At 40.7% G+C, this 72089-nt stretch overlaps 1 long non-coding RNA gene across 1 annotated transcript; it reads left to right on the top strand.

The window, feature by feature from the left end:
• The first annotated feature begins 26879 nt into the window (after positions 1-26879).
• Positions 26880-35993, top strand: LOC120883160. The gene is made up of 3 exons (XR_005725701.1): positions 26880-26898; positions 32678-32681; positions 35898-35993. It is a non-coding gene; the product is annotated as an uncharacterized LOC120883160 (long non-coding RNA).
• Positions 35994-72089: the final 36096 nt, after the last annotated feature.

The following is a 72089-nucleotide window of genomic DNA, read 5'->3' as shown; positions in this document are numbered from 1 at the left end:
CTCTGCTTTAGGGCTTCTGAAGAGTAATAAATTGTCACCTCTCCTACAGTCTGCCCAAGTCTCAAGTCACATGTGAAATGAGTTTAATATTTAGAGCCCCTTTCAAAAGTACTGTTGCTTGGAGACACTCTGTCGTAAACTTTCCAACAACAGACAACACCATGGTAGAGGCAAGATTTCACAAAGGCAAAGTCAGGTTGTAATTTTTAATTTTTCTTGACGTTTGAGGACAAGGAAGATGCTTGCATCAAACAAAAGCAAAATTCAAATAAAAGAGCATGAGAGGTGAGTGGGCTGTGTGTGTACAGTGTGTGTGTTTGTGTGTGTGTGTGTGTGTGTGTGTGTGTGTGCAGTGGCTGGCAGGGGTGGGGAGGGCAGCTAATTGTTAGTCCACTATTGCTCCCACTCGATGAACCATTCTTCCTAGGCTCTGGCATTCTGTTTATTAGATGAACACTGACAACAGGCAAACCATTCAACATCACAGTAATCCAAGTCTATGCCCCAACCACTAATGCTGAAGAAGCTGAAGTTGAATGGTTCTATCAAGACCTTCTAGAGCTAACACCCAAAAAAGATGTCCTTTTCATCATAAGGGACTAGAAGGCAAAAGCAGGAAGTCAAGAGATAGTTGGAGTAACAGGCAGGTTTGGCCCTGGAGTACACAATGAAGCAGGGCAAAAGCTAATAGGGTTTTATCAAGAGAACACATTGGTCATAACAAACACCCTCTTCCAACAACACAAGAGAAGACTCTGTACATGGACATCACCAGATGGTCAATATCAGATTCAGATTGATCATATTCTTTGCAGCCAAAGAAGGAGAAGTTCTATACAGTCAGCAAAAACAAGACTGGACTCTGACTGTGGCTCAGATCATGAATTCCTTACTGCCAAACTCAGACTTAAATTGAAGAAAGTAGGGAAAACCACAAGAGCATTTAGGTCTGACCTAAATCAAATCCTTTACAATTATACAGTGGAAGTGACAAACAGATTCACGGGATTAGATCTGATAGGCAGAGTGCCTGAAGAACTTTGGACAGAGGTTCATTACATTGTACAGGAGGCAATGATCAAGACCATGCCAAAGAAAAAGAAGGGCAAAATGGTTGTATGAGGAGGGCTTAAAAATGACTGAGAAAAGAAGAGAAATGAAAGGCAAATAAGCAAAGGTAAGATATACCCATTGGAATGCAGAGTTCCAAAGAATAGCAAGGAGAGATAAGAAAGGTTTCCAACATGAACAATGCAAAGAAATAGAGGAAAACAGTAGAAAGGCAAAGACTAGAAATCTCTTTAGGAAACGTAGAGATACAAAGGGAATATTTCATGCAAAGATGGGCTCAATAAAGGACAGAAATGGTATGGACCTGACAAAAGCAGAAGATAATAAGAAGCAGTGGCAAGAATACACAGAAGAACTATGCTAAAAAGATCTTAATGACCCAGATAACCATGATGATGTGATCACTCACCGAAGCCAGACATCCTAGAGTATGAAGTCAAGTGGGGCTTACAAAGTATGACTATGAACAAAGCTAGTGGAGGTGATGGAAGTCTAGCTGAGCTATTTTAAATCCTAAAAGATGATGCTGTTAAAATGTTGCACTCAACATGCCAGGAAATTTGGAAAATTCAGCAGCAGCCACAGGACTGGAAAATCTCGGTTTTTATTCTAGTCTCAAAGAAAGGCAATGCCAAAGAATGTTCAAGCTACATGCTAGCAAAGTAATGTTCAAAATTCTCCAAGCTAAGCTTCAACAATATGTGAACCTAGAACTTCCAGATGTTCAAGGTGGATTTAGAAAAGGCAGAGGAACCAGAGATAAAATTGCCAATTTCCACTGGATCATATAAAAAGCAAGAGAGTCCCAGAAAAATATCTGCTTCATTGACTTCGCTGAAGCCTTTGATCGTGTGGGTCACAACAAACTGTGGAAAATTCTTCTAGAGATGGGAATTCCAGACCATATTACCTGCCTTCTATGCAGATCAAGGAGCAACAGTTAAAACCAGACATGAAACAACAGACTGGTTCAAAATTGGGAAAAGAGTTCACTAAAGCTGTATATCGGCACCCTGCTTATTTCACTTATATGGAGAGGGGTACATCCTGTGAAATTCAGGGCTGGATGAATCACAAGCTGGAATCAAGATTGCTGGGAGAAATACCAATAACGTCAGATAAGCAGATGACACCACCCTAAGGCAGAAAGAGAAGAGGAACTAAAGAGCCACTTGAAAGTGAAATAGGAGAGTAAAAGCTGGCTTAAATCTCAACATTCAAAAAACTATAATCATGGCATCTGGCCCCATCACATCATCATATATAATTGGGAAAAAAATGGAAAGAGTGACAGACTTTCTTTTCTTGTGCTCCAAAATCACTGGAGATGGTGACTGCAGCCATGAAATTAAAAGACACTTGTTCCTTGGAAGAAAAGCTATGACCAAACTAGACAGCATATTAAAAAGCAATGATATTACTTTGCCAACAATTGTCTGTGTAGTCAAAGCTATGGTTTTTCCAGTAGTCATGTATGGATGTGAGAGTTGAACTATAAAGAAAGCTGAGCACCAAAGAACTGATGCTTTGAACTGTGGTGTTGGAGACGACTCTTGAGAGTCCCTTGGACTGCAAGGAGATTCAACTAGTCTATCCTAAAGGAAATCACCCTAAATATTCATTGGAAGGACTGATGCTGAGACTCCTATATTTTGACAAGGAACCCTGGCATCTTGCAGTCCACAGAGTTGCAAAGAACTGGACTTGACTGAGTGAACTGAACTGAAGTGACTACAGCCTCCCATGTTCCAAGACAGTCTGTGGGTATTGATTAGAAAAGCCTGCACATCGCTATTTCCTTATGATCTTCAGGAACTGTTGTTCTTTGTCCTTCATGGGACAGAGACTGATAAAAACTTCAAGGCTCTGAAGTTTAAATACATATTCATGCATTCTAAAAGCATCAAGGTGGCACTTCTTGCCAAGAGAGCTAGACAGCTAATTTGACACATCAAATGAGCCTTTTGAACTGCAGAGGGTTAACCCAGCCTGCTAGCCAAGCTGGGGGAGAGGAGCTCACTCCCAGATGCCAGTGCTAGCAAAATTAATCCTGGAGCTTAGCATCTGGATGCTTCACCTGCCAGGCAGGCCCCAGTAGGTCTTTTTTGTCACTGGACTAGATTAAAAGAGAATGATGAGCAGAAGAGGTTCTGCACCACCAGGGACAAAAAGGAAAATGGAAAAAAGCCATCCTCTGCCAACAGCAATGCTCCCCACCGCCTCCAGGTACTAATGTCCAGGAAACACTAGACAGGAGCGTGTGTTACCTTGTCCAGACACCACCTGAGCTGTCTGGCTGCTGGAGGAAGTCTCGGGAACATCAGAAACCACAGGGTAGGGCAGGCTGAACAAGTCCCAGGACCTTCAGGGTGCCACCTGTCAAGTTTTCACCTGAGCAGACGGGATTTTTAAGTATCGTTTTTGGTTTCAGGCTCCTGGCAACATTTGGTAGAACACCCAGCCCCCATCTCCACCTGGCATTTTTTTCCTGCTTTTTTTGTTTTGCACTCAACGGAAAATTAAACTTTCTCAAACTTGTATGCCTTCTTGATCTTCTCAAGAAATTTTTTTTTAACTCCAAACTTCTCTTGTCTTCATAGGTATTTGTTTTTTACATTTTCAAAGTCTAGCATTTTTAGTATGTTGTTTTAAACATTAGAAACACAATTACATGTTGGGGAAATGGTCAGTGCCGGAAAAACACTCCTTTCCACGTATCTAGATGAATCTGATGGGAGAGCAAAGGGCTCAGAAAAAACAGGAGGGAGGGCCAGGAGGACAGAGCTGATTTGCAGGGCAAGAACCTCAAAGAAATAATGAGGCCCCAGGAGAGGGCAGCTCTGATGTAGGGGATTGAATCCTTCTCCAAAACTTTTCATAAGATGTATTTTTCTTTCCGCTGCCAGATAAAGGTCTGTGTGGGGTAGAGGGAAAGAAAGAAGGGAGGCAAAGCATTTGATGAAAAATAGACAGGATGGTTCAGTGCTTGGCTTACGGGTCAGGTAAAATCTCCTTCAAAGGTATCATGAGCAACTTAAATAGGAGAAGTGTCTGGGAATTAAAGAATAAAGCAGAATGGAGATGTGCATTCCCAAAGATCATTATGGGGGACGATATTGTTTCTGTTGAGCAGACGCAGCTCAAAGTAGATGGAAAGACATTGCTTAATATCAGTACACTAGATCTCTGAACATGAAGACATAGTTCTAAGTTTTTGAGCTACTACTTTTACAAACAATGTCATCTCCCAAGTAAATAGCTTGAATTAGTGTGTGTCCTCTGAAAAAGAATAGTCGGTAAGCCAAATCTGAAATTTTCAATTTGTTCTCATAGCAAGATAAAGTAACTATTTCCAAATGTGAACATCAAAATGCTAATGGTTAATTGAATCAAATGGTAAGTTGACTCTTCTATAGAGGTGATTTTAAAAAAAATCAATCTGTTTTATAAGGAAATAACACCCTCTGCAACTTCTTCACTCAGCTTCATGAATGTATATGATTCTCTTACTGTTTTCAAAACTATATCTCCCAGTTTGCCCAGTACAGTCCTGGCTTTTTCTTGTTATCTAGGTGAAATCTTTAACAGCACCCCTTTTATTCTGTTTCGGTTTGGATGATAAATTATATTGTCTCCTCAGGACGACAATGTTCTCAGGTAACAGGTTGAGGCCGTTGGGTGTGGAGTCTGAAGAGTGGCCCGCACAGTGACCCGAGGGTGGGCCGTGGACCTCAGCCCGCGGGGGAGAGCTGACCCTGAGCTCAGCTGCAGCTGGATACCAGTGCCCGCTAGGAATGGTGCAGCCCTTCACATGACGTCAGATCTGGTCAAATGCTCAGAGAACTCTCAGCTGAATTAGGCAGCATTAAACAAATGATCAGTGTCCATTTTGGGGCCTGACTGTAAAGAGATGCCAACACCCCACATCCAGAACTGTGACAACAGAGATCTGTGAGAAGTTGCCCATGAGGAAAGGATCCATCCATAAGGGTCGGTAGCTCTTCAGCCGGGAGCACGATTCCTGAGATGCTGGCCTTAGAACACTTGGCATTTGTTTCATTAAAGCAATCAGTAAATTTTGTCTTTTGATGTGTTCAGTCACTCAGCATGGTCCAATTCTTTGAGAACCTATGGACTGTAGCCTCCAGGCTCCTCTGTCCATGAGATTTCCCAGGAAAGAATATAGGAGTGGGTAACCAATTCCTTCTCCAGGGGATCTTCCAGACCCAGGGATCTAAACTGTGTCTCCTGCATTGCAGGTGGATTATTTACCACTGAGCCACTCTGGAAGCTCCCTCATTATATTGAAGAATGCCTAGATGTTTAAAAGTGCAGTAAAGGAAGGAAAAACAAAACATTCACAATAAATGCCATTTACACTAGTGAGATGAGCAATGTGTAATAAGTCTAAAATAATGCAATAAGTATACACTAATTTAAATAATGCAGATTAGAGAAAATGCTAAATAATCAAGAGCAATTTCAATAACATTACTCTATTGACAGTTGTAAAAGCCTCAATTTATTTATTTCTAGATTCTAAAGAACTTATCTGAAAATCAAGAAGAAAAAAATGTGATTACAGTTGTATGAAAGTAGATATTCACTCAATGTACAAATATGTATTAACATAATACCATGCACAATTCTTTAAGCAGGGCCCAAACAAATAACATCAGGGATATTTAAGCCTTGCAGAGAATATAAAACATACACGCATTTGTAAGCAACTAACATTTCAAGGTTGTATAAGGCTTTTCCACACCCTTTATTTCATTTGATCTTCTGGACAGTATATTTTACAGGTAAACTAAACCAAATTCATAGATATTAAGTAAGTGATTCAAGTAAGCAAGTAAGAAAGTAAAATACAAAAACAACAAAAACATAGTTCCTAGCTAAATTTTCTTTGACAATAGTTCTATTTCTTACAGGATCAGCTGCACTCAAGAAAGAATATGACACACAATTTCAGTACAGCAGGAGGTAGACAAATAAATGAATAAGGATTCTAGTCACATACCATGATAATTCAGAAAAAGTTCTTGACTTTCTATTTCTTCCTTTGTGAAATAGATTATTGTTGCTTTTTAGTCACTAAGTCATGTTCTGTTTTTTTGCAACTCCATGGAATACAGCCCACCAGACTCCTCTGTCCATGGGATTACCCATGCAAGAATCGTGGAGTGCGTTGCCATTTCCTTCTCCAGGGGATCTTCCCAAGAGATCAAGCCATGTCTCCTGCATTTCACGCAGATTATTTACCACTGAGCCACCTGGGAAGTCCATGAAATAGATCAAATAGTTAAAATGCTCCATGATTTACACCCTTCATAGTATCCCATAATGAAATACTCTTGAAAGCTCCATAAGAGATGCAAAATTTTATTCCCATTAGAAACTAGAAATAATTAATGACTCCATCAGTTATTTTAACTAAACAAGGCATTTTTTTCCAAGGAAGAATTTTAGATTGGGGGCAGGAGTATGTAGGAGATGCCTGTGCTGGTATGGTCACATGAGTTGGTAAAATTTTGAAATACTTCTCAACTGACTGATTAATTGCCATTTGCTCTAGTCCCTTGAATGCCTTGCCCCTCCCCTGGCAACCTCAAGATCTCCTCATGAATCAGAAAGTAAAGGATTAAGAGCAGGAGATTCATATTTCAGTACTAAGGCCAGTACCAGCCTTACTGATCCTTGACCTCTGTCCTAACCTCATTGGAGACACTCCTGACGAGTAAAGGTAAAACTCCAGCTATGTGTTTGCAGTTTGCTTTCTCATGTGACCAGAGTCATGTTACCAACCTGTGTTCCTGTGATTAATGCTCATGTGAAAATAATATCACTCTTTCTACTCACTACAAGATAATAATAATTCCCAGAAATATATTTTTAAAAAATGTGGTTGGGATGAAAGTGAAGGCACTCAGTCGTGTCTGACTCTTTGCGACCCCATGGACTGTAGCCTACCAGGCTTCTCAGTCCATGGGATTTTCCAGGCAATAGTAATGGAGTGGGTTGCCATTTCCTTCTCCAGGGGATCTTCCCAACCCAGGGATCGAACCCGGGTCTCCCACATTGTAGACAGACACAACCGTCTGAGCCACCAGTGATGCTTGACCTCAAGGGTCATTAGTGCAACTATACAGAAGGTCTAAGCTTGAGAGACCTGGGAGCAGTGTGGGAAGGTTCTTGATTATTTATTCAGTGTCTTGGGCAAAGGAATAACTAAAGAGTGCTTCAATTATCCAAGAATTTATTCCACAACACACAGCAATATAATGTGGTTGGACCAGGAAATGATCTCTCCCAAGCCAGCTGATCCATATTACATAAAGACCATCTAAACACCAGGAATTTCAGAGACTCTTAACATCAAAAATCCTCCCCTCCAGTTTAAAGCCTGAGACAGCTCCAACAGCTGTCAACTGGCTAGTGAGGTTAGCCCAGAGAAACCATCAAAACTGTTTGCTGGCAAATATAGTAGGGCATACTTTGCTCATTTGGGGGAAAAACAAACAAACAAACAATAAAACCAAAGAAAAAATAGGCATAATTCTTACGAAAATAGTCTACACTTTAAAAATTAAAACATAAATATTAAAAATGCAAAAGAAAAACATAACTTTTGAGAAAAACCTATTATAGGAAATGGTCAAAGAAAAATGGTTGAATTTTTTGCAGAAATCTTATTTTCATTCCAAATGATATTGAAGAAAACATGAACTATGAAATAATATAAAGTTAAAATTTAGATAGAAAGGGAACTGACTATATCAAGGAGTTAGATTTTTTAAAAAGAAGGACACACTGCAATGACAAAAAAATGCAATAAAATTAAATCATCCATTTAAAATGTCTTTATGAAGAGCAAGACAATCTCAGGAAAAAAGATGAGCAAGATATTAGAATCAATGTTATTGAAAATTAAAGCCATTGAACAAGCGACAAACTTAAGAAGCACTTCAAAAATGCAGAAGGTGTTGGTTCGTATTCTGGCTCCTATACAGGAAAGGCAAGTACAGACCAAAGTAAGATGCAGCCACTGTAGATTGGTAGGTGGAAGGTTTAATGAGCAAAGGCACTCACATATGAGGTTCAGACAGCCACGGGGCAAGCAGACCTCCACGCCCCCCACCAAATCTTACTAGTTTACATAAAAGCTTTAACTGGGTTCAGTGAGGCACACTGTTCAGATGATCTCAGCACCACACTGCTCTCTCAAGGCTGGGTCCTTGAAACAGCTCCCAGTGTGGATATGGGCGGTAGAATGTGCATGCCAAGGACCAGGAAGCAGGGAGGAATCTCTGATTGGCCAGGGCCAGCTCAAGGGTCAAAAGGCAAGTCATGTGCTTGTCTCAGAAGGACAAGAAAAGAAAAACCATATGATTAAAGGTGATTAAGGCAGAAGACAGAAAGTAAAGATATAAGAAATGAATAATGGATTTCCTGAAAAGAAACCAACAAATATGACATAATAAATAATAAATGATACAAAACAATAGGGTTCCCTAATAAAGTAAAACATTCTTCTTCCCAATAGATTCAAGTGTTCCTATTGTTTCCCTAATTTATATGGTGTGTGTGAGTTGCTCGGTCAGGTCTGACTCTTTGCGACCCCAGGGACTGTAGCCCACCAGGCTCCTCTGTCCGTGGGATTTTCCCAGGCAAGAACACTGGAATAGGTAGCCACTTCCTTCTCCAGGGGATCTTCCTGACCCAGGGATGAATGTTAATCTTTCACATTGCAGGCGGATTCTTTACCATTTTAGCCACCAGGGAAGCCCCGAGGGCTTGGATTAAAAGTTCTTACCTTTTTCTCACCATACTCTGGTGAAGCTGTGAATTTCAAGGGAAAATAAGAGCAAATCATGCAATCTGAAGCTGGGGGCAGGACACACAGGGGAAAACTCACTCAGAAGAAAACCTCTCTTGGAAGGAAATATCTGAAGCTGTCCCTAGGCTTCTCTATAGCATCAAAAGCCAATTTTAAAAAGGCACAAAACAACTTAAGATGTTTTGAGAAAGAAAAGATTTGCCACCAAACCTGTACTCAACCAAGTTATCATTCCAATATGACAGGAGAAAAATGTTCTTAGTAACACACAGGCTCACAAAAGCTGTCTGCCAAAGTGCTCCCACAAAATGTTAATAGTTCAAAAGATCAATCAAAAAGAATGCTGAGCATCTGTTGATGGGCACTTAGATTGCTTCTATATCTTGGCAATTGTAAATAATGCTGCTATGAACATTGTGATTCATATGTCTTTTTGAATTAATGCTTTCATTTTCTTTGAATATATGCCCAGGAGTGAAATTGCTGTATCGTCTGGTAGTTCTATGTTTAATTTTTCAGGAAACTCCATATTATTGGCTATACCAATTTACATTCCCACCAAACAGCATATTAGGGTTCTTTTTCTCTACGTTGTTATCAACATTTATTATTTGTTGCCTTTTTGATGATAGCCAGTTTGACAGATATGAGGAGATACTTCATTGTATACAGTAGAATATTAGCCATAAAAAAGAATGATATTTTGCCATTTACAACAACATGAATGGAATCAAAGGGTGTTATGCTTTAGTTAGATAAGTCAAACAGAGAAAGACAAATGCTATATGTTTTCACTTCTGTGTGGAATATAAAAAATAACACAAAATAGAAACAGACTCATAGACACAGAGAACTAACTAATGGGAGAGGAGTGAGCGTATGGGGCAAGATAAAAGTACGGTATTAAGAGGTACAAACTGCTATATAGGATACAATGTACAGCGTAGAAAATATAGGTGTATATATATACTACAATAACTTTAAATAGAATATAATCTATAAAAATATCTAATCACTGTCCTACAAACCTGAAACTAATTTAACATTCTAAAGCAATTATGTACTGTGCTTAGTTTCTCAGTCGTGTCTGACGCTTTGTGACCCTATGGACTGATAGCCCACCAGGCTCCTCTGTCCATGGGGATTCTCCAGGCAAGAATACTGGAGTGAGTTGCCATGCCCTCCTCCAGGGGATCTAGCAACCCAATGATCAAACTCAGATCTCCTGCATTGCAGGTGAATTCTTTACTGTGTGAGCCACCAGGGAGCCCAAAATCAATTATATTTCAATTTAAAAATAGAAAAAAAGAATGCTAAGAATTCAGCCTGTGGCATAGGAAGGCACTAAACTCACTTAAATGCATTAACAATTGTGAAACAAACAAGAAAGAAAATTATTTAGAAAGAATAACTATGTAATGTCAATATAGAGTAAATTAATAATTTATTATAAATGATATTACTATCACAGTCATGGTGGAGAGGTCTGACAAAATATGGTCTGCTGGAGAAGGGAATGGTAAACCACTTCAGTATTCTTGCCTTGAGAACCCCAAAAGCAGTATGAAAAGGCAAACAGATATGACACTGAAAGATGAAATCCCAGGTCAGTAGGTAACCAATATGCTACTGGAAAGAGTGGAGGAATATTCCAGAAAGAATGAAGAGATGGAACCAAAGCAAAAACAATGCACAGTTGCGGATGTGACTGGTGATAGAAGTAAAGTCTGATGCTATAAGAACAATACTGGACAGGAACCTGGAATGTTAGGTCCATGAAACAAGGCAAATTGGAACTGGTCAAACAGGAGATGGCAAGAGTGAACATCAACATTTTAGGAATCAGTGAACTGAAATGGACTGGAATGGGTGAATTTAGTTCAGATGACCATTATATCTACTACTGTAGGCAAGAATCCCTTAGAAGAAATAGAGGAGCCCTCATAGTCAACAAAAGTCCAAAATGCAGTACTTGGGTGCAATTTCAAAAATGACAGAACAATCTCTGTTCATTTCCAAGTCAAACCACACAATATCACAGTAATCCAAGTCTATGCCCCGACCAGTAATGCTAAAGAAGCTGAAGCTGAACGGTTCTATGAAGAGCTACAAGACCTTCTAGAACTAACAAGCAAAAAAGATGTCCATTTCATTATAAGGGACTGGAATGCGAAAGAACTCAAGAGATACCTGGAGTAACAGGCAAATTTTGCCTTGGAGTACAAAATGAAGCAGGGCAAAGGCTAGCAGAATTTTGCCAAGAGAATGCACTGGCAAACATCTTCTTGCAGCAACACAAGAGATGACTCTACACACAGACATCACCTGATGGTCAATACCAAGCTCAGATTGATTATATTCTTTGCAGCCAAAGATGGAGAAGCTCTATACAGTCAGCAAAAACAAGACACAGAGCTGACTGTGGCTCAGATCATGAACTCCTTATTGCCAAATTCAGGCTTAAATTGAAGAAAGTAGGGAAAACCACTAGACAATTCAGGTCTGACCTAAATCAAATCCCTTATGATTATACAATGGAAGTGACAAATAAATTCAAGGGATTAGGTCTGATAGAGTGCTTGAAGAACTATGGATGGAGGCTCGTAACATTGTATAGGAGGCAATGATCAAGACCATCCCCCCGCCCCCCCAAAAAAATGCAAAAAGATTGTCTGAGAAGGTCTTACAAATAGCTGAGCTGAGGAAAGAAGTGAAAGGCAAAGGAGAAAAGGAAAGATATACCCATTAGAATGCAGAGTTCCAAAGAACAGCATAAAGAGATAAGAAAACCTTCCTTAGTGAACACTGCAAAGAAATAAAGGAAAACAATAGAATGGGAAAACTTTTCAAGAAAATTAGAGATACCTAGGGAATATTTCATGCAAAAATGGGCTCAATAAAAGACAGAGATGGTAGGGGCCTAACAAAAGCAGAAGATATTAAGAAGAGGTCCCAAGAATACATGGAAGAACTATACAAAAAAAAATCTTCATGACTCAGATAACCACAGTGGTGTGATCACTCACCTAGAGCCAGACATCCTGGGGTCCAAAGTCAAGTGGGCCTTAGGAAGCATCACTACAAACAAAGCTAGTGGAAGTGATGAAATTCTAGCTGAGATATTTCAAATCCTAAAAGATGATGCTGTTAAAGTGCTGCACTCAGTGTACTAGCAAATTGGGAAACTCAGCAGTGGCCCTAGGACTGGATAGGTCAGTTTTTATTCCAATCCCAAAGAAAGGCAATGCCAAAGAATGTTCCAACTGCCACACAATTGAACTCATCTCACATGCTAGCAAAGTAATGCTCAAAATTCTTCAAGTGATGCTCCAACAGTGCATGAACCTAGAACTTCCAGATGTTCAAACTGGATTTAGAAAAGGCAGAGAAACCAGCGATCTAATTGCCAGCATTCATCAGATCATAGAAAAAGCAAGAGAATTCCAAAAAAAATTTACTTCTGCCATATTGACTACACCAAAACCTTTGACTGTGTGGATCACAACAAACTGGAAAATTCTTCAAGAGATGGAAATAGCTGACCACATTACCTGCCTCCTGAGAAGTCTGTATGCACGTCAAGAAACAACAGTTATAATCAGACATGGAACAACAGACTGGTTCCAAATTGAAAAGGAGTACATCAAGGCTGTATATTGTCACCCTGCTAATTCAAATTATATGCAGAGTACATCATGTGAAATGCTGGGCTGGGGAAATCACAAGCTGGAATCAAGATTGCTGGGAGAAATATCAATAACCTCAGACACGTAGAAGAAATGACACTTATGGCAGAAAGTGAAAAGGAACTAAAGAGCCTCTTGATGAAACTGAAAGAGAAGAGCAAAAATGCTGGCTCAAAGCTCAACACTCAAAAAACTAAGATCATGGCATCTGATCCCATCCCTTTATGGCATATAGATGGGGAAAAAATGGAAACAGTGACAGATTTTACTTTTGGGTGCTCCAAAATCACTGCAGATGGTGACTGTAGCCTCAAAATTAAAATACCTTTGCTCCTTGGGAGAAATGCTATGACAAACCTAGACAGCATATTAAAAAGCAGAGACATTACTTTGCCAAAAAAGGTCCATCTAGTCAAAGCTATGGTTTTTCCAGCAATCATGTATGGACGTGAGAGTTGGACCATAAAGCTGAGCACTGAAAAATTGATGCTTTTGAACTGTAGTGTTGGAAAGGACTCTTGAGAATCCCTTGGACTGCAAGGAGATCAAACCAGTCAATCCTAAAGGAAATCAGTCTTGAGTATTCTTTGGAAGGACTGATGTTGAAACTGAAGCTCCAATACTTTGGCCACCTGATGCAAAGAACTGACTCATTCGAGAAGACCCTGATGCTGGGAAAGATTGAAGGCAGGAGAAGGGGACGACAGAGGATGAGATGGTTGGACGGCACCACCAATTCCATGGCCATGAGTTTGAGCAAGCTCTGGGAGTGGATGATGGACAGGGAAGCCTGGCATGCTGCAGTCCATGGGGTCGCAAGGAGACATACACAACTGATTGGCTGAACTGACTGACTGAATAATACCATTTAGAAATTCCATATCATATGAAAAAACATGAAATGGAATGAATAAAAGGGGGCACTTGGTGGAACAGGTGGGTGGTACAGTTTCTGATACATTCATGACATTGATAATCAGCCATTTTAAAATTTTACAGCTACACTCTAAAATGTTGTTTTCAAAGATATTTTTCTTCCCAATTGTCAAGCAACAAAATTTAAAATGAACACATTTCACAAGACAAAAAGAGCAAACAGAAAAATTCTGAGAGGCAAAATATACAAAACAATATAATACAAAATACAGAAATCTCCAAACAAAATGACAAAATAAAATCAAACAATATTTATAGTAACAAACACTTCTGCTAAAAGATAACTGCTAGATTTATCTTTAAAACCAAAGCTAGAAATAATAGTCCTCTCTAAAGCCAAATAACAATTTAGTAATTATGTGGCAAAATGCAGCAGTTAAATCCAAGGAAATAGAAATAACTGAAATGTATTAATAACAGAAAAAGAGCCTTCAACAAAAATTGAAATATGTATAATCTTATTTTTTATAAAGATACAGTTTATAAGTATTTATAATTATGATACTGAAGTCATGGAAAAATTATGCTTTATAGTATTAAGATCAGCCACTGACTCATGTCTGACACTTTGCGACTCTATGGACTATAATCCTCCAGGCTCCTCTGTCCCTGGGATTCTCCAGCCAAGAATAGTGGAGTGGGCAACTATTCCCTTCTCCAGGGGCTCTTTCTGATCTAGGAATTGAAACCGGGTCTCCCAATTGCAGGTGAATTTTTTACCATTTGATAATTTAATTTAAAATACATGAAAAAAACTGTTGAAAATACAAGAAATAAAAAGCAACAATATGAAGTAGAGATTTGAGTGCAATATTCATGGTCTTTGGTAAAAAATAAGATGAAAAATCATATGAAAAATCTAAATACTTTTATTTATATTGAACTCCATTTGAAAAATATAAATACCTAAACTTTTTTCTCAAGTCTAAATAGAACTTTTGCAAAAATTGTTCTCCTATAAGGCCATTTCAAAAAATCTAAATAAATTTAAAACCCCAGAAATTCCATGATACAGTCTTTGATACAAAATTAAAAAACCTATAAAGTAATATCAAAATATTAAATGAAAAATTCAAATATTTGAAAAAATTATTAACTTCATAGATTACTGGTATTAAAAATAAAAATAACAAAATTTTAAAGTAACATGATAAAACTGCATACAAATATCTGGGAAGTAGCCAAAGTTATGCAAAAGGCTATTCTTCTCATTCTTAAATACTTTTATTATTTAAAAAAAGAAGAAGAAGAAAGGAGAAAAATGCTAACTAAATTTTTAAGTCTCTAAGTCGGAAAGAAAGCACAACAAAACAACTTTAGGAAAAGCAGAAGAAACAAATTATAAGTGCAGAGAAATTAACATTTTAATGTGAAAGTTAAAAATTAGGATTATTCTAAGTCTCTCTTTGAAAATAAAAGGATGAAGTCAAAGTAACTATTCTCCAAAAAATAATGATTCTCAAAAAATAAATCCTAATACACAGGTACAGTATAGAGGTGGTTAAAACTAATGCTGTGTATTTTATGATGTTAAATATAATATCAATAATCTATAATTTTATATAACATATTATATAATAATGTTACGTGTTAGCTTATGCTAAAATTTGATAACATCAATAAAATATACTTTTTTTCCCTAAGAAATTTAATTAGCAAAATTGACCCAGAAGAGGTAGTAATCCTGGAAGGAATTTAAAAGTTACTGAATCACTCAACAAAAATGTGTCAAATTAAAACACGGTATCATTCCATATAAATCCCTCTGGAAAGCAAAAGCAATTAGGTTTCTTTTATAATTTTTTGCATAACCTTAACACCTAAGTATGAAAATAGGCAAAGTAAGAATTTAGGCCCACTTCACATATACATGCACATTTTAAAATTTTAGATAAATCTTGGTGTTACATGTTCCATTTATAAAATTATTCTCCACAAGTGCGTACAAGTCATGCATGCAAGATGTGATCGGCACAGAGAACACAGAACAGCTAGTTCTGCGGGAATGGGGTCCCAGGAGGGTTTACACAGGAGGGACCATTGAGAGAGGTTTACAAACGAGCTGATTTTACCAAGATGAGATGACGCAGCTCATCCAGGGTAGGAAAAGCCCTGGATAGAGGCAGCGAGGCTTACAGGCAGGTCAGAGAGGGCTCAGTTTGGAGAGGGGGCCAGGGACAGAGAGCAAGGCTGGAAAAGCAAAGGCTCGAGCGCTCTTCCTGGTCAGGGACGGCAGGCCGTGTTGCAGGCAGTGTTGCCTTGGCTGAGGGAAGCCGGGCCTGAGGAGGTCCCACACGAGGCTGCTGCTCACTCGCTCTGCGCAGACACAGCCTCCCCGACCCTGCTCGGAGCTTTCTTTTCTTGCGGGGAGGGGCAGAGAGGGGGTCAACAATATCTGCTCCTACAGGTGTGTGTGTGCTCAGTCATTCCCATAGGAAAAGTGAGTAAAAGACACCCTATCTGTGTGAGCCACTGATATCATCTTCAGACAGAAATGACTAAACATTTTGTTACTGTCTTTACTTTGCACACTTGAAACCCGAAAGGTCGGACGTTAACTTGGATCATTATCCTGCTTGACCAGAAGATATTTGTGCCATCTGGGAATGCCTTTTAATACCTCCTCAAGGTTTGGATTCTTCTCTTCCTCCTCTTCAAAATCTCCCACATATTTTTTAAGACAAGACCTGGCCCCTAGAGACTCCCTTCCAGCCACTGTTTGGAGTTAAAATAATTGCAATAAATGATATCTCTCTTTTCTGGTAAACGTTCAAAAACAAAAAAATTGCTCACCTTGATAGCAAGATTGATTGATTAGCCAAATAGACTTCTTGCAAGAATGCAACAAAAGTATACTTCATGTTAAGAAATCTCTTAAATATCAAATAATTGCAAAGAAGGAAAATAGTTATCAAGAAACTATCTTAATATATACTAAAAGAAATTTACTAAGATTTTTGCATGTATACCAATGTACTAACAAAAATTCTCCCCTCCTGCCCAAAAAAGTCCCCAGATCCAGGAAATCTTCAAAAGGCCACAGCAAGAAGTTCAGAAGTCTTGAGCATAAATTTGCTATACTATATCACTATATATATGGCTGCATTTTGAACTCAGACCCAGTCGGCAACTACAGAACCACTCTATGGTGTCTGTGAGGTGAAGCTGCTGTTCACTGTTGCAGTCGCTAAGTCGTGTCTGATTCTTTGTGAGCCCGTGGACTCCAGCACGCCTGTCATTGTCTCCCTGAGCTTGCTCAAACTCATGTCCATTGAGTCGGTGATGTCATCCAATCATCTCATCCTCTGTTGCCCTCTTCTCCCCCTGCCCTCAATCTTTCCCAGCATCAGTGTCTTCCAATAAGTCAGCTCTTCGCATTAGGCGGACAAATTATTGGAGCTTCAACATCAGTCCTTCCAATGAAATTCAGGGTTGATTTCTTTTAGGATTGAGGTTTCTTGACATACCTCAGTCCTCATCCATGTCCACAGAGAAACCTATTCTTATGAAAATTTATTGTGATAGTACTATGGTTTGCTACCTAGACAGATGCGAGGAGTGCTAGCAGCAGACAGTCTTCAGCTCTCAGCCTCCTCAGAATTAACTCAGACTCAGAGAACTGCCTAACCCCAGGTCACACCTTCTCTAGGTTGGCCCATATTCACTGCAGGAGTATAAAATGGTGGCCATCTTGACCCAACTCAGGACAACTCTGAAAGGTCACTCTTGCTCTGGAGCTCCTTGGAAGTGTGTTGCAGCTCAACCTGGTCCTCTGCCCAACACTGCTTTCCTCCCTTCCATTTCACAGGTGTTCATCCCAAAGGCACTCCTTCATAAACATCCTGCAAGCTAAACTCTATTTCTGAGCCTACTTCCTGGGAAATGCAACCTGTGACTTTATGACTTATAATCACGTCATTTTATTTAGTGCCTGGCCCTAGTACTGCATTTCAGACTCTTTTGTTCATTATGAGGGCTACTCCATTTCCTCTAAGGGATTCCTGCCCACAGTAGTAGATATAATGGTCATTTGAATTAAATTCACCCACTTTCATCCATTTTAGTTGAGTTCAGTTCAGTCGCTCAGTCATGTCCGACTCTTTGTAACCCCATGGACTGCATTGCTCCAGGCTTCTCTGTCCATCACGAACTCCCAGAGCCTACTCAAACTCAAGTCCATTGAGTTGGTGATGCCATCCAACTATCTCATCTTCTGCTGACCCCTTCTCCTCCTGCCTTCAATCTTTCCCAGCATTAGGGTCTTTTCCAATGAGTCAGTTCTTCATATCATTTTAATTCACTGATTCCTAAAATGTCAATGTTCACTCTTTCCTAACACCTGGGCCAGACATTAAATCTTGATCCAGGGACTTAGAAATGTGTCCAGAACATCACCCTGGGTTGCTATCTCAGGTTCTATTTCTGAGGCTGTGAGCCTCAGTTTTATCATCTGTAAAATATAGAAATCTAAGAGATTTCTAGGCTCTTTTTCAATTCAAATGCCATAAGATGGGATTTTCAAATATGATTTAGGGCTTTCAAATATATGTACCATTATGTCATTCAAATAATTTTCTAAACAACATAATACTATAATCACTTGGTAAAAATAAATTGTCAGACAGTTTGAGGTTGAACCTAGAATAGCTATTTGGAGGCCAAATGAATTGGGAGAGATGATAATAAACATCATCTTCATTCACTCATTTGCCAACTTATTTCTTCATCAGCCACCTACTATGCTCTAGGCATTGTTCTATTTTGCTGTTCTTGAGAGCTCACAATTTAATGAAGAAAAGGGTTACTTAAATAATAAAACAATAATATATGATATTCAGTAATAAAATGCAATGAGTTCTGTAGGACCATAGAGGAACACACTCAACTGAATCTGAAGGGCATAGGAATGGCTCGCCAGAGGGGTTGACAGTCCCTGGAGTAAGCATTAAAAGTCATCCAGAAAAAGGAAGCAGTATCCATAAAGATGTATTCTCAACAATCAGCATGGTGTTTGGAGCATGCTATCAGTAACTAAGTGTCTCAAGGAATGATCAGGGCAAAGTGAAAAAGATTTAGTGAGTCAGTTTAAGGATCCTATAGAATAGGGACAGCTGTGCTTCCTAGCATTACCCTCCCCGCCCCCACGTGCTCAAGATTCATCTTCTCTAGGTGACCTGAACCAACAAGCCAAGTTGATTGCGTTGATTTGCAGATGAAACCTACAAATTACAAGACAAACAGGGGGTGCCAACATATAGTGGTATCCCTGGGACAGCCTCCCTTTCACCTGTTATCTCATCATAGTTCAGTGATAATTCCACCACTACTCTCAGAAGTGTGCCTGTCTGGGGGATAAATTATTACAGTCACTTTCGTTCCACATGGGTATGCTGCAGGTACCCCAGGGACCTCAGAGGACTGTAAGGAGTAAGGGGTGGCCTAAAGGCTAAGGCTCTGGCCCTCCCCCTGACTCAGTTGAATCAGAGTCACACATTGGACCTCTGCTGGAGATTTCTTCTACAGAAAAGTTCAGATGCTTGAAAATGAAAAAGGAAAATAATTGAATGGTTTTCAATATACTTTTGTTTTTATTTTTATTTTTTCTGTTTGGTCAGATGGATACATGACCTTGAGAGGTCATTTGGTAGCTGTGTAAGCCATGAAGAAATGAACAATCCAAATAGGAATCTGTTCAGCTGCCCAGCAGAGGAGTAGTGAAGGCCCTAAATGAGATAAGGAAACAATGGGAAATAGTCAAGAAATCTTAACTGGTGGCAAGTAACTTTACAAGAATGGAGTGAAAGATGAGAGTAAGTTATGAAGGATTCCCATGTGTACACAAACCACTAAAGAAGAAACCCTGTGAATGTTCCATTATTTAACCTCTTAGGAAAATCTGCAAAGGGCAAGAAGATCATTCAATGAAAAAGAACAAATCTTTTGCCAACATACACAATAATAACAGCACTTTATTTCACTTATAAAAAAGTTATATTTCATTAAACTTTGCCAAGCATTTTTAGATTGTCAAACTAAACTCCCCCAAATAAAATTATAACACTGAGATAGAGAATCATAAGTGGCACAGTAGTAAAGAATTCACCTGCCAATGCAGCAGACACAAGAGATGTGGGTTTGATCCCTTGATCAGGAAGATCCCCTGGAGTAGGAAATGGCAACCCATTGCAGTATTCTTGCATGGAGAATTCCATGGACAAGAGGAGCCTGGTGGGCTACAGTTCAGGGTCTCAAAGAGTCAGACACAACTAAGCACTCACATACAGTGATGTCAAATTTTACTGGTATTAGGAGTGTTTAATCATAATTCTAAACCAGGATTAACTCAGGATTGGGGGAAGTAAAAATAAAATTTTGAGGGGTACCTTAAAAAAAAGAACAGAAAATTGGGTATAAATTTACATTTTGATTAGGAAAAATACAAATTATGTTTTAAAAATATGAAAACATCACAAAGCCCCCCAAATATAAAGTATTTGTTAATTACTTGTTCAACATCTTTCTCTATACTTTTCCCATATAGTTGGCTATATCCTCTTTGATCGTCTCTTACTCAGATAAGCTTTTATATCCTTTTCTATAGCAGGGTTTCTCAGACTCGACCATCTTGTCGCTGTTGACATCCTGAGCTGGGTAATTCTTCGTTGCGAGCAAGTGGAGGCAAGAGGGGAGACGATATCCTATGCCCTGTTGGAATTTTTGCAGCATCTCTGGCCTCTACCCACTAGATGCCAGTAGTATCCCCCAGCTGTGACCATCAAAAATGTTTTCCAGACATTGTCACACATTCCCTGGGGAGAACAATCACACCCAGATAAGAATCACGGTTTTGCAGAAAGAAGAGAATGAGAGTGTCATAGTCGACTCAGGCTGCCATAACAAAATATTATAGACTGAGTGGCTTAAACAACAAAAATTTATTTTCTCCCAATCCTGGAGGTTAGAAAGCCCAAGATCAAGGTTCTGGCAGGTTCAGTGTCTGGTGAGGGCTCTCTACAGTTAACCATGTTCTCACTGAGTCATCACATGGCAGAGGGCGAGAGAGAGAGGGCAGGAGAAAGAGAGTGATCTCTTCTCATGATGTCACTAACCCATCAACTCATTGTTTTTGCCTTGAAAGTGGAAGTGAAGTCGCTCACTCATGCCCAACTCTTTGCGACCCCATGGACTGTAGCCTGCGAGGCTCTTCTGTCCATGGGGTTCTGCAGGCAAGAACCCTGGAGTGGGCTGCCATTTGCTTCTCCTCTTCCCAACCCAGGGATCAAAGCCGGGTCTCCTGCATTGCAGACAGATGCTTTACCATCTGAGCCACCTTACTTTATCTTAATTATTTTCTTGTAGACCCCTTCTGCAAATACAGTTACATTGAAGGTTGGGGCATTAACACATGGAATTGGGGGAAAACACAATTCAATCCATAGCACATAAATAATTAAGTCTTCAGTATAGTTAGTCAAAACTGTTTTAGTATTTTGGATAAGTTTCTGTAAGTTTTATAACTTTATTGGTAATATGTACATTTTTATAATTGCTGTTAAATTTGAGAACATACCAAGTTTCTTTCATAAATGGCCTATGAGATTCTGGACATTTCAAGTTTTCTGACACTCGCTTGCCAGTTTTTCACAGATGTCCTCATGGTAGTGGTAGTGGTATATTATGGATTTTATGATAATGTTGTCAGTGTTAGAATTTGTCACATTAGCAGGAAATTAATAAGAAATATGCATAGGTGTAGTTGGGCAAAGGTATTTCAGAGAAAGGAAGGAGCATAAACAAAAGTCTCTCCCAGCAATGACAGAGTCTGCATAGCAGAAAGGCAGCAGCCTAGGATGAGAACATTAGACAAAATACTCCAGAGACAGGAGGAGAGGCGGAAATATTGTCAGACACTGGCCAGATGAGAACAGATGACCACGGCTTGAAGTTTGGGTTAATGAATCAAACATTGGTTGATGTACCACTAAGGACATAAAAACAGTATCATGTGAAAATCATTACATCAGAGTCTGCCAAACCTCTATTTAAGCAAAGATCTGACCCAAGCTAGCCTGGGAAATCTTTCATTGCATCAGTTCATGTCTTCTGATGAGATGGAATTAGGTGTGCGAGAGACTGAGGGGAATGTCCTCAGAAGATAAAGAAGAGTGTGACCGCACCAAGGCCGTGCTGTAGAGCACAAGGAGCTCTGCTCAGTGTTATGTGGCAGTCCGGATGGGAGGGGAGTTTGGGGCAGAATGGATACATGTATATGTAGGGCTAAGTCCCTTTGCTGTTCATCAGAAACTATCACAACATTGTGAATTGGTTATACTCCAATATAAAATTAAAAGTTTTTTAAAAAGAGAGAGAGTGACCGCAAGATAAAAAGAAACTTGCAAACATGATGAAGATTTGACACCTGTGAAAGGAAAGAGAGAAGGAAGGAGAACTGGGTGGGAGAACCCTAAGACTGCTGTGCTGTCTTAAGAAAATCCAGATTCCAGGGCAAACATCGCCCATTATGTGCCAGGCAGGAATGGTCTGGCTCTGGAACTCTGGCCACGCTCAGTCACTGGCTGCATTGACTGAGAGCAGCCTAGGGTGAGTACGGCCTCGGTGTGAGGTCATGATGGATCTGAGGGTGTGGCGGATGCAGGAAACATGCTGAGATACTCTCTTGCTATGGAGATCTGAGCTGCACACCTTCAACCCTGCCCCACTGGCCATGGCTTACTTCTAGAAGTAATTCCTAAACACATAAGCCCATTCCAATAAACTCAGACTAAATATATCTTGCATTCTACTTGGCTAAATACAAAAAAAACTGTCCAGGCCCACCTCAGTACCACCAGTGATGAGCAGAATTAGAACACAGTAAAAATCAGAGTGAAAAGACACAGTGGTCTTCACTGGTTGAAGTCAAACTAAATACTCTTGCAAATCATTTGTCTAGGCAAACTCATTGCAGGAGCCCCGACCTGGGCATCAGAAGGAGCCCATGCAAATGAAGACCCAAGAGTTTCGGATTCTTTAGCCTCACATAAATTCACTCTGCTGCTAGAGGTGGTGATGATTTTTTGTACTGGACTCACACAAGCATCAAGGCCCAGTCCCACTCCTAATTCCCCAAAGCTCTCAACTAAGCTAAACTAGCATGGAGTGAGTATGTCTGGACAAGCAGAAGAGCTGCTTCCTCCTGGAATACAAACTCACCAAGTCCAGTGGGATCAGGCAGCTCTCATTTTTCAACTCAGGCCAGAGTCAATATTTACTGGAGTCAATATTCAAGGGAGAAGGGGAGGTACACTTGGGGTGAGGACGTTCAAGGTGGGGGCATTGCAACGTACAGCAAAGGTTCGAGTAAGAGAAGACATATAGGACAATGTAAAACAAAAACAGGCCAAAAGTGGGATCCAAGCCAGGTCAAGGAGCTGGCAGCATCTAAAGAGGGACCCAGAGCCCTCATCAGCAGTCAGGGCTGGCCCCTTGAGTTAGGGGACCAGGTAGATGGTTGAGCGAAACACCAGTACCAGACCTCTTGGTCGGTGGACAGACTAACGAGGTGTGCAGTGAGGGTGGGTGGCTAGACCACTAGCCCCACAAATCACTGATGAGGAGGCAGCTGCTGGAACCTTGCCACAGCTTCCCTGTCACCTCAGGGACTGAGCAAGGGGAAACAGGCCCTTATTACTCGCGTGTAGCAGAGTAGAGCAAGGAGACAGGCAATGAATGGGGAATTACATCCGTGCTGCGCGAGACTCTTTAAAAGGCATCCAAGCCTCCGAGCTCTAAATGTCCTTCTCACCATCGCCAGGCTGTCAGGATACAAAGCTAATAAAAGGAAATCCCAGCCAAGATGAGACCCTCAGAGGCACACAGAAATACTTTCCAAAGGAGAATAAAAACAGCAATTGTGTGTGCAGGGGCATGTGCACTTTACCAGTACAAAATGAGATGCAAGCAAGTCAGAAAACAATCCTGGAGGAGAAATCAAGGGAAATGGCATAATAACAGGAAAGACGTGGCAAAGAGTTCCTCAGGAGGGTCACAGACAAGTGGCCTTTGCAATTATGGAATTTGTATAAAATCCAGGTGTAAACAGAAAAGTTGGCACATCCTTAGGTTTAAAAATCTCTTTCTTAAACAGAGCTAATTTGTGTCCCAAGTTCCTGGTTACTGGTCTCATGTTTCCCCTAAAAAATAATTTAGAACCTCTGAGTAAGCAGTAGGAACTGGGGATTCTCTCCAGTTATAAATTATTTATCACTGTACTCTGCTCTCTTTAACTTCATTGGGATGCTTCCAGATTGACAAAGAAACCTATTTACTGTTAATTGATCACCACTCTAAATTCATTGAGATTGAAGCAGAAACAGGCATCTTAGGTATTTCAGCTGAGATTAGCTGTATCACATCGCAGAAGAGGAGGCAGATGTGGCTACAGCGGGTTCTCCTAGATGACAGTGGACTTACAATTTTAAGTGCACATGCTTCAAAATTCAATACGACAGTCTGAGTTTGTCTGAAAGTCAAGCTAAAGTGCAGAGCTTCATCTTTGCAGCACAAATGATGGTCAATGGGAATTAAGTCGGGAGAAGGAAAAAGAATCCTTACTTCTTCCACTACATGTTAAAACTTACTAAAAATAGGTAAAAACTCTTGATACCATATCTGTTGATAGCATAAAAAAAGGTTTTCCTTTTTTACTCAGTTCTAGTTTCTCAAATATAATGAGCATTAAATTTTAAAGCAAATAAAATAAAATGCAGCAGAATCTAGTGTTATATGGGCACAGAGAAAATTCCTACACAAAGAAATGAGCTCTAAGGAGATGCATTTTATTTCACAATATTTTTGCCAGAAATGACTTGTTTATAACATCATTCATTCAGTTGTAAGTTTCTAATGTATAAATTGCATTCCCCAAAGTTGAGAATATTTCTAATCAAAGCCAGAGTTAATTATACTAAAGCCAGAGGTTAGTGGTACAAAAGCAATCAAAGAAAAAGTAGTTAAAACTCTTATACTTAAGAATTTTGAAGCCATCTACAAGAATGACACATTATATCACAAATATTAACATCAATTTATTTGTTCAACAAATGTAAATTGAGTTCCTAGTTCAAATCAAACATTATTCTAAGCAAATCTGAGAAGTCTCTGTCCTCATAGACAATATATATGGAACACAGGATAGAGAGTATTGTGAGAAGAAAAATGAGCAAAAATATACAATGTTATGGATGATGAATGTTGTAGAGAGAACTGAAGGATGGAAAGAGTGTTGTTGTTTTGTAATGAGTGGTCAAGATAGACTTTCTGACAAGGTGATATTTTAGCAGAAATGTTAAAAAAAAAAAAAAAAGGCATGGAATAACAAAATAACCTAGAGAAGGCAATGGCAACCCACTCCAGTACTCTTGCCTGGAAAATCCCATGGACAGAGGAGCCTGGTAGGCTGCAGTCCATGGGGTCGCTAAGAGTCAGACATGACTGAGTAACTTCACTTTCACTTTTCACTTTCATGCACTGGAGAAGGAAACAGCAACCCACTCCAGTGTTCTTGTCTGGAGAATCCCAGGGAAGGGGGAGCCTGGTGGGCTGCCGTGTATGGGGTCGCACAGAGTCGGACATGATTGAAGCAACTTAGCAGCAGTAGCAGCAGCCTATCCGGCAGAAGAGAGTTTCATGCAGAAAGAATGCAAGTGCTTGCAGGTTTGAGGAAATAAAATGTGACCAGGGAGGCTAGAACAAAGGAGGCCTGGGAGGTCATGGCCCATCATGCTGACCATCATATCAGAGCACAGATCAAGCCAGGTGATGGCGGCTGCTATACAGACTTTGGACCCTACATTGTCGATGGACAAATGTGGCTTATCAGCAGATGGTAAGCGCAGCAGACAGAGAAGTGTAGGCAGAAGGACCACGTAGGGCACGGTTGAAGCACTTCAGGCAAAAGATGTGGAGGGAGGTCACAGTGGAGGGTGTCACTGCTATTGCTGGTCAGTCATCAGTCGTGTCTGACTCTTTAGGACCCCATGGATTGCCACATGCCAGGCCTCCCTGTCCATCACCACCTCCCAGAGTTTACTCAGACTCATGTCCATTGAGTCGGTGATGTCATCCAACCATCTCATCCTCTGTCGTCCTCTTCTCCTCCTGCCTCCATTCTTTCCCAGCATCAGGGACCTTACCATTGAGTCAGCTCTTCACATCAGGTGGCCAAAGTATTGGAGCTTCAACTACAATGAATATTCAGGACTGATTTCCTTGAAGATGGACTGGTTTGATCTCCTCACAGTCCAAGGGACTCTCAAGAATCTTCTCCAACACCACAGTTCAAGAGCATTAATTCTTTGGTTCTCAGCTTTCTTTATGGTCCAACTCTCACAACCATACATGACTACTGGAAAAACCATAGCTTTGACTAGATGGACCTTTGTTACAAAGTAATCTCCTTGCCTTTAATATGCTGTCTAGTTTGTCATAGCATTTCTTCCAGTGAGCAGTTGTCTTTAATTTCATGGCTGCAGTCACCATCCTCAGTGACTTGGAGCCCACAGTCACAGAAAACTAACCAGACGGATCAGAGCCTTGTCTAACTCAACGAAATTGTAAGCCATGCCATGTAGGGCCACCCAAGATGGATGGATCATGGTGGAGAGTTCTGACAAAACGTGGTCCACTGGAGAAGGGAATGGCAAACCACTTCAGCATTCTTTCCTTGAGAACCCCAAGAACAGTATGAAAAGGCAAAAAGATAGGACACTGAAAGACGAACTCCCCAGGTTGGTAGGTGCCCAATATGTTACTAGAGATCAGTGGAGAAGTAGCTCCAGAAAGAATGAAGAGACAGAGCCAAAGCAGAAACAATGCCCAACTGGGGATGAGTCTGGTGGCGAAAGTAAAGTCTGCTGCCTAGGAACCTGGATTCATAGGTCCATGAATCAAGGCAAATTGTTAGTGGTCAAATAGGAGATGCAAGAGTGACCATCAACATTTTAGGAATCAGCGAACTAAAATGGACCGGAATGGGTGAATTTGATTCAGGTGGCTGTGGGCAATAATCCCTTAGAAGAAGCGGAGTCCTCACATAATCAACAAAGGAGTCCTAAATGCAGTACTTGGGTGACTTGGGTGCAGTCTCAAAAATGGTATAATGATCTCTGCTTGTTTCCAAGGCAAACCATTCAATATCACAGTAATCCAAGTCTATACCTCAACAACTAATGCTGAAGAAGATGAAGACACACAGCTCCATGATGACCTATAAGACTTTCTAGAACTAACACCAAAAAGATGTCCTTTTCGTCATAAGGGACTGGAATGCAAAAGGAGGAAGTCAAGAAATACCTGGAGTAACAGGTAAATTTCACGTTGGAGTACAAAATGAAGCAGGGCAAAAGCTAAAAGAGTTTTGCCAAGAGAATGCACTGGTCATAGCAAACAACTTCTTGCAGCAACACAAGAGATGACTCTACACACAGATATCACCAGATGGTCAATACTGAAATCAGATTGATTATATTTTTGCAATCAAAGATGGAGAAGCTCTATACAGTCAGCAAAAGCAAGACCCAGAGCTGACTGTGGCTCAGATCATGAATTCCTTATTGCCAAATTCAGACTTAAATTGAAGAAAGTAGGGAAAACCACTCGATCATTCAGGTCTGACCTAAACCAAATCCCTTATGATTATACAGTGGAAGTGACAAATAGATTCAAGGGATTAGATATGATAGACAGAGTGCTTGAAGAACTATGGACAGAGGCTCGTAACACTGTATAAGAGGCAGTTATCAAAACTATCCCCAAGAAAAAGAAATGCAAAAAGATTTTCTGAGGAGGCCTTACAAATAGCTGAGAAAAGAGAAGCAAAAGGCAAAGGAGAAAAGGAAAGATATAACCATTTAAATGCAGAGTTCCAAAGAATAGCAAGGAGAGATAAGAAAGCCTTCCTCAGTAAACAGTGTGAAGAAATAGAAGAAAACAATAGAATGGGAAAGACTGGAGATATCTTCAAGAAAACTGAAGATACCAAGGGAGCATTTCATGCAAAATGGCCACAATAAAGGACAGAAATCATATGCTCCTAAGAGAAGCAGAAGATATTAAGAAGAGGTAGCACAAATACACATAAGAATTATGCAAAAAAGATCTTAATGACCTGGATAACTCAATGGTGTGATCACTCACCTAGAGCCAGACATCCTGAGTGAGAAATCAAGAGAGCTTTAGGAAGCATCACTATGAACAAAGCTCGTGGAGGTGATGGAATTCCAGTTGAGCTATTTCAAATTCTAAATGGTGATGCTGTTCCAGTGCTGCACTCAGTATGCCAGTGGACGGTGTGACAGTTTATGGAGGGACCAGTTGATGTGCTAATACAACCTGGTGCTGGTTTCCATAGGGAAAGAGGAGTTGAGGATGGCCGAGGTTTATGTCCTGGAGTTTCCACTTATTGAGAAAAGGAAGATTACTGCTCTGTATTACTACAGGGCATATACACACGATGCTTGTGTACACATTTATATATGGATTTGTGTATATAGGGCTTCCCTGGTAGCTCAGACAGTAAAGAATCTGCCTGCAATGCAAGAGACTCAGGTTTGATCCCTGGGATCACAAAGATCCCCTGGAGAAGGGAATGACTACCTACTCCAGTATTCTTTTTTTTTTTTTTTAATTTATTTTTTATTTTACTTTACAATTCTGTATTGGTAATATAGGAAGCATGCCAAAATATTATGGTTGGAAAAAAAACCTGAAATGTATCATCACTGGGAATGCAGTACTGTTATCTTTTTCAAGCTGTTTCACTTCTAACAGCAGCAAATAAATACTTTTATTTTGTCTATAAACAAAAAAAAAGAGAGAGAGAGAGAGAAAAGGAAGAACATGGACTGATTTGAGACCCTGAAACTGAGTTCTCTTCTGATCATATCAAAACTGAGATGACAGATATCTGAGGAGAGGAAATGTGTGTCTTTCCATAGTCATTCTACTGAGAATAATCAATATTGCCACCAGTAAGGACTGAATCATGGATTTAAAAAGAAAATTATCAAGAGGAGATAACCAGAGACACCAAAGACTCTTGAAGAGAAAAAAGCTAAAATGCCATTAGCTGAATGAGCTCAAGGTATCAGATAATCTTTCAGAGACTGGGAGGTCTCTCATCTTTAAGAAAAAGAAATATGACTAAATTCCACAAGTGAATGACTCAGCATTTTCAAATTCAAAGAAGAAACAAATCCTCCTAAACCACTGCTCACAAACAGAACCCTCCTGTCCACCCTTGGGGCAGTGGCAGGGGGTGGAGGGGAGCAGATCATTTTTTTAGATGAGGACAATTTCCTGCTTTGGGACTCAGGACTTGTTTGAAGACTTAGGAGCTAAAATTCAGACTGGCCAGCAAATTTGGAAAACTCAGCAGTGGCCACAGGATTGGAAAAGGTCCGTTTTCATTCCAATTTCAAAGAAAGGCAATGCAAAAGAATGCTCAAACTACCGCACAGTTCCACTCATCTCACATGCTAGTAAAGTGATGCTCAAATTTCTCCAAGCCAGGCTTCAGCAATACGTGAACCGTGAACTCCCTGATGTTCAAGCTGGTTTTTTAAGGCAGAGGAACCAGAGATCAAATTGCCAACATCCGCTGGATCATCGAAAAAGGAAGAGAGTTCCAGAAAAACATCTATTTCTGCTTTACTGACTATGCCAAAGCCTTTGACTGTGTGGATCACAATAAGCTGTGGAAAAGTCTGAAAGAGATGGGAATGCCAGACCACCTAACCTGCCTCTTGAGAAATCTGTATGCAGGTCAGGAAGTAGCAGTTAGAACTGGACATGGAACAACAGACTGGTTCCAAACAGGAAAAGGAGTATGTCAAGGCTGTATATTGTCACCCTGCTTATTTAACTTATATGCAGAGTACATCATGAGAAACGCTGGACTGGAAGAAACACAAGCTGGAATCAAGATTGCCAGGAGAAATACAAATAACCTCAGATATGCAGATGACACCATCCTTATGGCAGAAAGTAAAGAGGAACTAAAAAGTCTCTTGATGAAAGTGAAAGAGGAGAATGAAAAAGTTGGCTTAAAGCTCAACATTCAGAAAACAAAGATCATGGCATCTGGTCCCATCACTTCATGGGAAATAGATGGGGAAACAGTGGAAACAGTGTCAGACTTTATTTTTTTGGGCTCCAAAATCACTGCAGATGGTGACTGCAGCCATGAAATTAAAAGACGCTTACTTCTTTGAAGAAAAGTTATGACCAACCTAGATAGTATATTCAAAAGCAGAGACATTACTTTGCCAACTAAGGTCTATCTAGTCAAAGCTATGGTTTTTCCAGTGGTCATGTATGGATGTGAGAGTTGGACTGTGAAGAAGGCTGAGCGCCGAAGAATTGATGCTTTTGAACTGTGGTGTTGGAGAAGACTCTTGAGAGTCCCTTGGACTGCAAGGAGATCCAGCCAGTCCATTCTAAAGGAGATCAACCCTGGGATTTCTTTGGAAGGAATGATGCTAAAGCTGAAACTCCAGGACTTTGGCCACCTCATGAGAAGAGTTGACTCATTGGAAAAGACTCTGATGCTGGGAGGGATTGGGGGTAAGAGGAGAAGGGGACGACTGAGGATGAGATGGCTGGATGGCATCATTGACTTGATGGACATGAGTCTGAGTGAACTCCGGGAGATGATGATGGACAGGGAGACCTGGCGTGCTGTGATTCATGGGGTCACAAAGAGTCGGACACGACTGAGCGACTGAACTGCACTGAACTGCCTTTTGAAGAGGCTGCAAAATGAAGACGGAGAAATGTACAAGGAACACCAGCACGTTCCATCTGACTGTTCTGGCCAGAAACTGGTAATGCTGCTCAGATCTTCAGAATGCCACACAAACGTCCTCATCTAGAAAAGAAACCAAGTAACACCACTCTCACACAGTGGCTATGAAGACGTAAGAAATAAAGGATTGAACACCACGTAACACGGTATAGATTTGCACTACACCATCTGATTCAGAGCCTCCTGGGTGGCTCGGTGGTAAAGAACCTGCCTCCCAGTGTAGGAGACACAGGAGACCTGAGTTCAATCCCTGAGTCAGGAAGACCCCCTGGAGTAAGAAATGGCAACTCACCTCAGCTTTCTGGCTTGGAAAATTCCACAGACAGAGGAATATGGTGGGCTACAATCTATAGGGTCACAGTCAGACACAACTGAGCACACACATATATGATTTAGAATGTACTGCAATTCCTACATATTACAATATCTCCACCACTTACTCCACAGGTTGAGGGGAGCTGGACAAGAACCAAGCCCCTTGGTGTCAGGATCTGATTAGTCCTGTAGCCAAATGAGTGAGAGCTTGCAACAACATGAATAAATTTACACAGTGGGGAGGCTGAGAGAACTACACTTTTAGCATCTACTATATGCAAGGTATTTTGTAAACATTGCTCAAACTAATCTCCCTAACAAACATACCAGGTAAATATTTTCATCCTATTTTGTAAATAAGGAATCTGAGGCTCTGAAAGGTTAAGTGATTCAAGCAACTCCCACAAGATCATGCAACCAGTAATTGCTTCTCAGACACACTTGATTCTGCAGCCTCTTTCCCTGCATGACTTCTCTCCCTTGAGGCTGCTTCCCACCCTGCATCAGTGGCCTAGCGAGGTTTTGAAATATGACGATGGGAACAGGTCTTCAGACTAATAATAGACTGTGACGTGACCTGTCTAGACGTATGCCTGCCCATGCCGCTCTCCTCTCTGTGAACGTGACCTGTCTAGACGTATGCCTGCCCATGCCGCTCTCCTCTCTGAATCCCACCTACCACTGTGCTCTGTCTGCACTTCAGTTTTTATGATCAAAGACCCTCTTTAAATCAATGTTATTTCTGATCAGTCATCTGGCCATGCTTCCAGACAGCACCTTGGTCTGCAAATCTACCTGTAATCCTCTTTGACTACTGTTATTCAACTTTGAAGAAATCTACAAGTTTTCTTCAAGTTTTCCCTCTCAGCCAGTCCTTGGATTTAATCTAGCACCAAGATCTTTGCTTCTACCTCCACATTATCTCTTGAACCTTCCCACTTTTGGTTATTCCCATAACCATCCTTCTCCTCCTCACCTATCACCTCTCATCTGAATGTCTACAATAGCCCCCAACGATCTCCCCAGCTTCTCTCTTTTCCAACACCTATCTCTTCTCCTCATAGAAAAGTAAGATTTTTAAAGTAGCAACAGATTCTGTGCTTCCCCTCAACCAACCAGATAACATCTGTAGCTTCTCACTGCACTCTGGGAAGCTGCAGATGTTATTTGGTTGGTTTCCTGGTGGTCCAGTGGTTAAAATTTACCTGCCAATGCAGGGAACACAGGGTTCGATCCCTGGTGAGGAAAGATCCAACATGCCACAGGACAAGCCACGGGACAACTAAGTACCTAACTACTGAGCCTGTACTCCAGAGCCCTGGACCACAATGTCTGAGCCCACGAAGTTACAGCCTCATGCTACACAAAAGAAGTCACTTCATTGAGAAGGCCACGCAACACAGCAGAATATCCCTTGAAAGAAAGTGAAAGTGAAGTCGCTCAGTCGTGTCGAACTCTTTGTGACCCCATGGACTGTAGCCTACCAGGCTCCTCCGTCCATGGAATTTTCCAGGCAAGAGTACTGGAGTGGGTTGCCATTTCCTTCTCCAGGGGATCTTCCTGACCCAGGGATCAAACCCGGGTCTTCCACATTGCAGGCAAATGCTTTACCATCTGAACCACCTGGGGAGCCCCAAATATCCCCTGCTTACCTCAATTAATAAAAGCCTGCACCCAGCAACAAAGATCCAGCACAGTCAAAAATTTTTTAAAAGTCAACTTTAGGTGGTGCATACTACCCTCAAGTCTGCATGCCCCGCCTCTCGCTCTCACCTCTGCTCCCGGCCAGGCCAGGCATCTCCTCGCATTTCCAAGAAAAGCAGCTCTTCCTCAGGTGTGGGCAACTTCCTCTCCTCTTCAAGTGCCCACCCCCTGCTCCTCCCTCCAGTTTCAGGATGACTGTGGACTGTCTATCTCCACACTCCCTTCCATGGCTTTATAACAATTCACAGTTGTTAACTGCAGGCAAGTGCCTGCCAAGAGAAAAGGAAAGAGCCTTCCAGGCAGAGGTAAGAGCAAAGGCCAGCATGTGCAAGGGTTCTGATCAGACATGGGAAAGGGTTTCGTGTGTTTAAGGAACTGAAATTAGGGTTTCCCTGGTGGCTGAGAGGTTAAAGTGTCTGCCTGCAATGCGGGAGACCTGGGTTCATTCCCTAGGTTGGGAAGATCCCCTGGAAAAGGAAATGGCAACCCACTCCAGTATTCTTGCCTGGAAAATCCCATGGACGGAGGAGCCTGTCAGGCTATTTAATAGCTGACTTAGCAACTACATAAATAATAATAATAAATAACAATGGACTATGTGAAGTACTTTTGAACTGCGGTGTTGGAGAAGACTCTTGAGTGTCCCTTGGACTGCAAGGAGATCAAACCAGTCAATCCTAAAGGAAATCAGCCCTGAATATTCATTGGAAGGACTGATGCTGAAGGTGAAGCTCAAATACTCTGGCCACCTAATGTGAAGAACCGACTCATTGGAAAAGACCCTGATGCTGGGAAAGATTGAAGGCAGAAGGGACAACAAAGAATGAGATGGTTGGATGGCATCACCAACTCAATGGACATGAGTTTTAGTAAACTCCGGGAGTTGGTGATGGACAGGGAAGCCTGGTGTGCTGCAGTCCATGGGGTCACAAAGAGTCAGATATGATTGAGTGACTGAACTGAACTGAACTGAATGTGAAGTACTACAAAGTTACGTATTAATAGTAAAAGGTTTGAATGTATAAACCCTTAATACAAAGTGAAGGATTGGGCACCATGATACAGTCTACTACAGAATTCATAAAATTAGTCTCTGAGTTCAAGGAACAATCTTGGATCTAGTTACTTAAAGACAAAATAAATAGAGCAATTCTTTTAAAATTAATTTAGTGACAAAAACGCTTATTTTGAGATGTAAGTTTACATATAAACTTAAAGATAAGTATAAACAACTGTTTTAAGAATATTATTAAATAGAATGTGTCAAAAGTAGAAGCTGGCAGTTCCAATATTCCCATATCCAAAGAAAAAATGATCAACAGTGAGTCATTTTTAAACCTGTCAAATCAGTAGCCATTAGCTACTAAAATTTATCATAAGGTGTTAGTTTACAGCTCTCACCAACATAAAGATATAAAAGTCAATGCAAAAATAAGATTCCATTTAATATATGGCCCAAAGAAAGTGTTCAAATTCATGAAAGTAGAAACAAAAAATGTCTTGATAAAGTTGCTCATATTGTAGTGTTGCTGAGAAAATAAGAAAACCACAATTTATAAAACATGGCCAAATATCTTGGGTAAAAATGTTAAATGCTAGAAACAAAGTAGGAAAAAAAACACATATACAAAATCACTTAAACATTTTCTTTACCTCAGAGATATTACTGCTTTAAATATTAAAAAAATAGTTCTAAATTCTTAAGAGGTTGGGATCATTATGTCACTTAACAACACTGATTCACTTTAGAAGTACACAGGCAAATGCCAAGATGAAGAAATCAGTCCACTTCCAATTCTTTTCACTTCCTGATTTTTTTTTAATTTTATTTGACGGTTTCATTGTGGTTTATAACATTTACATTTTCCTGCCATCCCATCCACTGGCTCAAACAGCCACAATGACCCTCTTATTATTCTTTGTCCCTGCTCTGATCATTCCTGCCATGAGTTCCTTCTATTATTACTTATCTCTTCCTCTTCCTGCCATACTCTTTCTCCAAACATTTGCCAAACAGGCTGGCATCTTCTCAGCAGTCAGGTCACACACAGTTCAAATGCCACCATCTCAGAAAGGCTTCTCTGACCACTGACCCTCCAAATATTCAACATATCACTGTGCTTAATTTTCTTTAGAGCATTTATCACTATCAGAAACTCCCTTGTTCAGCACTTTATTTTCTGTCTTCCCCCACACTTGTGTAAACTCCATGATGACAGGAATGCTGTTTACCACTGCTATTCAGGACTGTGACACATCTGAGGAAACCTGTTCTCTCTAGATTGGAGAAGACTTATGTCATATCCCAGCAGACTCTCTTATATCAAGCTAGGCATGAAGCATCTTAGAGCTTTGTTTAATATTTTGCAGTTGGAAGTTGTTTTTTTTACTTTTTTTAAATTTTTTAGCAAAATTTGAACTGAAATGCCATGAGACTCTGTATAAACTTTATTTACTGCACTTACTCTAAATAAATCTTAAAAAATTTAATGGGAATTATTAATGTGTTTGAATAGTGGATAATATCCCAGACCTTGCTTAGTTAGCTTCAGTTATTGTTTGGAAGTTGCTTGGAACTTGCTTCTTTAGAAGTTGCTGGATTGGAATTGAATTGGATTGATTTGGAAGTTGCTTCTTTGTCCTCATTGCACTGAGGACAGTTTTTGAAGAATTAAACACTATTTTAATTTTTATTGCTATTCCAGGTATTGATCATTCTAAGAGAGGAAACAACTAAAATCCATCCACACCAACATTACCAGTTTGCATTCTGCAAACACCTTGCTGCAGTCCATGGGGTAAGAAAGAGTCAAACATGACTTAGTGACTGAACAACAACAAAACACTGTAAATATTTTAATTTTCCTCTTAAATCTGTTTGTATGAGACCAAATTTAAAAGGAAGAGATGATGAAGGAAGCTAAATAATGGGAACCATTACTGGCATCATGAGCTGCAGGTGCCTTTGGGAGTCTGATAAAAATATATAGAAGATGAACAGGCAGACCTTTATAGTCAGGCTATTAAATGCAGTCCCTGAAAACTTCTTCATGGACGAGAACCACAAACTACACATAAGGAACCATGACTGCAAGTTAATTTCACGTCAGATTGCTCCACATTAACATTTGAACTTCTCAATATACACATAATAAATTTTTCAATAATCTGAATTACTCAAATCAAAATAAACCCTGCCACACCCCATCAGGTATCATCCATTTAATTGATAATATGTTAATGTTGACAAGTGTTAAGATTACTTCCTGGAACATACAGGGCACTATATTGTTTGATAAATATATAAGACAAGAAAAATTGTTTTGAAATAACTCCCATTTCCCTCAGTTGTTCAAAATATATTACTTTTGCATGGCATTATTACAGTGAAACAAAATACGTGTCTTGGAAATGATATTTCAAATGCATAACACTATGATAAAAAGAGCATGAACATTTTTTATCATAAGCTGACCCAAAGCTTTGCTCTTGGAGTACAAATGAGCCAGGGCAAAGGCTAACAGAGTTTTGCCAAGAGAACACACTGATCATAGCAAACACCCTCTTCCAACAACACAAGAAACAACCCTACACATGGACATCACCAGATGATCAACAACAAAATCAGGTTGATTACATCCTTTGCCCCTGAAAATGGAGAAGTTCTATACAGTCAGCAAAAACAAGACTGGGAACTGACTGTGGCCCAGATTATGAACTCTTTATTGCAAAATTCAGGCTTAAATTGAAGAAAGTAAGGAAAACTACTAGACCATTCAGGTATGGCCAAAATCAAATCCCTTATGATTATACAATGGAAGGGATTAGATCTGATAGACAGAGTGCTTGATGAACTAGGGGCGGAGGTTCATGACATTGTATAGGAGGCAGTAATCAAGCCCATCCCCAAGAAAAAGAAATGCAAAAGGGCAAAATGGTTGTTGGAAGAAGTCTTACAAATAGCTGAGAAAAGAAGAGAAGCTAAAAGCAAAGGAAAAGGGGAAAGCAATACCAATCTGAATGCAGAGTTCCAAAGAAGTACAAGGAAAGAGAAGAAAGCCTTCCTCGGTGAGCAATACAAAGAAATAGAGGAAAACAATAGAACGGGAAAGACTAGAGGTCACTTCAAGAAAATTAGAGATACTAAGGGAACATTTCATGCAAAGAGACATAATAAAAGACAGAAATGGTATGGATCTAACAGAAGCAGAAGATATTAAGAAGAGGTGACAAGAATACAGAGTTCAGTTCAGTTCAGTGGCTCAGTCCTGTCCAACTCTGCAACTCCATGGACTGCAGCATGCCAGGCTTTCCAGTCCATCACCACCTCCCAGAGCTTGCTCAATTGCATGTCCGTTGAGTCGGTGATGCCATCCAAACATCTCGTCCTTTGTCGTCCCCTTCTCCTCCGCCTTCAATCTTGCTGAGCATGAGGGTCTTTTCTAAAGAGTCAGTTCTTCACATCAGGTGGCAAAGTATTGGAGTTTTAGCTTCAGCATTAGTCCTTCCAATGAATACTCAGGACTGATTTCTTTTAGTATTAACTGGTTTGACCTCCTTGCAGTCCAAGGGACTCTCATGAGTCTTCTCCAACACCACAGTTTAAAAGCATCAATTCTTTGGCTCTCAGCTTTCTTTAGAGTCCAACTCTCACATCTATACATGACTACTGGAAAAGAATACACAGAACTATACAAAAAAGATCTTCATAACTCAGATAACCACAATGGTGTGATCACTCACCTAGAGCCAGACATCCTGGACTGTGAAGTCAAGTGGGCCTTAGGAAGCATCACTACAGAGTTAGTGGAGGTGTTGGAATTCCAGTTGAGCTATTTCAAATACTAAAAGATGATGCTGTTAAAGCCCTGTATCCAATATGCCAGCAAATTTTGAAAACTCAATAGTGGCCACAAGACTAGAGAAGGTTAGTTTTCATTCCAATCCCAAAGAAAGGCAATGCCAAAGAATGCTCAAACTACTGCACAGTTGCACTGATCTCGCACACTAGCAAAGTAATGTTCAAAATTCTCCAAGTGAGGTTTCAACAGTAAGTGAACTGAGAACTTCCAGATGTTCAAGCTGGATTTTGAAAAGGCAGAGGAACCAGAGACCAAATTGCCAACATCCATTGGATCATAGAAAAGCAAGAGTTCCAGAAAATCATCTGCCGTATTGACTACACCAAAGCCCTTGACTGTGTGGATCACAACAAACTGAGAAAAATTCTTAAAGAGATGGGAATACCAGGCCACCTTACCTGACTCCTGAGAAATCTGTATGCAGGTCAGGAAGCAACAGTTAGAACTAGACATGGAATAGCAGACTGATTCCAAATAGGAAAAGGAGTACATCAAATCTGCATATTGTCACCCTGCTTATTTAACTTATATGCAGAGTACATCATGAGAAACACTGGACTGGATGAAGCACAAGCTGGGAACAAGTTCGCTGGGACTAATATCAATAACCTCAGAAATGTAGATGAGACCATCCTTATGGCAGAAAGTGAAGAACTAAAGAGCCTCTTGCCGAGGAAACCAGATTGAAAAAGACACGTGTACCCCAATGTTCATCGCAGCACTGTTTATAATAGCCAGGACATGGAAGCAACCTAGATGTCCATCAGCAGATGAATGGATAAGAAAGTTGTGGTACATATACACAATGGAGTATTATTCGGCCATTAAAAAGAATACATTTGAATCAGTTCTAATGAGGTGGATGAAACTGGAGCTGATTATACAGAGTGAAGTAAGCCAGAAAGAAAAACACCAATACAGTATACTAACACATATATATGGAATTTAGAAAGATGGTAATGATAACCCTGTATGCGAGACAGCAAAAGAGACACAGATGTAAAGAACAGACTTTTGGACTCTGTGGGAGAGGGAGAGGGTGGGATGTTTTGGGAGAATGGCATTGAAACATGTATACTATCGTGTAAGAAACGAATCTCTAGTCTAGGTTTGATACAGGATATAGGATGCTTGGGGCTGGTGCACTGGGATGACCCAGAGAGATGATATGGGGAGGGTGGTGGGAGGGGGTGTTCAGGGTTGGGAACTCATGTACACCTGTGGTGGATTCATGTCAATGTATGGCAAAACCAGTACAGTATTGTAAAGTAAAAAAATTAAATTTAAAAAAATAAAATAAAACATTAAAAATAAATAAATAAATAAAATGAAAGAGGAAAGTGAAAAGGCTGGCTTAAAACTCAACATTCAGAAAACTAAGATCCTGGCACCTGGTCCCATCACTTCATGGCAAATAGATGGAGAAACAATTGAAATAGTGACAGACTTTTATTTTCTTGGGCTCCAAAATCACTGCATATGGTGACTGAAGCCATGAAATTAAAATACACTTGCTCCTTGAAAGAAAAGCTATGACAAGCCTAGACAGCATATTAAAAATCAGAGACATTACTTTGCTGGCAAATGTCCAGCTAGTCAAAACTATGGTTTTTCCAGTAGTCATGTACAGATGTGAGAGTTGGACTATAAAGAAGGCTGAGCACCGAAGAACTGATGCTTTTGAACTGTGGTGTTGAAGGAGACTCTTGAGAGTCCCTTGGACTGCAAGGAGATCCAACCAGTCCATCCTAAAGGAAATCAGTCCTGAATATTCACTGGAAGGACTGATGCTAAAGCTGAAACTCCAATACTTTGACCACCTGATGCGAAGAACTGACTCATTGAAAAAGATCCTGATGCTGGGCAAAGATTGAAGGCAGGAAGAGAAGCATATGACAGAAGATGAGATGGCTGGATGGCATCACCAAGTCAATGGACGTGAGTTTGAGGAAACTCCGGGAGTTGGTGATGGACAGGGAAACCTGGCATGCAGCAGTCCATTAGGTGCAAAGATTTGGACACGACTGAGTGATTGAAGTGTCCCAAAGCTGTGGGAGATTTTGTAGCTGTGACAGGAAGAAAGCACACAGGAGAAACTGAAGCAGCAACCGCCTAAATGTTTCCAAACTGGTTCCAGGACCTCAGGAGTGTGAATTTCTTGTTTCTCCTAGTCCAGGATTTTTGATATCTCGGCTTTTCTCCCAGGCAGTCATGGTGATAGTGAGTTCCAGAAAGGTGAGTTGGATGTAGAATATTGATGTGATAAGACTGAGTTGACAGCCCGGGACCAGCAGTCCCTGGAGACCCTCTTGTGCACCTAATACCATTCATCTATTTCTCTAAAAGTCGTATTCTGTCTATCAGTTACATGTTTTGTAGGACCAAACCTCCCAATTACTGCCAGACTTGACCCATAGTAAACATAATGAGGTATCCGCCTCTTTAAAAATGTGTACATCTTGATCCTAATTATAATGTCAGTATCATAAGGTAAATGTCCTATTGCCAAGGCAACCAGGAATGGGATATCTTGCATCAATGGGGCAATTTTGATCAAGAAATTGAATTCCATTTGGTCCAAGTACTTCTTGGTATTGATACCCTCACACTTAAAGAACTACAATCCTTCTGCAGTGGGGCCATTCCCTCCTCATCTTATCTCTCACTCCTCAAGCCTGGATGACCTCCACAGATTTATTCCTCTGACCCACACTGCTTCAACATCTCTCCACTTTTAAGAGAAATTTCTAAAATTTTATCTCCTTACTTAAAAAAAAAATGAAGCCCATTGTTGAGTTTTACTGTTAAAAAATTGCTTGGTTCACCTTTTTTCACTTTATATAATTGCTATTAGAATATATTAGTCTTGAAGAATAACACTCTTCTTTATTACAATTTTTACACAAAACCATATAAAATGCCAAAACTTACAATTTCTTATTAATCTAAACAGTGACATTCCCCTAACCTAAAACAATCCCTGAATACAGAAGCACATCTTTTGACCACTGTGGATGTCTTTGTTCTTTTTCTTCATTTAGTTTTTTCCCACAGGCAAAATAAATCCTGAAGTTTCTCCTGAGATGGGCCAGTGTATTCTCAGGTGGCAGCTCAAATGTGGACCATAGCACCAAGCCAAAGGGGCCTTGTCTATACACATCCCTAGGTCATGGAGCTTCTATGTCTCTATGTGCTTATACTATCCCTTTGACTGTCAGCCATTCGGGGTTACTTCATTAACATGCAGTAGATGTAAAAGGGATTTTTAACTGCCAGATGCACTAGAACTAGATTGTACCCCAGTCCGATTAACTCCCCCATGAGCCCAGCTTCATACATAATATTTGACTTGTGTAATCCACGTGGCATTCTGAAATACTGAAAACATCTCTACCAGAGGTGCCCCCACTACTAGCAGAGCACAGAAATAATGCAAAAGAAGCCACCATTTTTAGCTATACAAAACTGAGCAGTGACCACACACCCCACCTACCACATGCAAATGCACTGTCTATATTCAAAAATATCCTATACAACATGGCAAAACAATAGAGCTAAAGGTACTGCCTAAATTTTTAAATGATCCATCCTACTCTTTTTTTTTTCCTTCAAATAAAGCATTTGCTATCATATTTATTCAATCATCACAGAAAACTAAGGCAAGTATAAATGCAGCCAGCCGTGACAAATAGGGCTCCCAGGTGGCTCAGTGGTAAAGAGTCTGCCTGCCAATCCACGAGACGCAGGAGACACAGATTTGATCCCAGGGCTGGGAAGAGCCCCTGGAGAAGGAAATGGCAACCCACTTCAGTGTTCTTGCCTGGGAAATCCCATACACAAGGGAGCGTGGTGGGCTACAGTCCATGGGATCATAAAGAATTGGACAAAACTGAACAACTGAGCACACACAGTAAAGAAATACCCAACAGCTAATGTAGCTTATGTATTAAGATGTGGGTTATATCAAGGCAGGTTATTTCTGTAGGGACTTCATTCCCACAAATCCTCCAGCACATAGGGTGTTACATACCAGATTGCTCAGTCAGAGATTCTGCCTCTGAATTCCAGGTGTGCTCAGTTTGGCATCTGTTACTTAACAAACGCATCAGACTTGAACAGCAAACCATATGGCTTCCCTTACTGGACTGACTTTTTATCACAAATATTCACCAATTACCAGTACAGAGGCTCTGCCATCTGAAATTGCCCAGAGTGAATGGTGCTGGGTTGGGTGTGCAGACATAACTCAACGTGTGTTTACAGCAGCCCTGAGTGTACTGTCTGGGGGCTTCCCAGCCAACCTTGATCTATGGTATCTGGATAACAAATGTGCACATTTAGAATATTTTGTTCGGTTACAGCTCTGTGCTGGGAATCAAACAAGTTACAAATAGCCCCAAGTCCAAATACAGTAGTGCCATGCAGTAATGGTGTCATCATCAGGCAATAATTCTATGCCTATCACTGACTCTTACTAGCAATAAAAATGGTACCCGGCAGCAAAGTGGCCGCTCACAGACACTAGCAAGGGGACAGCAAATGACACTTGGGGCCCTGATTCTATCCTCAGTTAGCTCTGTGTGTGAATACAGGCTCTGGGAGTCTGTATCTGTGTGTGCCTGCATGTGCATGTGTGTGTGACTCTATGAAAGTCTTAATGATACAACTTGAATGCATGCGTCCAGTCATTAATTCACTGTCAAAGAAAAATTAAGTAAAACAAAAAGGGAATGTTCATTTTTTCAGAATTATTTGTGGGCACTGCTACATGACAAGTTATCATCAAGGGTGCTTTCACTAAACAGCACTTCTTTTTATGACATAACATTCCCTCAGGAAGAGATGCTTTTTGAGAAGGGAACTCTCTGAAACCTAAAAATATGGAAATGCTTCTGTATAGTTTTTCAAGCAAGAGAAAGGTGTCCAGAGTAGAAGATCTACTTGAAATTCCCAAACAAGGGAAAAAACTAAAACTTTTTTGACCCCCACATATTTACAGCACCTTAAGAAAGACCTAATGGTTGCAATTGTTATTAGATCTCTTTCATCAAGGACTTCTCACAATCACTGCTTGAGTCAGTCTCTGATTATCAGGGCTTTATTATGCAAGGGAAACAAAAGTTGATGCTGCCCTACTGGCATTTTTATCAATCCCTTATTTACTTTATGAATCATAGAATGGTGACAGAGCAAACATGTAAAAGATGGCCACAGATCAACACTTAAATCAGCATTCAAAATCAGTCTAATTTTAAAATAATTTCAAAAGGTTGCTGCTGCTGAGTCACGTCAGTCGTGTCCGACTCTGTGCAACCCCATAGACGGCAGCCCACCAGGCTCCCATCCCTGGGATTTCCCAGGCAAGAATACTGGAGTGGGTTGCCATTTCCTTCTCCAATTTCAAAAGGTTACAAGCATTTAATACAAAGAGAAGCAACAAATTGAGACTGGCAAGTTGAAAACTAGAACAAAAGCTAACACCTAAAAAATGTTGAGTCAATTCAGTTCAGTCACTCACTCATGTCCAACTCAGTGCGACCCCATGTATCACAGCACGCCAGGCCTCCCTGTCCATCACCACCAACTCCCGGAGTTCATCCAAACTCATGTCCATCAAGTCAGTGACACCATCCAGCCATCTCATCCTCTGTCATACCCTTCTCCTCCTGCCCCCAATCCCTCCCAGCATCAGGGTCTTTTCCAATGAGTCAACTTTTTGCATGAGGTGGCCAAAATATTGGAGTTTTAACTTTAGCATCAGTCTTTCCAAAGAACACACAGGACTGATCTCCTTTAGAAAGGTCTGGGTGGATCTCCTTGCAGTCCAAGGGACTCTCAGGAGTCTTTTCCAACACCATATTTCAAAAGCATCAATTCTTCAATTCTCAGCTTTCTTTACAGTCCAACTCTCACATCCAAACATGACCACTGGAAAAACCATAGCCTTGACTAGATGAACCTTAGTCGGCAAAGTAATGTCTCTGCTTTTGAATATACTATCGAGGTTGGTCATAACTTTTCTTCCAAGGAGTAAGCGTCTTTTAATTTCATGGCTGCAGTCACCATCTGCAGTGGAGCCAAAAAAAAAAAAAAAAAACACTCTAACACTGTTTCCACTGTTTCCCCATCTATTTCCCATGAAGTGATGGGACCAGATGCCATGATCTTTGTTTTCTGAATGTTGAGCTTTAAGCCAACTTTTTCACTCTCCTCTTTCACTTTCACCAAGAGGCTTTTTAGTTCCTCTTCACTTTCTGCCATCAAGGTGGTGTCCTCTGCATATCTGAGGTTATTGATATTTCTCCCGGCAATCTTGATTCCAGCTTGTGCTTCTTCCAACCCAGCATTTCTCATGATGTACTCTGCATACAAGTTAAATGAGCAGGGTGACAAGATGCAGCCTTGATGTACTCCTTTTCATATTTGGAAAGTTGTTGTTCCAGTCTGTTGTTCCATGTCCAGTTCTAACTGTTGCTTCCTGACCTGCATACAGATATCTCAAGAGGCAGGTCAGACGGTCTGGTATTCCCATCTCTTTCAGAATTTTCCACAGCTTATTGTGATCCACACAGTCAAAGGCTTTGGCATAGTCAATAAAGCAGAAATAGATGTTTTTCTGGAACTCTCTTGCTTTTTCCATGATCCAGCAGATGTTGGCAATTTGATCTCTGGTTCCTCTGCCTTTTCTAAAACCAGCTTGAACATCAGGAAGTTCATGGTTCATGTATTGCTGAAGCCTGACTTGGAGAATTTTGAGCATTACTTTACTAGTGTGTGAGATGAGTGCAATTGTGCAGTAGTTTGAGCATTCTTTGGCATTGCCTTTCTTTGGGATTGGAATGAAAACTGACCTTTTCCAGTCCTGTGGCCACTGCTGAGTTTTCCAAATTTGCTGGCATATTGAGTGCAGCACTTTCACAGCATCATCTTTCAGGATTTGAAATAGCTCCACTGGAATTCCATCACTTCCACTGGCTTTGTTCGTAGTAATGCTTTCTAAGGCCCACTTGACTTCACATTCCAGGATGTCTGGCTCTAGGTGAGTGATCACACCATCGTGATTATCTTGGTCGTGTAGATCTTTTTTGTACAGTTCTTCTGTGTATTCTTGCCACCTCTTCTTAATATCTTCTGCTTCTGTTAGGTCCATACCATTTCTGTCCTTTATTGTGTCCATCTTTGCATGAAATGTTCCCTTGGTAGCTCTAATTTTCTTGAAGAGATCTCTGGTCTTTCCCATTCTGTGGTTTTCCTCTATTTCTTTGCACTGATCACTGAAGAAGGCTTTCTTATCTCTTCTTGCTATTCTTTAGAACTCTGCATTCAGATGCTTATATCTTTCCTTTTCTCCTTTGCTTTTCACTTCTCTTCTTTTTACAGCTATTTGTAAGGCCTCCTCAGACAGCCATTGTGCTTTTTTCATTTCTTTTCCATGGGGATGGTCTTGATCCCTGTCTCCTGTACAATGTCACGAACCTCATTCCATAGTTCATCAGGCACTCTATCTATCAGATCTAATCCTATTTCTCACTTCCACTGTATAATCATAAGGGATTTGATTTAGGTCATACCTGAATGGTCTAGCTGTTTTCCTTACTTTCTTCAATTTAAGTCTGAATTTGGCAATTAGGAGTTCATGATCTGAGCTGCAGTCAGCTCCTGGTCTTGTTTTTGTTGACTGTATAGAGCTTCTCCATCTTTGGCTGCAAAGAAGTAATCAATCTGATTTCGGTGTTGACCATCTAGTGGTGTCCATGTGTAGAGTCTTATCTTGTGTTGTTGGAAGAGAGTGTTGGCTATGACAAGTGCATTTTCTTGGCAAAGCTCTGTTAGTCTTTGCCCTGCTTCATTCTGCATTCCAGGGCCAAATTTGCCTGTTTTTCCAGGTATTTCTTGACTTCCTACTTTTGGATTCCAGTCCTGTATAATGAAAAGGACATCTTTTTTGGGGGGTGTTACTTCTAAAAGATCTTGTAGGTCTTCATTGAACCGTTCAACTTCAGCTTCTTCAGCGTCACTGGTTGGGGCATAGACTTGGATTACTGTGATATTGAATGGCTTGCCTTGGAAATGAACAGAGATCATTCTGTCATTTCTGAGGTTGCATCCAAGTACTGCATTTCAGACTCTTGTCGACCATGATGGCTACTCCATTTCTTCTGAGGGATTCCTGCCCGCAGTAGTAGATATAATGGTCATCTGAGTTAAATTTACCCATTCCAGTCCATTTCAGTTCGATGATTCCTAGAATATCGACATTCACTCTTGCCATCTCCTGTTTGATCACTTCCAATTTGCCTTGATTCATGGACCTGACATTCCAGGTTCCTATGCAATATTGCTCTTTACAGCATTGGATCTTGTTTCTATCACCAGTCACATCCACAGCTGGGTATTGTTTTTTATTTGGCTCCATCCCTTCATTCTTTCTGGAGTTATTTCTCCACTGATCTCCAGTAGCATATTGGGCACCTACTGACCTGAGGAGTTCGTCTTTCAGTATCCTATCATTTTGCCTTTTCATACTGTTCATGGGGTTCTCAAGGTAAGAATAGTGAAGTGGTTTGCCATTCCCTTCTCCAGTGGACCACATTCTGTCAGACCTCTTTACCATGACCCTCCCATCTTGGGTGGCCCCACGGGTGTGGCTTAGATTCACTGAGTTAGACAATGCTGTGGCCCTAGTGTGATTAGATTGACTAGTTTTCTGTGATTATGGTTTCAGTGTATCTGCCCTCTGATGCCTTCTTGCAACACCTACCGTCTTACTTGGGTTTCTCTTACCTTGGGCGTGGGGTATCTCTTCACAGCTGCTCCAGCAAAGCACAGCCACTGCTCCTTACCTTGGATGAGGGGTATCTCCTCACCACCGCCCCTCCTGACTTTGAACTTGGAGTAGTTCCTCTAGGCCCTCCTGAGCCTGCACAGCCACCACTCCTTGGAAGTGGGATTGCTCTTCCCGGCCGCCGCACCTGGCCTCAGGCAGGGGGTAACTCCTCTCAGCTGTTCCTGCGCCATCACAGCCTGGCACTCTCGGCTGCTGCCCCTGACCTCCGACATGGGGTAACTCTTCTTGGCCGCCGCCCCTCAGGCATGGGGTCCTCCTGGCTTCTGACCCTGACCTCGGACGTGGGGTAGCTCCTCTTGGCCGTGCTATGTGTGCCCTCTCATCCGCCCGTGCTATCTGCATATCTGAGGTTATTAGTGTGCTGTCAATCTAAGATCCCAAGGGCTTTGATTGGCATTGCAAGCTTAGTGCTAATCGAAGCAACAGATAACATAGGACCAAAGTTTGCTCAGATCACTTGACTCTCTCTGCTTCTTTTTACTTCCTAGTGTGAGGTTGGCTGTATTTCAGTGTTATTTACTTACTTGTTACCAACTTAGGCAATGAATTATACAGTCAGGAGCATCACACGCTTTTATTCTTTCGGCCAATTGTATTGATTTAGTTCTTTCTCATTGGCAGATAAATTCAGCTTACGTAGCAGCAATTATCCAGAGGGAACAGTAATAAGATCCAGAAGATATAAGGAGCTTGCTTAAGCCTCCTGGACCACCCTTAAAATCTGACTTTGAGACTATTTGTTCAAGACAAAAGTCTCACCGCCTCACCTCGTTAATCTTGAATGTAATGTCACAATTTACAGTCTAGAGGTATAACCTTAATAAGCACAGATCCTACCTTTACCAGAGCTTGACTTGAATCTTTTTTTAAAAAATAATAGCCACTTATGTTTGAGGATCAAAGCCTTGACAGAGATTCATGACTCTCACACAGGTAAAGTTATAAGGAGCAGCAGTGTTTGGACTCCTGAAACTGGAACTCCACCATAGGGAAAACATACAAGATGGCTTTGTGACAAGCTGAGAAGGTCTCAGTTTTAATTGGTTCCATTTCACTGTCCTACCTCCTGCCAAGTTACAAATTATCATAAATTATGCAGGAATAGACTGAACAGAATAGAACAGACCAGACTCCGGCCATGTAGTAACCAAAATAATGAGCTAACCAAGGATTAAAGGGAGGAATATGTTACTTTGTCCCTATTCACCTGGCATGGTTAAGAATTCCTTCTAGCAAAGAATTGGAGAATCAGCATTCTACTGCTTCCAACACAGTTGACTCTTCTGTTTCTAAATTAGGAGATATTCTCTCACATAGGCATTTGAACTCCGTGAAATTGATATAGTACCGTACATCTCTGGCATTCTTAATGGATATATACTCAGAACTCTATGATCCTCAAAATTACAAACTGTATTAATTAATTGAGGTACAGATGGGAAACCGGTTAGGTTTCCTAACCAGTAAATTGAATTTATCCAGTTTCAACACTAGCAGCCATGGCCATGTGACTCAAATTCACCTTGTTGTTTTCAAAGGGTATGTCATTTAATGTCTCTAGGAAGTAGTTTTGTTTTTCCTTATTTCAACTATAGACACTTAGATCCTTCAAGGAATGTCAAAAGGATAAATCTAAATTTACTAATGCCAACAATTTCAAAAGTCCTAAACTGTTTTTTGCTTTTAATAACAGTAAATAGATTTTTAATATTAAAGCAATAATAAAGCTGGTATTATGCTTAATTAAATGTTTAGTAAAGTTTTACAGATTTCCATTGAATACTAAAGTGCAACCCTTACTTTTTAACATATGCATGCATGTAAATCCATGTTGTATTTTTCTACAATGCTTTGGGAGCTTTTAAAATAGTCTGCAAAGTAAGAAGTGGATAAGTTTCAACTGTAAGTTACAGTGAAGTAGAATGCAGTAGTTAATCAGGTAACATCTAATTTTACCTACTGATATGAAGTTAAAGAATACAAAGAGAAAATAAAGTGATGATCTTTATATATATATCATCACAAAGAGAAAATAAAGTGATGATCTTTATATATATATATCATCATAAAGCAAGAATTTCAGTAAAATATGTGGTAACAAAGTGATCAGAAAATAAAAATGGATTTATCAAAGATAAAAGATAATGAGTAGGACCCAAAAATGAATGCACTTAAAATTTCAACCTTTCAAATGATTGAATAACTGGGCTGCTGTTGCTGGGAATCCAGCTCTTCAAATAAGGTGATTCAATCTTCAACAAGAAATGAGAGCTGAAGCTTTTAGAAACTGCTTAATATTCACAAATTCTGAGGTCAACAGTAGATCCCATATAAGACTGTTAGCTGTACTCTAGTAGCTTTTCTCTTCTTCTTTATTAACATTTCCTTCTTCCAAATTTTTTCTGTATACCTGCCTGCCCAGAATACTTCAGCCCTCTGGCCACCCTTACAGTTCGATGTGACCACAGGCCAAAGTTTATACAATGGTAAACAAACAAAAGTCATATGGCAGTTTCCAAATGCTTTTGTTAAGAGCCGTGTGGTCACACCTTTTGCCCTATTTTTCTTTCTTTCTTTTGATGTTTTCTGGAATGCTATTTTGATAACAGAACCTGTACTACCCCTTCTGGACCATAAAGTGACCTTAAGAATGAAAGACACAAATGATAGAACAACTTAGAAAAATATCTGGATCCTGGTAAAATGCCAGCCTTGAACCTCTTCCAGTGACTCATTCTGGTTAGAACCTGACTTGCTCTGGCCATGTTTATCTATCGGGTGAAGTTAACAAGTGGAGGGCCTCTGTTCACTCAGGGCCCCGTCTCTTGGCTCTGTTCATCACAAACAATGGACATTTATTCTCAACCTTCAGGCTCCAAAGAAAGAATGAGACAGGTCAGGCTCCCTCATCCTGGTCTTGCTATTGGAGAGACTAATTCAAGACAGGGTGGGTGGAACAGAAAGAACCATTTTAGGCTCAGGGCCAAGCCCATTTCTAAAATTTAGCTAAACTGTGCATGAATAGGGCAATCAGTTTAATTCCTATCCTACCCTGTTGTGACTGTTATCAGTTTAGGCCTTGAGGAGAAAAGGGATATTAATGAGGCCACACCACCAATGACATTCTGTGCTTCTTCTCAGTGTTTATCAGTGCAAAGTCAAATCAGGAATGTAAGTGGTCCTTAATTCTCCAGTTCTGTATGTGTGTCCATTTTAAGTAACCATGATTATAAAATTTTCATAGAAATCATGTTATTTTTATTTTTAAAAATATATCCAATAAAACAACACAAAAAAGCATCACCACTGTATATTTTAGTGATCTGAGCTTGAAACAAATAGCATCACAATATTGTACCAGTTTCACTCCACTGAGCATGTCTTCAGCAAAGGCAATAGGGAGGCCGTGCCCAGAGAAACAAGAGTAAACTCCAGGTGTAGCAAAGTTTATTTATGGAATAAATTTGTGGAATCTTAGATATTCCTAAGAAACATGTCAGGAAATAAGTCTTACACAGTTGAGAGCAGTTAGATGTCATCTTATCCCAGTAGATGGCAGATAAGGAGGTTTGTACTTTGCACCAGTATCATGCCAAGCTATATAGGAGCCTGAGGCAAAAGCAAAAAATCAGTTGTCCTGAGGCTATCTTTATTTTAAATTTTGATATTTTATTCATCATGGATTTGTCTGTACTACTTTCGGTTTAAATATTTTCTTGAAATATTATTTCTATTGTTCCTCCTTACATTTGGCACCCAAAACAAAAGGGTATGAGGATGCATAAAAGGGTCTTGGGGTCTCGCCCTAGTCCTGGCCATGCATTTCAGAGTCCAGCCCTGGCTATCTGCATAAATTCTGCCAAGTCCATCTGCATTTCTGGGCCTTAGAGCACCTGAGATGTGTCACCAGATAGTGTTTCCTCGCTTCACATTATTATCTGACAGTTGAGAAAGCCAGTGCCATGTACGATGCCTGAAGAGCTGGCATTAAACAACACTAAAGCAGCCTTGCTGTTGTCCTAAAAAATGCAAGCCCCAACCTGCATGGGGCAGGCTCATCAACAGAGCTGGTCCCATTATCCCTGAAGTGGGAGCCACTTCGACATGTCAAAGAGCTCCAAATGGGGTCAATAATCAGCTGTGAACCCTTTTGGAGGAGTTTTGTTCTTTTGTAAAAGGACAGTGCACAAAACTATGAAAACCTGCAGATATTTAATAAGAACCAGCATCTGTGCTTTGCCTGCTTCCAATTACACAGCATCATCCTAGTGCCAGACTGGGGCTGCTTACATACACTGATGCTTACAGCACAGCCATAGCAAAAGCTGGACTGACACTCTTCTTTGCCTCTAGCAATTGCTCAATGTTCTGTTTTATTTTATTCGGCTTGTGGTTGGCTGCACTACAAGCCCGGCCTGCAGCAACAGCAAATACAGTTCCTTCCAGCCGACTCGCAAGACTTCTCCAGGGGTCCTCACACCCTCTGCCTGGTGGGGGACAAAGATGGGGCAAACTGCTTCCAAGGGGCCACACACAGACACACACTGAAAGGCACGTTCCTCCTCCCAGGATGAGTGCCATCTGCAATGTTGAGATTGTCGGCAAAGAACAACAGGAATCTTTAGGGATAAAAGCATTACCTAAATGCAAGATTTTGTCAGGTAATGACCTCACGATTTTCAAAATATCTCACAATTGCTGTCTGGTAGTGATTTTAGGGTATGGAGTTGTGTGTTTCTTGGAAAGGTCCAGATTAGACTTGGGAGGGAGGTAAGGTGTCTGGCTGGACTGACATGTAATGAAATATTATAAAAACCCAGTTTCTCCGGTCTGACAATGAGCATGGTTAGAAAGGAACTTAATTGCACCATTTAAGATTAGGAAAGGTACAGGGGGAACAAAGTTATCAATTCCAAGCTTAAAATGCCATCGCACAATATGAGAATAAGTACTCATATGAATGGCGCAGCAAGAAAATTTAAAAACCAATAAAATGAAATACTTCTGCATACAGTGGAATTCAGTGCTGCAGGAGATCAGAGAGTCAAATGCAGTAGCTGTATTTTAAAAGAAAGCTGAATAATTTTATGACCACTATAAAAGAGGAGACAGGCTTAAATTGCTGCAGGAGGTTAGAAATGAGGAAAAACTTCATAACTATAAAAGTAGTAAGACCCAGGCATGGGCTTGGTCAAAGTATTTTGATTTGCCACATTTTCTTTAGCTTTACCGGAATTCATCACTCCTGTTAGACCAACAGGAACCTGTTCAGCCTCTAAACCCGTGCCCTTCTGTTTTCTTCTGGGTGGCCCAGCATCTTCTGTCTTCCCCACTTATAGCATCACCAAGGCATTTATCACAGACTCCCTGGTGATTTTTCCTTGGAAACGCATCCACCAAAGTGACCGGCCAGATGCTGTTTACTTTGCACACAGATTCCTGAAACCTACTTTATGCCCTCAGTCTCTCCTCCACTTCAAATCAAATTATAGCCCCGAGGAGATATTGGGAGCAGACTCCAGACTACTCCCAGAAATTCCATTAGATTTCAGATCAGTTGCCTTAACCTCTTACACACCACAGACCACAATAATCTATCCGACAATGCTAGTTTAACCAGCCCCTACCTCTACTCAGGAGCCAACAATGGGCTTCTAGATAAATTAGGATTTTCATTCTGTTGATTGTCTTTTGTATCATTTCTTGGAAGTTGGCACCCTGAAATAATCCTTTGTATTGGTGTAGCATGTCATATTTTTGTATCTGTATCACTTAATAATCATAGGAACTCACTGTAAAAGTCAGGGTAGGGCAGATATTAACACAGATCATTGATAAATGAGGAATCAAGTTTCATTTCTGCTCAACAGCTTTTATTTTCTGATTCCTGGTCTTTTTCAATACAAAACATAATTTACTGTAGCTAAGTAGTTGGTCATTTTAATCACAAATCTCCCTCCTCCCTCTGCCAACTTACTGAAATGTTCTACCACACCTAGAATCATCTAGTGTTTCTTTCTAATAGTTTTAGCTCCTAGAATGCTATTTATTCCATAAAAACAACCTTCATTCACTTAGAATGATCTCATAGCCCAAGCAGTTATCCCTAATACACACATTGCTCAGGATTCTTTCACTAGTCTGCTGAAAAATCATGTTTTCATCCATAAAATATCACGATACAGATAGTTCATTTCAGTTCAGTTCAGTCACTCAGTCTTGTCCGATTCTTTGTGACCCCATGAATTGCAGCACGCCAGGCCTCCCTATCCATCACCAACACCCAGAGTTCACTCAGACTCATGTCCATCGAGTCAATGATGCCACCCAGCCATCTCTCATCTTCGGTCGTCCCCATCTCCTCCTGCCCCCAATCCCTCCCAGCATCAGAGTCTTTTCCAATGAGTCAACTCTTCACATGAGGTAGCCAAAGTACTGGAGTTTCAGCTTTAGCATCATTCCTTCCAAAGAAATCCCAGGGCTGATCTATTTCAGAATGGACAGGTTGGCTCTCCTTGCAGTCCAAGGGACTCTAAGACTCTTCTCCAACACCACAGTTCAAAAGCATCAATTCTTTGGTACTTAGCCTTCTTCACAGTCCAACTCTCACATCCACAAATGACCACAGGAAAAACCATAGCCTTGACAAAATGGACCTTAATCGGCAAAGTAATGTCTCTGTTTTTGAATATGCTATCTAGGTTGGTCATAACTTTTCTTCCAAGGAATAAACGTCTTTTAATTTCATGGCTACAGTCAGCATCTGCAGTGATTTTGGAGCCCAAAAAAATAAAGTCTGACACTGCTTCCACTGTTTCCCTATCTATTTCCCATGAAATGATGGGACCAGATGCCATGATCTTCGTTTTCTGAATGTTGAGCTTTAAGCCAACTTTTTCACTCTCCTCTTTCACTTTCGTCAAGAGGCTTTTTAGTTCCTCTTAACTTTCTGCCATAAGGGTGGTGTCATCTGCATGCTAAGTCACCTCAGTCGTGTCCAACTCTGTGTGACCCCATAGACGGCAGCCCACCAGGCTCGCCCGTCCCTGGGATTCTCCAGGCAAGAATACTGGAGTGGGTTGCCATTTTCTTCTCCAATGCATGAAAGTGAAAAGTGAAAGTGAAGTCGCTAAGTCGTGTCAGACTCTTAGCGACCCCATGGACTGCAGCCTACCAGGCTCCTCCGTCCATGGGATTTTCTAGGCAAGAGTACTGGAGTGGGATGCCATTGCCTTCTATGGTCATCTGCATATCTGAGGTTATTGATATTTCTCCCGGCAATCTTGATTCCAGCTTGTGTTTCTTCCAGCCCAGCATTTCTCATGATGTACTCTGCATATAAGTTAAATAAGCAGGGTGACAATATACAGCCTTGACGTACTCCTTTTCCTATTTGGAACCAGTCTGTTGTTCCATATCCAGTTCTAACTGTTGCTTCCTGACCTGCATACAGATGTTTCAAGAGGCAGGTCAGGTGGTCTGGTATTCCCACCTCTTTCAGAATTTTCCACAGTTTATTTTGATCCACACACTCAAAGGCTTTAGCATAGTCAATAAAGCAGAAATAGATGTTTTTCTGGAACTCTCTTACTTTTTCCATGATCCAGCAGATGTTGGCAATTTGATCTCTGGTTCCTCTGCCTTTTCTAAAACCAGCTTGAACATCTGGAAGTTCATGGGTCACATATTGCTGAAGCCTGGCTTGGAGAATTTTGAGCATTACTTTACTAGCATGTGAGATGAGTGCAACTGTGTGGTAGTTTGAGCTTTCTTTTGCATTGCATTTCTTTGGGATTGGAATGAAAACTGACCCTTTCCAGTCCTGTGGCCACTGCTGAGTTTTCCAAATTTGCTGGCATATTGAGTGCAGCACTTTCACAGCATCATCTTTCAGGATTTGAAATAGCTCAACTGGACTTCCATCACCTCCACTAGCTTTGTTCGTAGTGATGTTTTCTAAGGTCCACTTGACTTCACATTCCAGGATGTCTGGCTCTAGAGTAACAGGCAAATTTGGCCTTGGGATGCGGAATGAAGCAGGGCAAAGACTAATAGACTTTTGCCAAGAAAATGCACTGGTCATAGAAAACACCCTCTTCCAACAACACAAGAGAAGACTCTACACATGGACATCACCAGATGGTCAACACTGAAATCAGATTGATTATATTCTTTGCAGCCAAAGATGGAGAGGCTCTATACAGTCAACAGAAACAAGACCAGGAGCTGACTGTGGCTCAGATCATGAACTCCTTATTGCCCAATTCAGACTTAAATTGAAGAAAGCAGGGAAAACTGCTAGACCATTCAGGTATGACCTAAATCAAATCCCTTATGATTATATAGTGGAAGTGAGAAATAGATTTAAGGGCCTAGATCTGATAGATAGAGTGCCTGAGGAACTATGGACAGAGGTTCATGACATTGTACAGGAGACAGGGATCAAGACCATCCCCATGGAAAAGAAATGCAAAAAAGCAAAATGGCTGTCTGGGGAGGCCTTACAAATAGCTGTGAAAAGAAGAGAGGCGAAAAACAAAGGAGAAAAGGAAAACTATAAGGATCTGAATGCAGAGTTCCAAAGAATAGCAAGAAGAGATAAGAAAGCCTTTTTCAGGGATCAATGCAAAGAAATAGAGGAAAAGAACAGAATGGGAAAGACTAGAGATCTCTTCAAGAAAATTAGAGATACCAAGGGAACATTTCATGCAAAGATGGGCTCGAAAAAGGACAGAAATGATATGGACCTAACAGAAGCAGAAGATATTAAGAAGAGGTGGCAAGAATACACAGAAGAACTGTACAAAAAAAAAAAAAAGATACAGATAAGGTGAATAAAATCCATGATGTTTGTCATTTCATATGCCTCACAAATTCAGACCATTTAAGTGTTCATACTTTCTTTCATTTATTCAATAAATATTTGAGTATCTTCTTTATGCAAGACACTGAGGATATGTAGCAGAGAATAAAACAGAACAGCATTCCTGCCTTTACTGAGTGTAGAGTCTAGTGAGAGAGACAGAAAACAAAGTAACTGTATGGCAAAACCAATACAATATTGTAAAGTAAAATAAAGTAAAAATAAAATTTAAAAAAATTTATAGAAGTGTTAGAGTCTAAAAAATACAAATTTAGTAAAGAAAAAAAGCGTCACAATGGAGGCAAAGAGATAAAGAAGGTATAAGTCCTCACTGGAAAGATGACTTTTGAGTGAAGCAAAGAGATACCCTTGTGACTGCATGCTGTTGTTGTTCATTGCTCAATCATTTCCACCTCTTTGTGACCCAGTGAACTGCAGCATACCAGGCTTCCCCTCCTTCACCAACTCCAGGATGCTTGCTCAAACTCATGTCCATCGAGTCCATGATACCATTCAATCATCTTGTTCTCTGTCGTCCCCTTCTCCTCCTGCCTTCAATCTTTCCCAGCACTGGGGTCTTTTCCAATGAATCAGTTCTTCACATCAGGTGACCAAAGTATTGGAGTTTCAGCTTCAACATCAGTCCTTCCAGCGAATATTCAGGACTGATTTCCTTTAGGATTGACTGGTTTGATCTCCTTGCAGTCCAAGGGACTCTCAAGAGTCTTCTCCAACACCACAGTTCAAAAGATTCAATCCTTTGGTGCTTAGCCTTTTTATGATCCAACTATCACATCCATGAGTACTGGAAAAACCATAGCTTTGACTAGACGGACTTTTGTAGGCAAAGTAATGTCTCTCCTTTTTAATATGCTGTCTAGGTTGGTCATAGCTTTTCTTCCAAGAAGCAACCATTTTTTAATTTTGTTACTGCAGTCACTATCTGCAGTGATTTTGGAGCCCAAGAAAAGAAAGTCTGTCACTGCTTCCACTGTTTCTGTCTATTTGCCATGAAGTGATGGGACCAGATGTCATGATCTTAGTATTTTGAATGTTGAGTTGAGTTTTAAGCCAGCTTTTTGACTCTCCTCTTTCACTTTCATCAAGAGGCTTTTTAGTTCCTCTTCACTTTCTGCCATAAGGGTGATGTTATCTGCATATCTAAGGTTATTGATATTTCTCCCAGCAATCTTGATTCCAGCTTGTGCCTCATCCAGTCCAGTATTTCTCTTGATGTACTCTGCATATAAGTTAAATAAGCAAGGAGACAATATACAGCCTTGATGTACTCCTTTCCCAATTTGAAACCAGTCTGTTGTTCCATGTCCAGTTCTAACTGTTGCTTCCTGACCTGCATACAGGTTTCTCAGGAGGCAGGTCAGGTGGTCTGGTATGCCCATCTCTTGAAGAATTTTTCACAGTGACTATATGAGGGAAGGGCATTTCATATAAAAGAACAGCAAATGCAAAGGCTCTGAGGGAAGCTCTGTCTATGTGCTTCAGGGACCAGCAAAGAAGCTTGTGTGGTCAGAGTGGAATTAAGGAGGACAATAGAGGTAGAACCTAAGTTCAGAGAGACACCAGGGGTGACAGTAATACAGGGCCTGGTAGGAGGTGGAGGCCATGTGAGAAGAGAATTATATGAACTAAGTTATACTTTACACAGCGTCTATCTGATTCATTGAAAATAGGCCAAAAGAGGCAAGAACAGAAGCAGGAAGATTAGTTAGGAACCTTTTGCATTAATTCAGACACTTGACTCAGGAGTTACAGTGAGAATGGTAAGAATGAGACAAATTCAGGATATATTTTGAAGGGTAGAATCAGTTGGATTAATTACATGTAAAAAGCCAGAGAATGAAGAGGCAAGGATAACATGAAGATTTGGGCTAGAACAATAGATAGATGAATTTTGTATTATGAAAATATGGATGACAACCATAAGACAGATTTTGAGGTAGGGAAAATGAGCAGATCTACTTGGAAAATGTTAAGTTGTGGTGCCCATTAGCCATTCCTGTGGAACCTCAATTAAGCACTGTGTGTGTGAAATATTTGGATGCATTTGGATTTTTAAGTTCAGAGATGGGGTACATGGAGAGACTTAAACATAGGCATTGATAAGCATGTAGATAGATGGTGAAGATACACCTAGAAATGAAACAGTATGAGATCCCCTGGGGAGTGAGAGAGAAGGAATCAAAAAGAGAAAAATTTAAGGAGTGGGACCTGCACATTTCAACATGTAGTAATTGGACAGATGGAGATGGTAAAGACATAACTAGAAAAGTAAAAGGAAAGATAGTAAAAGGAAAAAAAGACATCTCAGAAGTCAAGTGAGGAAAGTATTTCAAGGACGGAGTGATAATCTTTGTCAAATGCTTATGAGAGGTTAAGTGAGATATAAGAAATAATCTTTAGATTCAGAAATAACGAAATCACTGGTGACCTTGATGAGAATGGTTTCACTGGTATAGTGAGGAGTAAAGGATGATTTAAGTGGGTTCAAAGGAGAGAGGAGAAGAGTAATCGGAAGCAGAAGCCCAGCAAACATAGATAATTCTTTCAAGGAATAATGGGATCATAGTTAAAGAAGGAATTAGGGACATGAGAGGTTATTATTATCTTTGATATTAGAAAAATAAGGACACAATTATAATCTACTTGGAGTAATCCAGTTTAACTGTGTTTAGTGAGCTATAGAAGAAGTGTTGTCTCTAAGGAAGGAAGGCAGGTTGGGGTGGAGTCCCTCATGGAGTATTTGCCTTAGCCAGGAATATCAAGCCCACTTACAGCAAAGAAGACAAAGTAGATCTGAGATAAAGGTGGGTGATTAAAGCCTATGGAAATTTCTTCTGATTGCTCTGAAGCAGTATTATTAGGCAAGAGCTAGAATGAGACAGGGGTTTGCAGGAGGAATGAAACCGAGGAAGTACATAGCACAAACCTTGGAGACTGAGAGAATGGATGGATTGGCAGGATAAGCTGTGCCGTGAAAGTAATGATCGTGTGTTACAAGTGAAACCAGTCATTGCAAGGGTGCATTTTGTCTCATTTATACTGTCTGTCTGGACTCAATCACAGAAGCACTCAGAAAGCTTTTCTCACCAAGGTTGTTATTTAGCCAAGGATAACAAAGGGAGAGGGGACCAGGGAGTTGAGAGTACAGTAGGTCCTCCACAGGCACGAGCACCACATCTGGGGATTCAATCAACTGTAGATTGATTTTTTTTCCTTTTTTTAAATTTCAGAAAGTTCCAAAAAGCAAAATTTGAATTTGCTACACACTAACAACTATTTACATAGCATTTACATTGTATTTGATATTATAAGCAAACTATACATTATTTAAAGTATCTGGGAGGATGTGTGCAGATTGTTATGGAAATATCCTCTTATATATGAGACTTGAGTTTCTCCAGATTTTGCTGTTTCTGGCGGAGAGGAGAGAGGGAAGGGTTCCTGTAACCAATCACCTGTGGATACTGGATTCGTAGGGAGGCCTGTATTTGAAAATGACAAGTGGATGAGTATAATTATTGCCATAGATTTTAAACTAAATAAGAGGATAGGAGAGGAGGTCAGGTAACTAGAGAAAGTGAGAAAGTGGCAGGATCTTGAGGAGTGGGATCAGTGAAAATACTTGCAATTGAGGTAACTGAGGAAGCAAACTTGGAAGAAGGGATGGGGAAATAATCCATGTTTGAAATTTTGGTGACATGCATTTGGATAAGGAAAAGATCAAGGTTACAGCCACAGGACTCATTGGCTGATATCCAGTGGAGCTAAGAAACTGAGAGTGCAGAGGACTAACTGGAAAGATGGTAGGTATGCATGGACTTTGAGTCACTAAGTGTGTGACAAGTGGTACTGGAATGAGGAGCAGTAAGATAAATCCTCAAAGGATACAGCACACTAGTCAAAGAGATGGATGGACGGGGCAGTGGATGGTGGCAACAAAAGATATAACAGATGATGCTCTAGTCTGATGATAGGAGAGTAACAGTTCAGTCTCTTCAAGGAAGAGGAGAATGGAAAGAATTATTTGGACGTGGTCAAAAGTAAATGGTCTAATCCATCTCATTCTTTTCCACAAGGAATGTAAGAGACAAATGTTATATTTGATGGGTCTTCGAGGAAAGTAAGGCAGGTTCTAGTTCAATGAGAAAAGTGAAAAGAACTCTGACAGAACAGGCTGAAAACAGAGATGTTTTTGCCAGTTGACCCTTTGTTGCAGAAAAGTGAAGATGGTTCAGGAGTGAGGAAATGAGAATGAGTCTGGGACGAGTTCCTGGGCTTCTGCTGGTAACTACCTGCCCAGGAGGGAAATGCATGGTAAGGTCAGTCCTCATGGCCCCAAGGCTGTGAGCTCTCTTGTTATGTGTTCAGTCACTCAGCCATGTCCAGTTCTTTGCAACAATCCCACGGGCTGTCTTGCGCCAGGCTCCACCTCCATGGAATTTTCCAGGCAAGAACCCTGGAGTGTGTTGCCGTTTCTCCCTCCAGGGGATCCTCCTGACCCAAGGATTGAACCCAGACCTCCTGAGTCTCCTGCACTGACAGGCAGATGATTTACCGCCGTGCCACCCAGGAAGGCCAGTCCTGATGAGAGGGCTCTCTTTTCAGGGAGTGAGCTCTTGTTCGGGAACTTCGAGAGTTCTAGACTCATCATTTTGGAAACATGGCAGTTGCGGAGGGGCAGTCTTATTCCTAAGGCAAGCCTCCTGAGCCCTGCTGCCTGCAGAGGAGTTGGCTGTCTCTGGCGCTCTGGCTCTCCCTGACTCCCATCAGTAGCCTCCAAGGCTGAGGAGACTAGAAAGGCAGCGGTCAGCCCTCCTCCTGGCGCCTCCCTCCCAGCACAGCGGTAGCCTAAGTCCTCTACAGAGAGTGAAACGGCTCAGTTGGCTTGTGAAGAACTTTAAAGAAAACCCTGACCATACTTCCATATATATGCATTTTATTAGAGTACATACATATACTTAATTCATTACAGTATATGAAATATTTACAAAAAAAAAACTGGAAGGAGGAAATATTGGAAGCCTACAGCTTCAAAAGAAAAGTAGTAGCTGGTCTTTCTGAGTGTTAACACATCAAGTTCAGCCTGAAGAAATGCGGAGTTGGTAGTAAATTCTATATGTTTTCCAGATAGCATTACTGAAGAAAATACAGGATAGCCAATTAAATAATAGGGCTTCCCAGGTGGCACTAGTGGTTAAAAATCCCTAGAGACTCTGACTCAGTCCCTGGGTTGGGAAGATCCCCTGGAGGAGGGCATGGCGACCCACTCCAGTATTCTTGCCTGGAGAATCCCATGGACAGAGCCTCACACCAAGTTGGACACAACTGAAGCGACTTGGCTCACACACACGATTAAATAGTAACTTTCTAAAGTATAAGTGTGCCCCATGAAGTTTTCCTGTTTATTATATTTATACTTGCTATATTTGACAACCTTATCCCTAAGGGAATTTTAGGAAATTAATAGGTATGTTCAGATGGCTAACAGTGGTCTGTCTTAGAGTAACAAGCCCTGAATGCATATGCTTCAGAAATACTGAAAAGGTTTTAAAGCCTCCTTCTCCCAAGTTACCCATTCTAGCTTTCCTGTGTCACCAGTTGAGTTTGAAAGGATACAGCTAAAGCTGAAATAAGCCAATAGCCACCTAAGGTGTTCTCACTCTGTTTTCCCAAGTCATTACTATTGTTGCTCTTTGGTCGCTGAGTCGTGTCTGACTCTCTCTGACCCCATGGAATGCAGTACACTAGGTGCCTCTGTTTGCCCAATACACCCCATTATTTCCAATGGCCTCACAATTTCAAGGGATGGCTTAGAGAATGAAGACAAAAACAGTACAAGAGATTGGATCTAGTAACCATTAAAATGTGGTTTCAACAAGATTCCACAGTAATGGGACAAAAGAAGACACTCTCAGGGATGGTGCCCAAAACAACACCCCCATCCTATCGTAGGCCTTTCACAACACTAGCCTTCCCTGTGGGGTCTCTGCATAACCCTGGATAAATAAATATTCTACATATTTTCACCCTAACAAATTTTAAAGAAAAAAGTAGAAGATGGAAAAAAATCTTTTCCAATGAAATATTTCAAAATTCCCAATTTAAATGTAAAGAATTTAGAATACTACATTATTTGCCACTTGTGTTCTACTTACTTAGAGCAAAGATGATGTTCCTTAACTACTGAAGGTCAACAGTCACCAGAGCATACCCTGTGTTATACAACCAAACATGAAAGCCACATGGGTGGCTGAAACAGAAAGAAATACATTATATTAAAATCTACTATCAATCCAGGAGGCAGGAGCCAGATGGATAAATCAGAACAGACTTCAAATAATCACTCTATATGAACCTGCAAATTTATCCACATCCCTATCTCAAAAGCTAATACATTTCATGATCTTTCTCATATTTAAATCTAGATAAGTGAATTTCCAATATCCTTTGAGGATGCAGCTGTTGTTTAATACTGTGATTTCATATTTATACAGCTCCTCTCATCATAGGATCTTAGACCTTTTTACCAGCATAATTCAGTATTAATAACCATAAAAAAAAACAATAATTTCAGCTACAGTATTCTACTGGGCAACTAGTCAGGAACACATTTATTTAAGTACCACCAAATCTTCTGATCCCCCAGAGGAAAATAAAAAATAATCAAGACCAACCAACAGGACAAAAGAGTGATGTTTCAAAACAAACTGCTCTTGCAGGAACATCTAGAAAACCCTTTATGTGTTTCAGGAAAGAGAAGATCAGTTTGGTAATGTGAAAATTTTTGACAACATTTATATAGGAAAAGAAACCAAGATTTTTGCACAGATTAGGCTACTTGGATAAATTTATATTTTTTAATTAATGTGACAACTCCCCCCAAATAGAAAGAACTACAAACAAGAAAATAAGCAAATGTACTTATTCTGTATTATAACCAAGAATACCATCTTGTGTGTGTGAAAATTAACTGTAAAACTTGGCAGATTCTCACCAGATGCAGAGAATGATTTTTAAGCAGTTCAAATAACTAGGATAACTAGGCCTCATTAAACGACACTGTGCCTGTCACCCCCTTCCAGCACAGTTTGTGTTGGTTGATTGGCATATCGAAGTTCTTGGTGCTGTATCTTTTGTCCCATTTTAAAATGAAATCTCCTCTTGAAAGTTTCTTTTGCTTTTCTTTGTTTTGAATCATCCACATCAAACTTGCTCCCCACAAGTGGATGTCATTCACTCAAATTGGGTCATGAACTGAAGAAGTAGCATGCTGGGAAGACAGACTGAACCCTGGACATCATTAGACACTGTGGGATTACTAAGTAGCTCCAGAAAGAAATTGAATTTCCATGTCTCAGTGATCTGAGATGGATTTAGGACAAGACAAGGAAAGTAATAAGGATGTCTGTTGAATGTCATGAATCCTACTAAATCAATTAGTTGCTAAGATATAGAAGATTGTCCCTACCCTCTTCCTCACCCCAGTGCTACAAAGGCCATGAAGTTAACAAGCGCAAGGGACTGGAGTGCTCTGCCAGTGCTCAGCTGCTGCAGGGGGCTCCCAAATGGAAAATTACTCTGATTGTGGCAGAACAATTTGGGAAGGCAAGTGCCATCCACAATACTGAATCTCTCTGCTAAAGCTCAGAAAAGGGCCTAAGTGTTTATCCCATTCTAAAGACACAATTAGCTCAAGTTTTTATCTCCACATCTGAAGCGTCTACATCAGCCTAGTGCCGCAGGAGCATTTCTGGTGGAGAAAGGGAGGATGGAGTCCCACATCGGGTTGGTTCCTTTTTTCTTCCACTAACTGGCTCTTTGAATAAGCAGGAATTAATCACCCTCCTCTGCCTACAAAGACAAAATTAGAGCTTTGTATTCTAACTCTATTTGATGAGTATTTTGGGTAAAGAAATAGCAATGTGGTCAGCACCTTCAGCATCAAAATAATAGCTTATGCAGAGTGTCATGAACAAGCAATTTTTTTTATCTCCACAAGAATTTTTTCAGCACAAATTATTTTTTTAAAAAAAAAGGAAAGCTGTTGAAGCATCTTTGGAGGGGTATAAAGTACAAATTAATACATTGCTAGTGATCTCATCAAACAAGTGCAAAGAACATTCAACCAAAAGGGTGTTGCCCGTTAATGTTACTATAAGAGGCTACACTTGACCTTTCACTACACTGTATTCTTTCACTGAACCCTCTAAATATTTGTCCCTTAAAGCAAAATCTAATTTTTTCAAATTTTCAAACTTTGTATGGAAACTCATCTCATCTGATGAATAAGAGCCCTTAAACTGACCACATTGAAAAACAATATTCCTTGGTGAGCACTATGTTTATCACATTCACTCAGACTGAGAAATTGCCCTGTATAAGACGGCAAGATGGAAAGGTACAAATAAGAATACATGTGTAACCTAACCACCCTACCCATTAAGAAGCTTAAAGTCTACTGGGGAATGAAAAGCAGATACCTGGGCAATTGCAGAATACCTCAAAGGATTTACAGAGTGATCTAAGAGCACCTATAAAGGAATTATTAATAAGAAGATTAGCTGAGAATGTTGAATTTAATCTGGGCCTTGGGAGATGAGTAAGTCTGTAACAGAAGAAATCAGTGATGGGTGGAAAGGAAGTTCTAGTGAAACAAATATGAGAGCAAAGCCATAACAGGCAAGAAAGTTTAGAGTGTGTTTATGATGCCACAATTATCCTGTTGTAAGTCAAGGCTTACGTGCAAAATAAGAGGCTCAAAAAGTAGAAAAGTGGTCATCAAAAAATGTACCACTGGATAGGACCAGAGAGAATATATGATTCTGCTCTCTTCTTTCACAGATGAAGAAACAAAAACTATCTAGTCTAAACTGTAAGTTCCCAAGGATCACTAGACCCAGCCAAAGTCAACCCAAATCTGCCAAGTTTCCTTTGCACCACTCCACATGTAGGTTGGCATCACCTTGTGGAAGGCTGTCCTTGAAAGCAACAGTAAGTATGAAGTATTTGAGCAGGAGAATTATGTGATCAGATATGTATACAGTATAGAAAACTCTGAAAGCAAGTAGAAGAGACTGGAGAGAGAAATACTGATGAAAAATCCATAGCCATCAAAGTTGGAGAATAATCTGCACCAGATCTGTGATGACCGAAATAGAAAGGAAGCAGGGGATTCAAGTGTCATTTCAAGAATAAAATTGCTGCAACTTGGTGATGAGAGAGAGAAAAGAATTACAGATGATGAGAAAGCTTTAGAACTTGAGTAAAGCATAATATCCTATCACCTGAGAAAGGAAAAGGAAAAAAAAGAAAAGACTTAGAGGGATAAAACATTTAACTCTGTGTTCTCCAATCTTGGTGAAACATTCAATTGCTCATTAGAAACTAAGATCCAAGTCTCTGCCCAAGTTTCTGGCCCCTAGAAAATGCATGCAAAGATCAAAGACAGAAGAGGTTAAAACAGCAGCTTTATTAATGACTGGTAAAGAACAACAGCAAAATGTTGAGTTTGGGGACACTGTACACTGGATATGTACAAAAAGAACTTTTATTTTTTACCCAAGTCAATTGTTTGGTATGAAGAGTAATTTGTCTACAGGGCAAACTCTGAGTCAAATTCCCAGACAGCATTAAGGAATTCGGTTCAGTGCAGTTGCTCAGTCGTATCCAACTTTTTGCTGCCCTGTGGACTGCAGCACGCCAGGCTTCCCTGCCCATCACCAACTCCCAGAGTTTACTCAAACTCATGTCCATTGAGTCAGTGATGCCATCCAACCATCTCATCCTCTTTTGTCCCCTTCTCCTCCAGTCTTCAATCTTTCCCAGCATCAGTGTTTTTTCAAATGAGTCAGTTCTTCACATCAGCTGGCCGAAGTATTGGAGTTTCAGCTTCAGCATCAGTCCTTCCAATGAATATTCAGGACTGATTTCCTTCAGGAGGGACTGGTTGGATCTCCTTGCCGTCCAAAGGACTTGCAAGAGTCTTCTCCAACACCACAGTTCAAAAGCATCAATTCTTCAGTGGTTAGCTTTCTTTACAATCCAACTCTCACATCCATACATGACTACTGGAAAAACCACAGCTTTGACTAGACTGTGCAGCACTGGAACGACTTTGAGGAGATACCCCTTATCCAAAGGCAAAGGAAAAGCCCCAGCAAGACAGTAGGAGGGGTGAAATTGCATTTAGAATCAAACCCCACATCTGCCAGAGATGCTCAGAAGGCTCAAATAAACCTTGTGCACACCAGGACCCAGAAAGCCCACACAGACTGAGACAGTGTTTGAGTGTCTCCTGTGGAGGTACATGTCAGCAGTGTCCTGCTGCAGGGGCAGGGGCTCTGGGTGCAGCAGGCCTGGGTGTGGCATAAGCCTCTTGCAGGAGGTCACCATTAACCCCATCATACAGCCAGCAGAACTTACACAGGACTGGGGAAACAGACTCTTGGAAGGCACAGACAAAACCTTGTGCGCACCAGGACCCAGGAGAAAGGAGCAGTGACCCCACAAGAGACTGACCCAGACGTGCCCATGAGTGTCCGGGAGTCTCTGGCAGAGGTGTGGGGTGGAGGTGGCCTGCTGCCAGGTTGGGGGCAGCGAGTGCCTCCTTTTGAAGGAGGTAGCCATTGTCTTCATTACCTCCACCATAGTTTGGCCTCAGGTCAAAGAATAGGTCAGGTCAAACCTTTCCCATCAACAGAAAATTGGATTAAAGATTTACTGAGCATGGCCCTGCCCATCAGAACAAGACCCAGTTTTCCCCACAGTCAGTCTCTCCCATCAGGAAGCTTCCATAAGCCTTTAATCATTCTCTATCAGAGGGTAGTCCAGTTCAGTTCAGTCACTCAGTCTTGTCTGACTCTTTGCAACCCCTTGAATTGCAGCACGCCAGGCCTCCCTATCCATCATGAACTCCCAGAGTTCATTCAAACTCCTGTCCATCGAGTCAGTGATCATCCAGCCATCTCATCCTCTGTCATCCCCTTCTCCTCCTGGCCCCAATCCCTCCCAGCATCAGGGTCTTTTCCAATGAGTCAATTCTTCACATGAGGTGGCCAAAGTTTTGGAGTTTCAGCTTTAGCATCAGTCCTTCCAATGAACACGCAGAACTGATCTCCTTCAGAATGGACTGGTTGGATCTTCTTGCAGTCCAAGGGACTCTCAAGAGTCTTCTCCAACATCACAGTTCAAAAGCATCAATTCTTTAGTGCTCAGCTTTCTTCACAGTCCAACTCTCACATCCATACATGACTACTGGAAAAACGATAGCTTTGACTAGATGGACCTTTGTTGGCAAAGTAATGTCTCTGCTTTTGAATATGCTATCTAGGTTGGTCATAAATTTCCTTCCAAGAAGTAAGCATCTTTTAATTTCATGGCTGCAATCACCATCTGCAGTGACTTTGGAGCCCCCCAAAATAAAGTCTGACACTGTTTCCACTGTTTCCCCATCTATTTGCCATGAAGTGACAGGACCAGATGCCATGATCTTCGTTTTCTGAATGTTGAGCTTTAAGCCAACTTTTTCACTCTCCTCTTTCACTTTCATCAAATGGCTTTTATTTCCTCTTCACTTTCTGCCATAAGGGTGGTATCATCTGCATATCTGAAGTTATTGATATTTCTTCTGGCAATCTTGATTCCAGATTATGCTTTGTTGGGAGCCATGTTAGGCATTACTGACAAAATGGAGGCATGGCCCTATCCCCCTCTCCTCATTCCACAGGCACGGACCCAGGATGAAGGAGTTAGCTCTTGTGATTCTGACTTGTTTTATTCCTTTCTTTGGTTGAGTTGGCTGGAAAGAATGTTAAGGTGCTTATTGTTCTCGAGAGAAGCCTGAGAAAGCACAAAGCCTTCTGCAGTTGTGTCCAGAAAATAATCTATAAAGTACCATTGACATTTGTTCAAGGATTTTTACAAAGAATGTACCAGGATGAGCACATAGGCTGCATCTTGAGGTCATGGGAAGGATTGTTATCTGAGATGTGTTTGTGAGGGAAATGTTTATGGCAAAGGAAGTTTGCTGAGTTTAGGGATTCGGAAAAATTAAGAATAGTTAGAAGCCTTTTTAGCAGATAGTGAGCTTAAGATACAGGGGCAAGCAGGATTTAGAAAATAAGAAATAAACTGAGGAATGTGGTATGCAGCCCAGACACAAGTATGAGTTACAATGTAATCACAAGTAAATACAATTCTGAGAGAATCGCTGAACCAGGAACCCTGTTTGAAGGGCAACAATGAGACAATAATCTGGGTGAGGGGGAACTGAAAATGTGAAACCTCTGACGTAATGCTTTTGAAAAAGTATAAAAGAGAACAGGATGCTTGAAAGAAACATGTAGTCCCGTACCTCCAGTCAGAGGCTACATCATTTCCCACCGACACTGCTCATCCCTTCAGGCTGATCCCCTGGCTGCTGGAGCTGGATTCCAGCAGTGCTTCTTCCAGGCCACCGTTTCTCATGATGTACTCTGCATACAAGTTAAATAAGCAGGGTGACAATAGCCTTGACGTACTCCTTTTCCTGTTTGGAACCAGTCTGTTGTTCCATGTCCAGTTCTAACTGTTGCTTCTTGACCTGCATACAGGTTTCTCAAGAGGCAGGTCAGGTGGTCTGGTATTCCAAACTCTTTCACAATTTTCCACAGTTTATTGTGATCCACACAGTCAACGGCTTTGGCATAGTCAATAAAGCAGAAATAGATATTTTTTCTGGAACTCTCTTGCTTTTTCCATGATCCAGTGGATGTTGGCAGTTTGATCTCTGGTTCCTCTGCCTTTTCTAAAACCAGCTTCAACATCAGGAATTTCACCGTTCAGGTATTGCTGAAGCCTGGCTTGGAGAATTTTGAGCGTTACTTTACCAGCATGTGAGATGAGTGCAGTTGTGCGGTAGTTTGAGCATTCTTTAGCATTGCCTTTCTTTGAGACTGGAATGAAAACTGACCTTTTCCAGTCCTGTGGCCACTGCTGAGTTTTCCAAATTTGCTGGCATATTGAGTGCAACACTTTCACCGCATCATCTTTCAGGATTTGAAATAGCTCCACTGGAATTCCATCACCTCCACTAGCTTTGTTCGTAGTGATGCTTCCTAAGGCCCACTTGACTTCACATTCCAGGATGTCTGACTCTGGGTGAGTAATCACACCATCGTGATTATCTGGGTCATCAAGATCTCTTTTGTACAGTTCTCCTGTGTATTCTTGCCACCTCTTCTTAATATCTTCTGCTTCTGTTAGGTCCATATCATTTCTGTCCTTTATTGAGCCCATCTTTGCATGAAATGTTCCCTTGGTATCTCTAATTTTCTTGAAGAGATCTCTAATCTTCCCCATTCTGTTCTTTTCCTCTATTTCTTTGCACTGAAGAAGGCTTTCTTATCTCTTCTTGCTATTCTTTGGAACTCTGCATTCAAATGCTTATATCTTTCCTTTTCTCCTTTGCTTTTCATTTCTCTTCTTTTCACAGCTATTTGTAAGCCTCCTCAGACAGCCATTTTGCTTTTTTGCATTTCTTTTCCATGGGGATGGTCTTGATCTCCTCTCCTGTACAATGTCACGAACCTCTTTCCATAGTTCCTCAGGCACTCTATCTATCAGATCTAGGCCCTTAAATGTATTTCTCACTTCCACTGTATAATCATAAAGGATTTGATTAAGGTCATACCTGAATGGTCTAGCGGTTTTCCCTACTTTCTTCAATTTAAGTCTGAATTTGGCAATAAGGACTTCATGATCTGAGCCACAGTCAGCTCCTGGTCTTGTTTTTGCTGACTGTATAGAGCTTCTCCATCTTTGGCTGCAAAGAATATAATCAATCTGATTTCAGTGTTGACCATCTGGTGATGTCCATGTGTAGAGTCTTCTCTTGTGTTGTTGGAAGAGGGTGTTTGCTATGACCAGTGTGTTCTCCTGGCAGAACTCTATTAGCCTTTGCCCTGCTTCATTCTGTATTCCAAGGCCAAATTTGCCTGTTACTCCAGGTGTTTCTTGACTTCCTATTTTTGCATTCCACTCCCCTATAATGAAAAGGACATCTTCTTTGGGTGTTACTTCTAAAAGGTCTTGTAGGTCTTCATAGAACCATTCAACTTCAGCTACTTCAGCATCACTGGTTGGGGCATAGGCTTGGATTACCATGATATTGAATGTTTTGCCTTGGAAATAAACAGAGATCTTTCTGTCATTTTTGAGATTGCATCCAAGTACTGCATTTGGACTCTTTTGTTGTCCATGATGGCTACTCCCTTTCTTCTAAGGGATTCCTGCCCACAGTAGTAGATATAATGGTCATCTGAGTGAAATTCACCCATTCCAGTCCATTTTAGTTCAATGATTCCTAGAATGTTAATGTTCACTCTTGCCATTTCCTGTTTGACCACTTCCTATTTGCCTTGATCCATGAACCTGACATTCCAGGTTCCTATGCAATATTGCTCTTTACAGCATTGGACCTTTCTTCTATCACCTGTCACATCCACAACTGGGTATTGTTTTTGCTTTGGCTCCATCCCTTCATTCTTTCTGGAGTTATTTCCCCACTGATCTCCTGTAGCATATTGGGCACCTACTGACTCGGGGAGTTCCTCTTTCAGTATGCTATCATTTTGCCTTTTCATACTGTTCATGAGCTTCTCAAGGCAAAAATACTGAAGTGGTTTGCCATTCCCTTCTCCAGTGTACCACATTTTGTCAGACCTCTTCACCATGACCCACCCATCCCAGGTGGCCCCAAAGGGCATGGCTTAGTTTCACTGAGTTAGACAAGGCTATGGTCCATGTGATCAGATTATGTGATTATGGTTTCAGTATGTCTGCCCTCTGACGCCCTCTGGCAACACCTACTGTCTTACTTGGGTTTCTCTTACCTTGGACAAGGGGTATCTCCTCATGGCTGCCCCTCCTGACCTTGAACATGCAGTAGCTCCTCTCAGCCCTCCTGTGCCTGCGCAGCCACTGCTCCTTGGACGTGAGGTTGCTCCTCCGGGCAGCCTCCCCTGACCAGAGGGGAGTGGACAGAATGAAAACCACAATCACAGAAAACTAGTCAAACTCATCACATGGACCACAACCTTGTCTAACTCAGTGAAACTATGAGCCATGTAGGGCCACCCAAGATGGACTGGTCATGGTGGAGAGTTCTGACAAAATATGGTCCACTGGAGAAGGAAATGGCTAACCACTTCAGTATTTTTGCCTTGAGAAACCCGTGACCAGTATGAAAAGGTGAAAAGATAGAACACTGAAAGATGAACTCATGTCAGTAGGTGCCCAATATGTTACTGGAGAAGAATGGAGAAATAATTCCAGAAAGAATGAAGAGGCTGAGCCAAAGTGAAAACCATGTCCAGTTGTGGATGTGACTGGTGATGGAAGTAAAGTCTAATGCTCTAAAGAGCAATATTGCATAGGAACCTGGAATGTTAAGTCCATGAATCAAGGTAAATTGGAAGCGGTCAAACAGAGGATGGCAAGAGTGAACGTCAACATTAAGGGATACTTCAGCACTTACATGAAGATAGGCTGCAGATGAGACCCTCTCCCCGTAAGAGTCGACAAAGGAAAAGGAGGTCTTCTGTCTGGTTACTTATTTTGAGGACAGTAGCTTCACCCTCTAAGAAATGATTGTCCAATGAGCATCAAGCTCTGACCAAGCTGAATAAGTCATCTTCCTCCTCAAAGCAAACTGAGAGAAGCAGAAGCTTCCTGCCAGCATCCCTCTCCAAATGCCAGATTTCCAACCGAGTAAAAAAAAAACAGAGAACTTCCTTGTTCTATGTCCTAAGGCAGAAACCTGAGAGTCACCTTCAACAACATTCCCTTCTCCCAAAACAGTTGACTGATCCTGAAATCCAATCAGTTCTGTCTCCTGAACACAGCCCAACTCTGTCCTCACTTGCCCACCCACACTGGTACTGCTTTCATATCTCCCTTAGATCGGCACAGTAGCATCTCCCTAACAATGTCATAATCTGTGGCTTCACAACTTTCCATTTCATTCTTTACAATACTGAGAGATACTAAAATGCAATATAGGGACTTCCCTGATGATCCAATGGTTAAGATTCCTCTTTTCAAATGCAGGAGGCACGTGTTTGATCCCTGGTTGGGGAACTAAGATCCCACAGCACAGCCACAAAAAAACAATAAATAAATGCAATGTAATTCTCTCTCCTCTCACTTAAAGCTCTCCACGTACTGAAAGTCATTTGTATAATATCCAAATACTTGACAGTACTAAATTTATTACAATTATTTGTTGTCAAATTATTCTATCTTACTAAATTCTGGGTTCTTTTATTGCAGGAACCTTGTCTAATTTATTGCTTCAAAGCTTAGCAATGTGTTGAAGTGTTCAAAAATGTATTTTGACCTGTACAAGATCCTTCAGTATTTGAGCCTGCCTATTTCTCTAACCATGTGTCCTACCTGTGACAGCTTCATCAGTTCCTGCCTACCTTTCATACAAGTTTTAATTCGAAGTATATCAAACTATTTGCTAGTAACTGAGCATTTTTTTTGCTCTTTCTCCTCACATTTGCATGTAGCCTTTGCCTCTTTCTTTCTGTTTCTCTTTTTCTCCTAGATATATTCCTGCATATTATCTATATTTCAAAATATCAGCTTATACCCCTTTCCTCTAAATAGATTTTCTTGGTAATCCTTTCTTCTCATTGCACCACTGGGCCCAGAGTGAATAGAAAACTCTTCTCATAGCTATCTATGCATGTCTCTATCTCTTCATTTATCAAACTGCTTTTTAATGGTTATTTATCTTCTTCTTTTCCTGTATAGATGAGAAAACAAAAAATATTGCAGGCCATATCAGTAAACAAAGAACGTTGCAGCCATCAAGCCATCACATTACAGCTGCCCAGATGGTGAGCCCTGAGGGGACTCAGGATGAGAAAACACTGGATACTCACAGATAGCTGAGGTGCATATCAAAGGAATGATTTCCCTGAGCCCAGACTTCCATTTTCCAGTATACATAGAAAAGCATTAAATTACTTAACTTGAGTTATTACTTTGCTGTAACTAACATTACTCTTAAACTTTGGATGTTCCAACTCTCTG

The sequence above is a fragment of the Oryx dammah genome, unplaced genomic scaffold (genome assembly GCF_014754425.2).
Source record: "Oryx dammah isolate SB20612 unplaced genomic scaffold, SCBI_Odam_1.1 HiC_scaffold_24, whole genome shotgun sequence".
NCBI classification, from domain to species: Eukaryota; Metazoa; Chordata; class Mammalia; order Artiodactyla; family Bovidae; genus Oryx; species Oryx dammah.
This window is presented reverse-complemented; position numbering and strand designations above follow the sequence as displayed.